General features: G+C 44.7%; 1 protein-coding gene across 2 annotated transcripts; it reads left to right on the forward strand.

Annotated features, from left to right (window-relative positions):
- The first annotated feature begins 20151 nt into the window (after window positions 1-20151).
- On the forward strand, window positions 20152-54462 carry GABRD (gamma-aminobutyric acid type A receptor subunit delta). 2 transcript variants are annotated; one of them, XM_055001505.1, is made up of 9 exons: window positions 20152-20264; window positions 38157-38269; window positions 39427-39494; window positions 42966-43186; window positions 43696-43778; window positions 47547-47684; window positions 52057-52212; window positions 53024-53235; window positions 53993-54462. In XM_055001505.1, the coding sequence occupies exons 1-9, from the start codon at window positions 20197-20199 to the stop codon at window positions 54290-54292; spliced, it is 1359 nt and encodes a 452-aa protein (XP_054857480.1). In that variant the 5' UTR covers window positions 20152-20196; the 3' UTR covers window positions 54293-54462. The 2 variants fall into 2 exon arrangements, with proteins under 2 accessions (XP_054857480.1, XP_054857479.1); XM_055001504.1 differs by having other exon boundaries at window positions 52060-52212.
- The last annotated feature ends 17233 nt before the right edge of the window (window positions 54463-71695 follow it).

The raw sequence follows: 71695 nt of genomic DNA on the forward strand, positions 1-71695 counted from the left end.
GTGTATTTCTCTTCCTCATAGGCTCCTTTATACAATATAACTTGCAAAACCAGTCAGTATTTCACCACCCTGTTGGTTGCTAAAGACGGTCCAACGCGTTGCATTGTGTTGCATTTTGTAACCTACAAGTGGGACCTGGAGTTCTCCCAAAATTGTAACTGATCTCCAGAATATGGAAATCAGTTACCCTGGAGGGAATGGCAGAGGAGAAATGCCCTGAAGTGATGTCACATCCCCATTGAATTCCCTCCCCAGGCACCATCTCCAGATCAAAACTAAAGGGGAAGGTCTCTCACAAACACACAAACCAAGGGGGACGAATAGTCCTAAGAGACCTGAAATTGTTTGAGTGAATGATCCACTGGATTATAGAATTTATAATTTTGAATTTTTGAATTTTTAAAGTGCAAGTGCAAATAGTGTAAATCTATTGTATAAACATCCACTGTAAACCAAAATCCTTCTATACGTTCAATCCCTATAAGATATTCCTACCCCAAATAGCCAGTATTCCTAAATACAGTTCATATAAGTCAAGTCCAAACCAATGCTCTTAAGTAAGGTAAGTATCACAGTTCATATGAATCAAGTCCATATTTCATGTTAATTCTTCTTTCTCTTTGTAGGCAGGTGACCGTCGTGAAGAACCGAAGTTACCACCGACGGGAAGCAATGTTCCGGGAGAGCTGGCAACAGGTGCGCTAGCAACTAAAACATCCCATTTTGCAACGCTTCTTCGTAAACCAGAATTTAAACTGCATCTCCAATTACAATCAATCCTTTACATGCATTGGTAATAATTACAGTGTCATTCATCCCCACTGAATTCCCTCCCCAAGCACCATCCCCAAATCTCCAGGAATTTCCCAAGCCAGAGATGGCCTCTCTAATTGCAATCCCTATTTTTCTTTTCTTGATGATTCACTGTTCCTATTTTTGCCTTTGTGGGTGGTCTTGTTAAAATTTTGTTTAGGTGAGTTATGAGCTTTGTCATTCCTCAGGGTGCAACCCTCGTTCTCTTAGTGGAGAAGCTGGTGGGCGCATCTTGGTTTTCCCACATGCAAATATACAATTATCTTGCAGTAGGTTATCCACCTCAGCCATTGCAACCTGTGATTCAGCAGGCTGAGTGCTAGAGGGTGCATTAGTGCTCATGTGCATGCTCCAGCGCAAGAGATTATGCATTTCTTTCCTGCTCAGGTGGCTAGGTTTACATAGGTTTTTATGCAGAAAAATGAGGCAGAATGCAGAGGTGGTAAAATGTAGGAGCATTTTGGAAAATATTTGCGGAGGGGGGGGACAAATTCCATGCAAAGAGAGAATTAGCGCAAGGAACAAAGAGACAGGGATAGACCTCTCTCCTTGCTGTGCAATGCTGATTTTCTATTTGCATGGAAGTTTTTTATGTGAAGGACCATTCACAGCTGGAACATCTACCACCTGCAGTTTGCAGGGGTTTAGTCCATTCTGCCATCTCCGAGCATGGCCATTTTCTAAGCTACATTCTCCTGCATATGTGAACCAGACAGAGGGCAGGGGGGATTTGAGGTCAGGAGAGCCCCCATTCTCCTGACTTTCCACAAACTATGCAAACCCAAATTATTCAAAAAGGCTTTTTTAGATAGGAGGGCTGTATTGTAGGGAGGGGGTCTCAGATGCTTCGTTAATGAGTTAGGGACCATAGACTTCACCACTAATGTTGCCTTAAATCCGTGCTCCTGTGAGCTACCTGTGCTTCATGTTGTCTAATGTCAGCCCTAGAATTGCTTATGTTCTGTTTCAGCATTTCTTCAACTCTGTATTGGATTCTTGCTAATGCTATGTCTTTGAAAATGTGTATTTATTTACCCTACGGCATTGTTTGTAGAAATGTCCTTGATACTGACTGTACTAATCTCTCTCTGAGTACTAATCTCTCTCTGTGTAATCCACCTTGAGCCTCAGTGAGAAAAGCGGACTATAAATGACATATAAATTTACAACTTTAGCACTTTTCACACTCAAAACTTTAAAAAAGCATTTCCCAAAAAGCAAAGAATAAGACTCCAGTAGCACCTATAACAACATTAGTGGTACGGTATGAGCTTTCATGAGCCACCGCTCACTTCTTCAGATACCTGAGTTCAGATACCTTCTTCAGATACCTTCAGATACCACTAATTTTGTTAGTCTTATAGGTGCTACTGGACTCTTGCTCTTTTCTACTGCTACAGAATAACACAACTACCCGTCTTGATCTATCCCCAAAAGGCAAAGACAGTGATGTACCAGGGATAGGGGCCATGGGAAAAATATCTCATAGTAAATAGGGACAGTTGAACACCTACTTTGGTGAGCCACGCACAGATTATGGAGGGGGACAGAATCTCAGCTGTGAAGGCTTCATCTCACTTTCTAATTTAGCCCCTCTCATGAAACTTCACCAGCTGGAGTTTCTCTCTGGAAAGCAATACTGCAAACCCTGAACGAATTGCATCTTTCTTTGATATGCCCCTGATGGAGTTTTAGAAGCCCAACCGAGCTCATTGGCCTGTGTCTCAGAAGTGGCCTGGTGGTTCTGCCGTTTTGTCCTGACACTGTGCTTCATTAAGGCATAATCACAAGCAATTTATGAGAAGTCTATTGACCGGGAGAATGGAAAAGGTCGGCCGAGCGCTCGCTTTAAAAGTGCCATTTTATTCTGCTGGGCTTCAGTTTAAAAGCTCACCTTCGTCAAAGCAGAAAGGATCCAATCATTAAAACAAATAGACCATAATCACAGGTAATGTCCTTTTCATTTCACAAGTAAGTGCAGCTAGCTTTCAAAGAGCCTTTTAAGCAAAGGGTCAGACCCCAAGAGACCCGCTGTGCCTTTAAGAGTCTCATAGAAGACAACATTTCACCATGCACAATTTCTGTTTATTTCTTATTATAGTCAAGCATGAAAAAGATGGTTATACATGCCTTGGCCAAAAAAAAAAGCACACAACCCTTCACATTTCTGACCACAGGTGTCTGATGACAGCATTGCAGCAGTTGCCGACAACAAGCCCACCAAGCCAGACTGCTGGCGTGCACACGCGAGGCTGGCCTCCAGCGCCAGAAACCCTGGCACTAGGGCTGCTCATCATTTACCATGCTCAGTTCAAGGTATTAGTTATTACTTACAAAGTTCTTCACGGCTTTGGTCCGGCATACCTACGGGACCGCCTCCCTCCCTATGTTCCTCCACAGCAGCTTTGCTAATCTGAACAGGGTGCCGGGTGCCGGGCTGCACACGGATGAGGTCAGCAGCAGCCCATACAAGGGCTTTCTCTGGGGTGGCCCCTATCCTGTGGAATGACCTGCCTGAGGAAGTCAGAAGAGCCCCCACTCTCCTGGCTTTCCGCAAACGATGCAAAACCGAACTATTCAAAAAGGCTTTTTACTCAAATGGGAGGGCTGTATTGTAGGGATGGGGTCTCAGATGCTTCACTAACGAGTCAGGGATCATAGACTTCATCACTATCTTTGCCTTAAATATTATCTGCTGCTTTAAATATGTAATCCTATGTACAACCAGCGCTCCATGTTGTATAATGTTAGTCCTAGAATTGATTATGTTTTGCTCCAATATTTTTTCTACTCTGTCTTGGATCCATGCTAATGCTATGTCTTTTAAACTTATATCTGTTTACCTTATGGTATTGTATTGAAATGTACTTGATACTGATTGTATTAACCACATACTGTGTAATCCACCTTGAGTCTCAGTGAGAAAGGTGGACTATAAACAATGTAAATAAATAACAGACAGCCAAGTGCATACCGGAATTTAGTAGCATCCACTTTTATACTTTTCAGAACAAGAAATTATTATGTGGATATACACGCAGTCAAATGAATATATAAATCAAGTGAAAGTTACATGACATTCAGACATGATGGATTGACAGGTTAAGTTCATATCTGCTTTAGGTCAAATACTATAAACAAACTCCTAAGACTCCAGTGATATCTAGACATGTCTGGTAAAGGATATACCCAAGGCTGAGAGAGAAGAGCAATGAAGAAAAACATCCAAGTAGGGTACTGCAAAATGTCCCATTGGCATTACAGATGCTAACTCTCTGCACTTCACACCCAGGCTGTATCAGGCTAACTACAAGTATTGTAGCTAGCTTCCTGACACTCTAATTTACAATACCTCTTCCACCCTCTGCTTGGATTATAATGACCCCTTCCTTTTCCACTCCTCGTATCTGACAAAGGGAGCTCTAACTCTCGAAAGCTTACCCAGGAAATCTAGTTGGTCTTTAAGGTCCTACTGGACCTAAATTCTGATGGTCTAGGATGAGTTTTCCAAGATCTGATGAAGGGAGCTTTGACTCTCGAAAGCTCATACCCTGGAAATCTAGTTGATCTCTAAGGTGCAACTGGACTTGAATCGTGCAAGATTACACAGGTAGCACTATTCCTGGTAAGCATGTTTGACTGAGGTCCACAATTAAGGCAACACTTTTGTTACCGAGTGTGCTCAAATGGTCCAAACAGCCGAATCCATCGCTTAGAGTTGCCAACAGAAAAAAGGGTCGGCCCATTTTCCCCCCTGTTCAGGCTGGCATATTGTCAAGAAATATAATTGATTGAAAATTACCAGCCAAATACTTGTTCAGAAGGCTCCAGTGTTTTGGATTTCCTCCCCCCCCCCTCGTTTTCTAGATATGCACATCTTCCAGCAACCATTTTTGGCTCCTTTTCTCCCCATTTTTATTTTTAGAATTGGCAGCGAGAGTGCTAACTCCTATAAAATGAAACCTCCTGCTACATCTGAGTGACAATTTCTTTGTTGCAATTTTTCATTTGCATTTCACTCCCCGCCCCCCCCCCCCCGTTGCATAAACGTTGCCACGGAGAAAAGGGGAGAAAGGTAACAATATTCTCCTATACTGTCTTGAACCTGGCACAGTCTCTGTCTGCTTTGTGGAGCACGGGAAAAAACGCTATTTTAAATTACTCAAGTTACTTTCCCAATGTATAAGTGCTGACAGAAGGTCTCATATGTTCCCATTTGGGTGACTTGCTTTCTGCACGCTGCTTATTAAAATGCAACTATGATTTCTTTCCCCCTTATTTCCCTGTGTTTTGTTATTTTTAGGGCTGCATTTTGCTTCAGGGACTGTGGCTGCCACTGTGGCGTGCACAAAAGCCCTTGTGCAGTTCAATTTTGTGACAACAGTTAATTATCTTAAAAACTACGCTGTTCTCTGCCTTAAGCTAGTGGTTGCATATACTCAGGAAGGGCACTGGAGGGTATTTTTCAATTTAAACCTCAAACAATAGTAAATCTATGAGCCCAAAATCTTCTTTATATTGTTTACTTACAATTCCTACATCTAGATCTTTCTGTGTACAGTAGAACCTCATCCCACCCCATCTGCCCGAGCACTAGAAGAAAGCCAAAAGGATTGAATGGACCTTTGCATGAGTTCGGACTTCAGGTAATAGATGGATGCTATTTTCAAATATTCCCAGGGCAGCCTTATCCGATGGGCAGCAGGAGCAACTGATAAATAAATCGTTATGTAGGCCCCAGAAACCTAATTAAAGGATTCCATGTTTGGGCCATTAGCAGAGTCTATCATTTGGCATGATTATAGGTGGTTGTGAGCTGGTTCTGCTGGCTGGTATGTGTGCAAGAGAGAAAATAATACATCATACACTTGCTTTATATTTAGAAAAGAAATGAGAGTTCTTTATTGTAGGAACTCCATATTCTAATCAGAAAGATTAGAATATGAGGAGAGACAGATCCTAACTACCTATCTAGTCTAAGGATGGACATGGATGGCAGGACAAGGCCTGCATCCATGCTGCCAAGATGGAGGGAGGAGAAGGAGAGAGGTATTGCCTGGAACAATGCCAGGAAGCGAAGAAGCAAGAGGGAGGAAGTCAGGAGGAGGAAATCCTGAGTATAGCAATCTACATATCAAAGGACAGTCAGAGCAGTAAACTGAGTGCCCTGACCTCTCTATCTTTCTAACTCTTTGGTTTGTCCCCCTCTGAAATCTGAGGAAAGGGACAGCATTAAATCCTCCTCTTCCAACAACAACTGCCCCAGACCCCATGCTGGGAGGGACTCTGACCACCAAAGACCCCACCCCTCAATGGGGGGAGAAGAAAAAGAGCAGGCCCCCACTGCTGCCTAGGGCTGCCACCTTCCAGGCGGGGCCTGAAAGTCTCCCAGAATTACAACTGATATCTAGATCACAAAGATCAGTCTAGAACTGCCTGGTCCCTGGGTGTGTGTAAGGGGGAATCCCCTGCTCCCAGCCTCTGCCCCCCCCCCCCCCCGCTGCCACTCCCCTGGCCAACAGGGGGAAGGCCCTGGGAATGGGTCTGGGAGGCAAAAAAAACCTGCCGGACCAGTGCACAACATGTGCTCTCCCACCGAGCATGATGACATCGCTTGCTCAATAATAACTACTGGAACTAGAGATGTCGCCAGGTATGAATTGTATGGGGGAAGGATGGAGAATGCCTCCCCACTTCACACCCTTCCTAAAGAGCATGCTCTCTCTACAAAGATGCATTTCTTCATGGTTTTGGTTATGACTGGCTATAATAATGACGCACAGCTCATTATTTGCTGTACCTGGTAGCGAACTGGGTGGCTTGTGTCAATTACAATCGAGGTGGAATCTGTGTTTCCCCCCTGCCCCCAAACAAAGGAGGGGTTTCTACTTTCTAGATACTGAAGCCCTAGATATCCTGAAAAGCATTTTCTTTGCTTAGGTTAACTTCCACCGATTCTGTTGGGATTTACTTTCAATTAAGTACTTCAGGATTTCAGTTTTAGGTGGCAATCTCTTACTCTCCGCTCTGCACAAACGATTCATTCCAGATTAATCCAATTGAAGTTAATAGGAGGGCTCTAGAGGAAACTGTTTCCGCCTGGCATTCTTATTTCTTTTTAGAGGAAGAAGTGATTGCAAGGACAGGCCTATGATTTCCTCGGCTTAGGATCGAGCCTTGAGGAGCTCAGAGCCAAGCTACAAGTGACGAATGACACTTGAACGGCAAGTGAACAGACTCACGTGTATTCCTCCCTGTTCACTTGCGCTCCACTTGCGATCCACTTGATCATGTAGTGCAAGTGAATGGCAAGTGAACAGGGAGGAATACACGTGAATCTGTTCACTTGCCGTTCAAGTGTCATTCGTCACTTGTAGCTTGGCCCTCAGTCAGGCTATTCGTCTCCCCATAGAAAGGCGCTGGCATTTCCAAACTCTCCACATCTGTTGGATCAGAGCTTGGATGGGGGGACATTACAACAGATCCATCTTCTAAAGGAGAGAATAAGCAAAGGGAAATTGCACCTCTCCAGGCACCAAAGCGATGAAACGTTAATGAGAAATAACCAGGAGAGAACTTCAAATGAGGATGGGAAATTTGGCGCCGGAATTTAAGGCTCGTAGATTTCCCGAGAGCTTTAGAGTGCAAAAACAGCTCTTAAAGTGGAGGATTGGGACTGTTTAAATAATATTGTAAGGAAAAATAATTAAAACCCGAGAAAGATTGTTGTCTACCTGCTGGGGAAGAGATATATGGGTGTGTGAATGTGCAAGGGCCTAAGTACATGCATGGATGCCATGGTGTGCAACAAGTGGGTTTTCAGAGGCAAAGAAGTGGCAGAAGAAGAGAGAATGCTACCGTCCCCTTCCTCCAAATTCTCTCCCTTCATGTAGGCTTACAGGCTTTTTAAGCAGCCTCTTATAGGGTTGCCAACCTCCAGGTGGGTCCCAGCACTCTCCCAGAATTACAACTGATCTCCAGATAACAGAGATCAGTTCCCCTGGAGAAAATGGCTGCTTTGGAGGTGGACTCTATCACATCATAACCCCCTGAGGTTCCCTCCCCTCCCCCAAACCCCATCTCCCCTAAAATTCATCCCCATAATTTTCAGGAATTTCCCAACCCAAAGTTGGCAACTCTAGTCTTTTCCTGCAACTTTAACAGTGGTTCGATGTGCACATGATATTGCTGAAACTTCTTGCAGTGAAAAGCTTTGCTTGTTGATCCCTCTATAATATTAGCTCTAGGTGACCCTGGTGATAAGGGACAGTCTTTCAGACTACACATGGAGTGTCTCTAAACAAGACATCTGACGTGTTCTTCATGTGTTGGGAGATGCAATGTTAGCTGGGCAGCGTAGTTTTGAAAAAGCCAGTGGAGATTGCTCCGGAGGGGATCTCACAGCTCTGGCGTCTCCCCTTCTGGAGCCTTTGCCCTTCTGAAGCTTGGTTAATTCAAAGTTTTAAGCAGCGAGGGTGGCAGGTTAAAAGCTCCAGAAGGAGAGATAGGCTGGCAAGCTAGAGGCTGTGAGAGAATCCGTCCACTCCGGAGCGATCTCCATCAGCTCTGTTTTTCAAAACTACACTTCCCAGCTAACATTGCGCCTCCCAGCACTTGATGAACACACACCTAGGCGTCTCATGTAGAGAGACTCTTAATTAACTTGCAGAACTCACCGCCACAGGATGTGACAATGACCACTATCTAGATGCTTTCGAAGGGGAATGAGACACATTCATGAAGGAGACGTCCCTTAACAGGTATTAACCACGATCGCTGATTGGAACCTCCACGTTCAGAGGCAGCGTACGTCTGAATGTCAATTGCCGTGGAAGCACAGGGGAAAAGCTATGGCCTTTGTGTCCTGTTTGTAGGATTTCTAAGGCATTTGGCGGACCATGGTGAGAAACAGAATGCTGGATTAGATGGACTAATTGGTCTCATTGGTCTAATCTAGTAGGGCTATGTATTTATGCTTCTGGTCCCCATCTCTGGAAAACCCCTGCCCAGCTTTTTTCACCTTTATTTTCCTTCTGGAAGTGCCTGGCTGGAAATTTTTTTTGAGTTACTAGCATTGTAATTTGTCAGGGATTTGGCCTTGGCTCTCTAGAAGTTAAATCTCTCAGTGGGAAATGCATGCGTCTTGGCACATGCACATCAATGCGTGCCCATGAACACTAAGGTACCGTTGTGCCATTTTACACTCTGCTTCTGCTGAGATATATTTTAAACAATAGATCACATATTGCAGGACCATTATCTTTCTCAAATGTGTATTTAACAACAACAACAAAAACCCTCATCAGTGCAATCCTATGCACAGTTAGGCCAGTCTAAGCCCATTGATGTCAATGGGCTTAGACTGGAGTAACTCTACCTAAGATTGCACCATGTGTTTGTAAATCAAGACAGGAGAGAACATGTTGCGTACAGCAGGCAAAGTAGAGTGTTCAGCAGTGGAATAGTAGAGGGTGAAAAGAAATTTTTGGTGAAAGAAAAACTGCAGTAAAAGAATATGGAATAATTAATGTTTGCCAAAGTAAGGTAACATAAATATGGAAGATTTTACTCAAAGCATTAGAAAAGAGCAAGAGTCCAGTAGTGCCTATAATGCTAACAAAGTTTGTGGTAGGGTAGGAGCTTTCGTTAGTCACAGCTCACTTTTGCAGATACAGCTAGAATGTGAGTCCATCTGTCTTTATCTTAGAGAGTGGAATGATTACAGAAGCTGAATGATAATAGCTGGTGAATGATAAGAGCAGGTGTGATTGGATAGGGTGGGGTATGCAGACGAGTAGTGGATATGGAGAAATCAGCATTAGTAATAAGACAGGAAACCTAGGTCTCGATTCAGTCCAGGTGGATGCATTGTCTTGAGCTTCCTTATCTTGTAGGTCTTATAGGTGCTACTGGACTCTTGCTCTTTTCTACTGCGACAGACAGACTAACACAGATACCCATCTTGATCTATCTACTTAAGCATGTTCCATTCTGCAGTTCTACTAGAAGTAGCGTGTGTTCTTTTAACTAGAAACTTGCCAATGAAAGACGGGATTGGATCTCTCTCCCTCCCTCCAACTATTCATCGGAGAAAGGTCTTTCCCCAAAGCTACCACCCTTTCTACCTTTCGGCGTGCAAAATCCACTCTTACCACTGACTCATGTCCCCTCTCGGAGTGGTTGTTCTTAATTATTGACATATACATCCGGTTTAAGATTGAGACTTGCAGGGGCCTGCCTCACAGGGCAGTTGTGAGGTAAATAAAGGCTCTCAGGAAGCTAGAAATTACTTATCTTAACATGCTGCATGACTGAGAAATTAGAATTTAGGATAGTAAAAGTGGCCAGCTTTCATTTTAGGTGATATATATGGCACTGCTGCTTACAGGTATAGGTTTTCTTGTCTTTCAGTGTTTCCAAGGTGACAACTACTTATATCTAAACATTTCTATCCCTGGCAGGAGGGAGAGAGTGCAATAAAGCAGCATGTCATCCTTTCCCCCCCGGGGTGGGTAATAACCCCCTACAACCTCTTTTGCCACATATTCCACAGGGATGGATTGCGCTTTCTGAATCTCTAATAACCTAGATATTGGTGTGGTATAGAACGTGAGAAGAACCAGAACAAGGGAAGATCTGGGGCTCTCGAGAGAGAAAGGCAGGGTGTTTCAAAATAGCTCGATTGTTTAAAAAAATCTAATATTGGTATCTCACAAAAGAGACAGATTAGGTGAAGTATTAATGCTCCCAATGGCTTGTGATTCCAGGAGATAAAACACAGCTGGGATCTGAATTGTACATTATGAAGAAAGAGATGATTTGTACATTTGTGCATACTGCTTTCCTCCCCCAACACATTACTTGCACAGAGAAGTGGGTATTAAAAGGGCTGCAGAACAAACTGTATACTGGTAGCTTTTTGGCCCTTTGGCAAGAGGAAGGAAAGATGTTTCAAAGAGAGATTTGGGGCTTGGATTAGTAATGTTTGTAAGACTTTTCAGAACACAAAACCGTTTCACTATCTTTAGCACCCATCTTTAGACTAACCCTGTGACAGAATGTGGGTTGAGAGCGTGTGACTTACCCAAGCCCTGCCAACGATCTGCGTGTCAGAATTTAGCTCACTTTTTATGGCTCTCCCATGCAGCGTGAAACATCCCGCTTGTAAAACTGAATGGACTGAATGAATTGATGTCATCAATCACATTTTTATTCTCCCACCCTTCATGGAGTTCAGGGTAGCCGGCCTATATGGCTCTCCCATCCCTCACATTAATAACAACAACATCATTCGATTTATACACAACCCTTCAGGACAATTTAACATCCACTCAGAGCAGTTTACAAAGAATATTAATATTATTATCACCCTGTGAGGTGAGTGGGGCTGAGAGAGCTCCGAGAATCTGTGACTGACCCAAGCTCACCCAGTTGGCTTCAAGCAGAGAAGTGGGGAATCAAACCCGGCTCTCCAGATTAGAGTCCTGCTGCTCTTAACCACTACACCAAACTGGCTTAGGGATGCCAGTTCTAGGTTGAGAAATTGCTGGAGATTTGCGGGGTGGAGCCTGGAGAGGGTGGGGCTTGGGAAGAGGAGGGGCTTCATCGGGGTACAATGCCATAGAGTCCACCCTCCAAAGAAGCCATTCTCCCCAAGGAAACTGATTTCTGTTGTCTGGAGATCAGTTGCAATTCTAGGAAATCTCCAACCAGCATCTGGTGGTTGGCCACCCTACAACAACCGTGTGAGGTAGGTTAGGCTGAGATAGGATTAGCAGTATGGAGTCAGCTTTATGGCTTTATGAGCAGGGATTGGTACAAGATTTCCCAAGTCCCACTTCAACACTCTAACCACTATACTGGATAGCCACTGGTTAGTAATTAATAGAACATAATTAAATATGACATGCACATTTCATTTATTTAGTTCATTTATGTCCAGCCTTTCTCCTCAAAGTGGCTCTTCTTCATTTCATTCTCACAACAACCCTGTGAGGTAGTTTAGGCTGAGAATGGGTGACTAGCCCAAGATCACCTAGCAAACTTCCATAGCAGAGGGTGGATAGACTTGTTATGTTGATACTGTACTTTATTGTGTAGTTTTTAACTGTACTTTTATTATTTTGATACTGCATGGTGATACTGTACTGAAATATTCTATGTTATCTACTGACAGCACATGTGGAGGATGCTAGAGGAGGGCCCCAAAATGGGATTTTGCCCTAAGCCACTTTGCTCCCTGTGCAAATATAACAGAAAAGGGTTCAGGATATTTCTGCCGATAAATCAGTATCAGTATCTCCAGTTGTAGGAGGGGGAGGGCAGGAAATCTGAATCTGTCTCCAGCACAGATTACTCCTTTGTCAGGCAGAAAGCAGAAGTTAAGAGAAATGTGGTGGTTTTTATATTAGCCAAGTTGGAAATTAGTTTTAGGTGGCAATCCTGAACACAGTTGGGAGACTAAATCCCTGGAGTTCCATTAGATGTACTTGAGAGGAAGCACGCACAGGCCCGAGTTGCTTCTGTTTGGCAGAAACAGCCGTGCAAAGGAGACAGAGAATGTCCCTAGAAGAAAGGGGCTGGGATGTGTTGGTTTCTTGAAGGGGAAAAATGGCGTAAACCCAAATGCATGTTGCCCCAGGGCCAGAAATGAGTTATGAGGTGTGACTCTTGTTTCCTGAAACAAAGCACACACATGGGGATAAATAAGCTCCTTCCATGTCATTCATGCGAATTTCAGTTATCTATCAAGCTCACATCTGTTCTGAATTCCCAACACATCCAGCAATTGCCTCTGCAACTAGTTTTTTTCCGCTCTTGCAAAGTCACAGCGGGAGAAGTGGCATTTGCCAAAACTCCCTTTTTTGCACACAACTATTAAACATACAACAACCCTGCCTTTTATTTCCTCAGCTCAGAATCTACCGCATTGGGTTCTGCCCTTCCCACATGAAGTAATGCAGATCATGTACAGTGAAACATGAGAGTACCATTCCCACACTACAGAATATCCCAAAAAATGTGATGGGGCACACCAGCATTTTTACAAAAAAAAAAAAAACTGCTCATGTGCCTCTGATTAAAGGCTCCTTATGCATAAGACAAGTCTGTCTGTTGCATCTCTGCATGAGTCGCTGGCTTTGGCCTCTGCCAATCAGTCTTCCTTCAAGTTGGGGAGTCTTCTGCATCTTCATATCATTGGATGTCATTGGATCAGTCAGTCACTTCTGAGACAGAGCAGAATTACTCACTGTGCCTGTTGTATCTCTGTGTGAGTCACTGCTCTTACTTCACCCTTTCCAATTAACATCTCTTGGGTAATTCTTCTGCACCTTTGCATTGGGTTGTGTGGACTATTCCATCACTCCAGAAATGCAGCAGGATTATCCACCTGCACAGGAGTTTGCCAGTTTTATCTCTGTGTGAGTCACTGCTCTTATTTCCCCCTTTCCAATTAACATCTCTTGGGTAATTCTTCTGCATCTCTGCATTGGGTTGTGTGGACTACTCCGTCACTCCAGAAATGCAGCAGGATTATCCACCTACAGAGGAGTTTGCTAGTTTTATCTCTGTATGAGTCACTGATCTGCCTTTCTTCCATCCACAGTGGGGGGTGGAGGGGGGGTAATTCTGCCCCATCCATCCATCCATCCAATGTACAGATATATTCCAGACTCTCCACAACCCAAGCAGACAGGGATCCTTCCCCAAACCTTCTAACTGCAGTCCTTTAAATGGAGGTGCCAAGGACAGAACTCGTGAATTCCAAAGTAGTTTCACAGTGCGATTTTAAACAGAATTTACACCCTTCTCATCCCGTGGGCATTAACAGACTTAGAAAATTATAACTCTGCTTAGGATGACACTGTCAGTCAACCAGTAAGTTAAATGCCTAACAATTAACGGACTGAGATATCTTGAATTGGTTGACACCGGCTGCCCGTTAAATAACAGTGTCAAGGAATGTGGATTTCCATTAAGAACTGGCACGGTTGGCTTGGCTGTTTTGCCTTTGCAAGAGATAGGATATTGCTGGAGGGTGGGGGTAACATTATCTTTCCCCAGATTAAAGGATAGATTTACATCTCCGAGAGGAACATTTCCAGAGATTACCCAACTCAGACCTTCTTGTCATCACCGACTGTCTGTTCTGTAGCATCTATTTAAAATACTACCACAGAACACTATAAATAAATGAACATTAATGGGAAGGGCAGACAGATTAAGCCATTTTGCCTCCTGTATCCCTCCCCCTCTTATTCTAGGGAAAATAAATCCAAAGAGAAAGCAATTGCACATGCTGCCTTAAGAATGTTTCCACCCCAGCAAAGAGAGAAAGAAGGTTTTAAAAGCTGAACTTTTGAACTTAGGCAACATAAGCAGTCTGCTGGTCCATCGAGCTCTGTATTGCCTACTCTGACTGGCAGGTGTTCTCTAGGGCGTCAAAGAAACACTTTCCCTCAAGGGCACTCAAGCTGAAGAGGATAAAAACTGAAAATAAGACTTTCTGTATGCTGTGTGCTCTGTTACTAAGCCATGACCCATCTCTGGCACACACAAAGCAGTTTTTTGCTGAGACAGGTAATTTGTGTTTCTAGGTCTGTATTGTCCATTCTGGCTGGCAGCTGCTCTCCAGGCCTTTGGGCAGGGAATGGTCTTTCCAAGACCTGCTGTTTGAGGACTCGTTCTCACAATACAAGGCCCCCATGGCCACCACGAAGACTTCAATTCACACTGCTAGGAGTTCCCTGTCTCCTCTGCACGCAGGGGCTGTATTCCAATTGCGCCTGTGATGCATAGAGAAGCAGTTTCAGCATTCTGTCTTGTGCCAAGATATCCATGTTTTAAAGAAATAAATTTCATGGAAGCAAATTCTCAACAATAGTATCAATCAGTGTTTATTATGGTCATTGACCATAGAATCAAATAATTCAGTTACCATCAATTGTTAAAAATAACTACCAACAGGTTGGACTAGAGAAAATAAATTACCTGTAAAGGTAATAGATAGGTATATCAAATCAAATCAATCTGTATCCCCCCTCAAAGGTGGCTTGGAGTAACTTAGCCACGAGTCCTTTTTATATCTCGGTTGTTCAGTCGGGCTTTGCAAATAACTGTACATAATTTTGCAGCTGCTGTTGTTAGCTGTTCTTTCTCACCCACAAGCAGCATTTCCACCTGAGCTTCGCTAGAACGGCCTGACAAGCTTCCAGGTAAGGGGGGGGGATATACTTTAGATGGAATTTTGGGTGGAGAGGGCAGTGGAGTAAAATGTGCTCTGTCGTTTCCACTGCTCCTCTTCCACAAGTAGTAATAGTTAAGAACCAGTGGATGGTACACTTAGAGAATTGTACTCCAAACTTAAGCAAGGCGGGGTGGGGCTCTAGATGGTAACATATTCTTCAGCTGGAAAGCTACTGCCTGTTTTGGGTCTGTCCTGCTTGTGAGCAAAGGTCCTCCTCCAAAGTCCAACCATGATGGCGTTACTAGGTGCAGATTTCTGAATCCTGAGCTTGGGCTTACTTTCTCCTGTGTGTGATGCAAATTCTAATTTCATTCCAGGTTAAATAACCCCAACTAAAATGAAGATCACCACCTACTTCCAATTAGGTGGGTAGCCATACCGCTCTGCAGTAGATCATCAGGATTTGAATCCAGTGGCACCTTGGAGACCAAAAAGATTTTTAGAGTGTTTGAAAAAGGGAGCTTACACTCGAAAAATCTTGTTAGTCTCTAAGGTGCTACTGGACTCAAATCCTGCTCACCTACTTCTGAACTGGTAATTGTTAGAATCTGAGCCATGCACAGAAAATTAAATTGCTAGCCTCTGGTATCCTGTTTAGAGGGAGGACAGGACATGAATATTTTAAATAAATGAATGTTACAGAAAGCAATTCTCAACAGGAGTAATAGCTATGAGTCTCTACATGAGATGCCTTGGCGCGCGTTCGTCAAGTGTTGGGAGACGCAACGTAAGCTGGGAAGCGTAGTTTAAAAAGACAGAGCCAGCGGAGATCACTCCTCAGAGGGTTTGTTAATTTCATCTTCGCCTCCCTGAAGGCTCTGTCAATTTCACCTCTCCAGTCTAAAACTGCTGGGATCGCAACCAGAGGACAGAGAGGAATGGAAATGGGCTGGAGCTGCCTTCCAGAGCCAGACTTGGACCTGGAAAGGTTATAATGGGCTGAAGTTTCCCTTCCCGCATTTCACAGCCATTTCACATAATTCCGGTGTATAGCAAAGCCTTTGCCCTGCTGCCGGCTCTGCCTTTTTAAACTACTCTTCCTGGCTAACATTGCATTTCCTGACACGTGTTCTTCATGTGCTGGATGTCTCATGTAGAGAGACTCTAAGAGCCGGTGGATGGTGCTTCTTTTAGGTGCCTTTAAAGAATTTCAGGTTCGGGACTTTGGGGGCTCCATTTAGATGGGAATGTATATTTCAAATGCAAACCTACAGCCTGTTTTATGACCCAGCCTGCGGAGCCCTTGAATAAATTAGAGTGCTCACTGCACTTCTCAATAGGTGGTTTACATCCTGTAGAGCAAAGCGAGGTGGAAGAACTAACTGTATCACTTCACACTGTAGAAGAGTGGGGGACGAATGCCAATTATACACCAAACTCCTTGCAAAAAGTAGCGCAGCAGGGAGAGTTCTAGAGCAGTCCGTTCTTTGTTATGCTAGTTTTCCTCATCAAGACTGTAAAAAAAAATAGCCAAGCGTTCAAAAAGAGCAAGTCCCCAGCTGCAGCCTGGAACACTACAGATGGCCACCCGGTCCCTACCAGCTGACGCCTGGTTTATCTATGCAGGGAAATGAGGTGGTAGAATAGACTATACCACTTCAGCCTGCAGGAGGGGAATCACATTTGGGAACAGGCTTCTATGAGGAAAAGCTCCCTGCAAACAGAAAACCAGCACATTAAGCCCCTTTCTTCCTGCTGTGATAATTTTCTAATTGCATGGAGTGAGTTTTTAAAAAAAATGCAAATAGACATTCAAAGCAGAAGTCTGGCACCCCTTTCTGAAGTGGTGCAGCCTATTCCACCACTTCAGAATCTGTCTGTAAATGCAGGATAAAGAGGTGGTAGCTTGGACCAGGCAAGCCCAATCTTGTAAGATCTCAGAAGCTAAGCAGGGTCAGCCTTGGTTAATAATTGGATGGGAGACCTCCAAGGAAGACCAGGGTTGCAGAGGCAGGCGATGGCAAACTACCTCTGATCGTCTCTTGCTTTGAAAAACCCAGTAGGGGTTGCCATGTCTGTTATGACTTGATGGCACTTTCCACCACCACCAAAGAGGTGGTAAAATGGGAAGTACAGTCTGACAGCCAGTTTTGACTTGTGTCAGACTTGGGTTCAAATCCCCATATTGCCATAAAAGGTTGCTGGGTGACCTTGGGCCACTCACATAAGAAGTAGCTCGGGGAGATGCCTTGTTAAGGACAGGGACTATACACTGCTCTGTTGGGTACTGTCTGCTGATGTAGACAGACAAAGGCCTACTAGGGAGTTTCCATGTTTCAAAACAGGCCATGTAAATTGTTTCAGATAGATTTCATCTCTGTGCTCGGCTTTATGCTTGTTTTTCAAATTTTCTTCTACCATACCCTGTTGTATGCCTTTCACTGAATGTCCTACGTTATTCATTATTGTACTTTGTTCAGTGAATGTCCTAACTGTTGATTATATTGCATTTTCACTTGCACTGTGTAATCTGCCTTGCATCTCAGTGAGAAAGGCGTATAAATAAATAAGTAAGCTGCTTTGGGTCCCCATTTGGGAGAAACATGGTGTACAAATCAAGTTAAGAAGCAAAACAAATACACTTTGGACTCCAGATAGTTAATTCACCTAACCACCCCCTACCCTGCAAAGAGAAATCCAGCAGAGCAGGGGGAAAGGCTCTCATCTTCCTCTGTTTCAAGATATGCTGATTTTCTATTTGCAGGGATTTTTTTAAAAAAAACAGCATAGACAAGCTTTCCAGATATGATCCTCCACCAGCAGGTGGCACAATCCATTCTAGTATCTCAGAATTCTCCCCCCTCACTTCCATGCGGGATAGTTTACCTCACTGTACAGGTAACCTGGTCCATGGGAGTGGGGGGAGGGGGCATCTTACTTCACTTTTGCACTTGCTCAGAAATCCACAGAAACAAGAATGGTACGATTGTCCTCTTGCCATTGACAGGGCAGGAGACATGGGAAAATCATTATAAGTGGTTCTCTATTAAACCACGATAGAAGACACCGGTCCCTTCTTTAGCTGCCTGATGTTTGGTTGAGCAATTAACGAGCATCAAAGCTGCAATGTGATCCAAAATTTTCCTAAACCGGTGGGTAGCCTCTGTAGTAGGACTGCAGTATTAGAGTCCAACAAGATGTTCAAGGTATCAGCTTTGGTGAGTCAAAGCTTCCTTCTTCAGATACAGGGGAGTTTTTCAGGGATCTCCTCCCTGTATCTGAAGAAGGGAGCTTTGACTCTCTAAAGCTGATACCCTGAACATCATCTTCGTCTCTAAAGGCCACGATGAGACTCTAATCCTGCAAGAATGTCAAAGGAGAGCTAAAGGATAGAGCATCCTGTGCCAACCCAGGCTGGTGGGCAGGAAGATTAGATGGGAAGCTGAATTGCATCTACTCCCCCCTCCCCATACCACCTATATATCTCTGGCCAGTTTCTTCATACCCTCCATGCATCTGACGAAGAGAACTGTGGCTCTCGAAAGCTTATGCTATAATAAAGTTGGCTAGTCTTAAAGGTGCTACTGGACTCTTTACTATTTTGCTGCTACAGACTAACACGGCTAACTCCTCCGGATATATGGCAAGCTGTTGTGGCTTTGACTCTGGAAAGCTCAGACCCTGACAATCTTGTTGGTCTCTATGGTGCCACTGGACTCAAATCCTGCTAAACGAAGTGAACTCCATTGAGATTAGTGGGACCTACTTCTGACTCAACACGCACAGGCTCGGTTCTGCCAACGCTTCCTCGGTGCTCAGTCCCGCTGAGCTCCGTTGCAGCAGCCGGGCTAGCCGTTCATTTCGCACCTAGACTCACAAACAAGACCTACGTGGTTTAACCGGAGTTTAGTAAACCCTGCTTCCATACCAGCAAGCTGTGGCCCTTTACGCGCAAGAGAAATGTGCGCAACGCTTGCAGCCAGGCAGGAGCAAAACAGCCATTCAGTTCAATTGGAACTCCCCTCCATTGGGGGCTATGATAAAGTTGCCAACCTCCTGGTGGTGGCTAGAGATCTCTCGGAATTATAATCGATTTCCAGGCCACAGAGATCACTTCCCCTGGAGGAAATGGTTTCTTCGGATTGTGGACCCTATGGCATTACGCCCCGCTGAGGTCCCTCCCCAGGCTCCTCCACCTCTCCAGATCTCCAGGAATTTCCCAACCCGTTGCTGGCAACCCTAGCCGTGCACGTACTCTGACTCCCGTCCAGTTCCAAGGGGCTTGCTGTCAAGCAAAGAGGCGCGCGCTTAGGATGGCCGTATTACAGCGGCTGGAAGAGGGCTGAGCCAAAGGATAACCCTTGGAGAAGCAGAAAGTTTTGCCAGGGCCGGGCGCCTTGGAGCTGCTGCTGCGCATCAGCTTCTCTGGCTTTTCCCCCTCCCCACCCCCCCTTCGCCTCCTCTGGGGCTGCGTTTGAAGGGCGCGGGGGAGAAGCGCGTGCTCTAACTCCCACCCACCGCTCCTGCAACCGGCAGCCTGTTCCCGGGAACAATTCGCTCGCCCGCCTTTCCGATGATTATTTTTAATGATCCTCCTTCCAAGAATCCTCCTCCTCCTCGCTCTCTCTTGCCCCGATGCACGCTTCTTTGAGCTGGATCTTTTGCACAGGTTCAGCGGTCCGAGCGGAACCGGGGTCAACGCGCTTTTTCCTCCTCCCCTTCGCGCCGCCGCCGCGCTCTTTGGTACGCACCAACTCTGTAATTTCCCAGGGTTTATTTTCGGTCGCCGGCTTTGCAGGGGGAGCTGCTAATTCCCCCCCCCCTCCTCTTTCCTTCCCGAAGAAGCGGATCCTTCTGGGCGAGAGGCAGAGCGCCAGCCAAGCGGGGCCATCGGATACCTCTTGGCACCCGCGCCCTTGGCACGAAGGGGACTCGCTTGGAGTAGCTCGGAAGAGGCGGAAGGGGTTTCCCTCTCTTGCCCAGCCTGAGCCCGGCTCCGAAGCGGCTGGGGGGCTGCAGAGCGATGCCGGCCACTTTGGGCCAGCCGCCCCGGAGTCGCCGCTCCGGCCGCCCGTTGGGGCTTTTGCAACTTGGCCGCGTCTGAACCGGAGCCGGTGCGCGCCTTGTCCTGGGCTGCGAGCCCCCCTTGAGCGCCGCAGGGCTTACTCCAAAAGAAGCGCGCCCCAGACGTGGCGATGGAATTGCTCACCTGGCTGCTGCCTTCCTTGCTGCTGCTCTGGTCTCGGCAGCACACCTGCACCAGGTAAGGGCGTGCGCAAGGCTGTTTGGAAAGAGCCGGGAGCAAATCCTTCCTACCTTTCCAACTAAGCGGGCTGACCTGAGCGATGGGGAACATCCAAAGGAAGGGCAAGCCGTCAAATCCTGCCCAAGGGTGATATTCTAGTTTGGTGGCAGGGATTTGGGGCCGGGGGAGAAAATCCATTTGAATTTCCATCAGTCCATTTGAACTGGGAGATGCCTTTTTGCATAGCTCGATGGGCAGCAGTCAGAAAAACTAATCCGCTTCCTGCCTTCAGCGTCAAGTTTTTTGTACTTAGCAGCTGGAGCTTTGCCGGACCCGAGTCGACAACGAAGCCCCCGCGTTTCCATTGATGCACGGGAAAGGGGATTTTCGCTAGCCTCCCCCTTCGACAAGCAGCACCTGTCCGTCTTCTACTGTTTATTTATTTACTTTATTTCTAGTCCGCCTTTCTCACTAAGACTCGAGGCGGATTACACAGCGCCAGTCAGTATGGTCAATTTCAAAGACATTTCAATAAACTGTGTAATGAGGTACATACCTGCAGGTTTGCAAAGATTTAAACCAGCAGAAATCCAGTAGAGAGTTGAAGAAATGCTGAAATCGGGCATAAGCAATCCTAAAACTGACGATAAACAACATAGAAACTAGCCAGTAGGCTCATACAACAATAGACAGTTAGGTAGGAGTAAAATCTTTAGTTCCTATCTCTTTACTGCTGCATCTCTTTGGTATCCTCTTTCCCACTGCTGTCACATTTCGGGGTATGTTTTTGTTGTTGTTGTTAGGGAAAGAAATACCTGTGTTAGCTCAAACCCTGGGATCACTTTCTGCTGCTTTTGGAGGTAGCTTTTGAACATGTGCAAAATTATTTCCCTCCCTCCCAAACTTTGTTGTGGGTGACTTTGAACTGGAGCACCTCTCACTTTGGATAAATGCGCAACCCGATCCAATGTAAGTTACTCAAGCGTAAGGAGCCCCCCCCCCTCCCGATTTCATCTCAGATGAGACATACATGTTTGCAGGGATTTTTTTCTGGGAAAAGAGGTGGTGGAACTCAGGACCGCACAATGACGTCACTTTGGGTCAGCTGGAACAAGGGTGGAGTTTTTTAAAGTTTAAATCGCCCTCGGCGAAAATGCATAACCAGACCTCTACCTCCAGATCTTCATTTAGCATGCAAGAATGACAGAACACCGTTTGGCTAGTTTGCAGCCTTTAAAGAAATGAGACCGACAACTGGAAACAGAACATCTCCTGCCAGGGCTTTTTTTCAGCGGGAACGCAGTGGAACGGAGTTCCAGCACCACTTGAAAGTGGTCACATGGCCGGTGGCCCCGCCCCCTGATCTCCAGACAGAGGGGAGTTTAGATTGCCCTCTGCTCCACTCAGCCCTAAGGGCAATCTAAACTCCTCTTTGTCTGGAGATCAGGGGGCGGGGCCACCGGCCATGTGACCATTTTCAAGAGGTGCCGGAACTCCCTTCCACTGTGTTCCCACCGGAAAAAAGCCCTGCGTGTTTGTATGTGTGTGTATACAGGGAACAACAGCATCTTTCAACACTACTCGTCCATTCTTCCAAAGCCTTTTTCACGAGAGAGGGGTGTGTCTACGCCTGCGTGTGCACAGGCACGTGTGCATTAACCGTGGCCATCCCACGTTTGTACACAATTTCGAATTGCTTGAAAGTAGGCAGGTAGTTTTGCTCCCCGCAGGGGGAATTTTCTCCCAAGCTCTTGCTTTAAGGGAAGGACCAAATCCTTGTCCCCAAACTCATCAAAAGGTTCAGGGTTTGGTCTCAGATGTAAAGTAGGGCGGATTCCAGAGGGATCTCCCCTTTTGTCTGTTGCTGCTCAAAAAGAGTTTTGTTGAGGCTGCAGCTCTGTTTGTCCATGTTTGCAGTATGTCTTGAACAGGCACTCAGACAGAGACAGAGAACTAAATGACAAAACGGTGAGGCCAAACCAAGAGCAAGGCATGGAAGTATATTGGAAGGATATCCTCCTGTATAACCTTTTTTTCTGGAAGTCAGTCCCATCTCACTCAATAGGGCTTGCTTCTGAGTAAACCTGCAGGTGGTCTTTGCAGAGTTCTGCAAGAGGAGAAACTGCAGGCAAGACAATCTTCTCCCCCCACCCCCCGCCACCACCTGGCCCTCTGCTGCATGCTGCTCTATACCTTCTTCGACAACTTTTTAAAATTCTAGGGGGTGGCAGGAGAGTGTCTAATCCACCAACTTTATATAGTCTGATTAGGCTTTCTAGAAAACAGATGCAATGAATACAAGATCTCTGTCCTCCTTTGCCTGTCTACCTGCTACACATTTTTGCAGACTCTTCCTATGGGGCCTGTGTAACCTTTTAGACTTTTTAACTTTTTTCTGCTTCTAACCCAATCCTTCCCCTTTTGTTTGCTAACTCAGTTGTGCTGCCCTGTAGCAAAATACAGATATCTTCAAACAACTAAAAAGCCTATCCACAACAAATAGTATATTTGTAAAAAGGTAAAGGCGCTTTACTCAATCTGTATATTTGATGTTCTAGATTTTATTTATTTGAACTGTTTATAAGCCCTCCTTTCTCCCAGGCGACTAAGAGCCAAGGCAAGGTAACAGGTTAAAAACTACATAAATCATACGAAGTTTAAAACATCAAACTATAAACAGAACCTTTATCATTTTTACCTATATAGCAGGCGAGGCAGTAGTTGTTATACTGCTTCATAGAGTCCTTCAAAGCATCCTGTAAAGCTTAGTATTATTAGCCCCATATTGCAAAAGGGAAGACTGAGGCTGTATGTGACTTAAGGTTGAATATGTGATTCAAATTCAAGACTTCCTGATTGGTTGAGATTGGTAGACAGGCTGAAAATGGGCCACTTTTCACCCTCTTGTAGCAAGAGACGGCTTTTTTTCTGGGAAAATAAGTGGTGGAACTCAGTGGGTTGCCCTCGGAGAAAATGGTCACATGGCCAGTGGCCCCGCCCCCTGATCTCCAGACCGAGGGGAGTTTAGATTGCCCTCTGCGCTAAGTGGCACAGAGGGCAATCTAAACTTCCCTCGGTCTGGAGATCAGGGGGCAGGGCCACCGGCCATGTGACCATTTTCGCCGAGGGCACAATGACGTCACTTTGGGTCAGCTGGAACAAGGGGGGAGTTTTTAAAGTTTAAATTGCCCTCGGCGAAAATGGGCTTTTTTTCTGGGAAAACAGGTGGTGGAACTCAGTGGGTTGCCCTTGGAGAAAATGGTCACATGGACAGTGGCCCCGCCCCCTGATCTCCAGACAGAGGGGAGTTGAGATTGCCCTCCGTGCTGAGTGGTGCAGAGGGCAATCTAAACTCCCCTCTGTCTGGAGATTGGGGGGGGGCCACCGGCCATGTGACCACTTTCAAGAGGTGCCGCAACTCCGTTCCACTGCGTTCCCGCTGAAAAAAAGCCCTGGCAAGAGGTGTTCTGTTTCCAGTTGTCGGTCTCATTTCTTTAGAGGCTGCAAACTAGCCAAACTGTGTTCTGTCTTTCTTGCATGCTAAATGAAGATCTGGAGGTAGAGGTCTGGTTATGCAATGAAAATATGGGGTGGGGGATCTCTAGGCAACATCCACACACACACCCCGAGCTTTAAACAGAGGGGGAATTATGTGGAGGAGAGTTGGAGAAGAGAGAATTTTATTATTAATATGCTGATTGTTTTTGGCATTTCAAAACTATAGCAGAATAAGAATCAAATCCCAATGCTGATTAGTATTCTTGTGTTTTTTTTAATACCACAATTGTGAGATGTATATTTTAGGAATTAACATCCAAGTCTCCTTTTAAAAAAATATTCTAGTGTATGAATTGGAGACGATCAGAAATGCAATTTCCAAGAAATAGAAGTCCTTGAACAGGTCACCTAAAGGTCATATCCATTATCATTACTGACTATACTAGTAGATTGGTTGCTCTGCTGCAAAAAGTAGCACAACCAGCAAAACCACCCACAGACAAGGTGAAAGTATGTACAATACAGGTGTGTATAATAGTACAGCTGTAAATTAATCAAAAAGAGTGAAGGCATAAGGCTATGAGAGTCTATGGAGGGGGGAAGAGGAAGATGGAGAAATTAGGCTGTTTGGAGATCTTCTGTATAGCATGTGTGGGGGGGGTCCAAATGGAACTGTTGGGGCCGATTTCTTTCCAACTCACAGCTGTATTATTAGGATACTGGGCTTGTGATTTTAATTCCTAAAATAAAGAGAAGACTTCCTGTGCTTTCATTAATGGCTGCTAAATTTTATGTAGGTCCCCGGTGGAAATGTTAGAACTGGAATGGCCCCATTAAAGTTTGGTGGAAGCTAAAGCAATGGACAAAATCTCCCATCTCAAATTAAAGGAAAATCGGAACCGTTTGCAATGAGAGCCTCTGCTTCTACCGTTGCACGCTTATGTACAGGAAGTCAGCTGTTTAGAATACAGTACTGCCTAATTATATTAAAGGAGTTTTTCTTCTGTGGAATGTCTTCCTTTCCTCAAAATGAACAATAGATTTGAGTCAGTTTACCAGTACCCAGACCCTTTTTTTCTTGTATTTCTTGCCATGACTGTTGTCCAATAGGACATGTTTTGGGATTTTACAATTAAAATCATATACTTGTATAGTTCAGGATCACATTTCTGGTTTTCGATTGCTACACCCTCGCAGGACAAGGAGAAAAATGAACACATGTGTGCTATTTATGTGTTTTGAAGAGGGTACCATGTTTTAATTAGGATTGCCAGGTCCAGGTTTGGAAATTCCTGGATATTTGGGAGGCGGAGCCTGGAGAGGGCGGGGTTTGGGGTGGGGAGGGATGTCAGCAGGATATAATGCCATAGAGTCCACTCTCCAAAGCAGCTATTTTCTCCAGGGGAACAGATCTTTGTCACCTGGAGATCAGTTGTAATTCTGGGAGATCTCCAGCCACTCCATGGGGGCTGGCAATCCTAGTTTTAATTCATCTAAAGACTGTGTAACAAGAAGAGAGAGAGTTCCCAAACTCTGAACTAGCAGCGTGAAAGAGGAAGGATCTTCCAGTGCAATCCTAAACAATTAGACCTTTCTAAGCCCATTGGGGAGGGGATGAGCCTCAATGGGGTATGATGACATAGAGCAGGGGTGGGGAATGCCTGGCCCACGGGCCAGATACAGCCGGCAAAATCATTTGGTCTGGCCTGCTTCCAACAGGCCCAGCAGCTCCAGCGCCAGTGGGGAAACGCCACAGAGAGGAACGAGCACGAACACAGCGAGTGGATCCCCCGATTCCACCCTTCCCCCCTGCTCCCACTTACCCACTTGGCGGGGGAGGGCGTGCGTGCTGCATGATGACGTCATTTCCAGGAGTGACATCGTCACGCGCGTGGGAGAAAGGGCACTTCCCACGTGGGACAGAACATAAGATCAAGGAAAAGGCTTTCTACCACCTTAAGGATATGGCCCATGAATGATGTTATAAACATCCCAATTGGCCCTTGGCAGAAAAAAGGTTCCCCACTCCTGCCATAGAGTCTACCCTCCAAAGCAGCCTTCAGGGAAACTGATCTCTGTGGCCTGGAGATTAGTTGTAATTCCGGGAGATCTCCAGCCACCACCTGGAGGCTGGCAACCCTTACCATACATATGTTAGCTCACCTGAGATCCTAAAGAGATGACATAGATCCAGAGGAGTTAGCCGTGTTAGTCAGTAGTAGCAAAATAGTAAAGAGTGCAGCAGCACCTTTAAGACTAACCAACTTTACTGTAGCATAAGCTTCTGAGAACCACAGTTCTCTTTGTCAGATGCATACCCTCCATGCATCTAATGAAGAGAACTGTGGTTCTTGAAAGTTTATGCTACAGTAACGTTGGTTAGTCTTAAAGGTGCTACTGGACTCTTTTCTAAAGAGATGTCCAATCCGATGTTATTTGTGGCTGTTTGGAAATGGCCCATTGAGTGAGGCTCTTAAGTGAGTGAGCTCAGAATTGGGCCTTTGGGCTGCAATTCCCACCACCTCCACTTAATCCAGTAGGACAAGCAAGGGATTGTGCCTAGACAAAAGCTGTCAGGATGCGTGCCGCAGTTCATTGGGTCTTGCTTCTGAGCAAACATGCTTAGGGTTGCGCTGTCAAAGGGGGACATAGGCCCACACAGTTCTATGCACCCTTACTGGGGATTGTCCCCCTGAACCTGGTGTGGCTTACTTATGAGCAAATGGGCCTAAGACCTGGGGTGTTCTGAGTAACTGCACAGAGGGAAATAGTGAATTTGTGACACTTAACTGAAGTAACTCCGGGAGCTGCTGGGATTATTTGGGGAGGAAATAATGCTGTTGCCACAGCCTTAATTGCAGAAAGGTTCTCCACCCCGTTTTCAAATCCGATGACAAAGCCATGTTGGTCTCTTCTTCTCTGTGGCTTGCCTGGATGTGTACAACGCGTGGTTTGTTACGTAACTTTTGTTTCATTTCTGGTTTAATTGCCTAGTTACTTGGCTACGATCCTGCAATTACATGCTTGCGAGTCACTGTTAGAAATGCAGAGGAAGGAATGCTGGGCTTACTCATCTTCTGGGGACGTAATCTGTAAGGCTTTGAAAGGATGCCAGCCAACCTGAAGGCCCGTCTGAGTCAACGTGGCCTAGTGGTTACTGTTTGAATAAGGCTGGGTGATCTTTGTTCAATTTCCCTCTTCACAATGACGCTCACTAGCTCTTCCAGCTCCTCGTCTAACACTCTAACCACTATTTATTTGTTTGTTTGTTTATAGTCTGCCTTTCTCACTGAGTCTCAGTGCAGTTTTCATAATGTAAGTCAGTACAATCCACACAATCAAGAGATATCTAATTAACAATGTAATAAGACTGCAGAAACCTGAAATGGAAAAACAAACCGGGATCAGTGTAAAAAACCAAAGAACAAACATACCTTGTGATTTATGGCGACTAAATTATATCATAAAATGACATGTGATCCTAACATATTACATCAATGTCAGAAAATTATCCCAACAAATAATGTGAGCCTGAGTCACAAATTTAGATAAGTCCCATTCTCGTGATATTATAAAACAGCTTCTGTAGTAAGTTGTAGTAGGATGAGCCGACGATGAGCATCTAGATGCAAGCCCATTTCATAGTTGACCTTCCTCAGAAGTTATTCTTAGAGCTAAACTACAAGAGACGAATTACATGAGGACACGTACATGAAGGGAGTTGCAATGTTAGCCGGGAAGCTGAGTTTTAAAAGACAGATCGGAAGGCTCTTTCAATTTCCCCTCTCTACAGAGCCAGCAAAGATCAGTCCTCAGAGGGTTTGTTAATTTCCTCTTTGCCCCAGGAAGGCTCTGTCAGTTTCACCTCCCCTTCTAGCAGGCAAAGAGGAAATAAACTCTTCTGAAGAGCTGTCTTTGCAGCTCTGTAGAGATGGGGAATTGACAGAGCCTTCTGATCTGTCTTTTAAAAAAAATTAAAATTTACTCTTCGTCTCTTCACCTCTGGAAGGCTCTGTCAGTTTTCATCTCCCCTTCTAGGAGGCAAAGAAGAAATAAACTAACCCTTCTGAGGAGCAATCTTTGCAGCTCGGTAGAGAGGGGAAATTGACAGAGCCTTCCGATCTGTCTTTTAAAACTCGGCTTCCCAGCTAACATTGCAACTCCTTTCATGTGAGCATCCTCCTGTAATTCGTCTCTTGTAGTTTAGCTCTATGTAAATCTTCCTCAGAAGTTATTTCCCTCTTGTTTACAACTCAACATTTCCGTGGGAAGCAAGCCAGTCCAATAGCCTTTGCTAGTCTCAGTCCCTTTCTCCCTCTTGAAATGTTTTCTTGAGTCATTATGTTACAATGCAGCCCTTATAACGATGCTGTCCTGAACATTTCTGTTTTATATAGTTTGTGGAAAGATATTGAAGATTTGTTTTCCCTCACAGAAAAATCAGCTCATGCACTGATCAGACGAAGACTCCTCGACATCGAGATTCAGAATCTTAGGAGTCTTGCAACAGGCAGATGTTCACCCCTAGGTTTGGGGTTTTTACCCCATGGGTATAGGGCAGAATATCTCACTTGTTTAGTGGCCGCACATTATCGCAGAGCTTATTCGTTAGCTCGGTTTAATGTGCTACCTTCTGCGATACTTTATGGGAGATTCCATAAAACGCCATATCCTAACAGGTTATGCACTTGTGCTCAGCGAGACACAGAAACCCTGGAACATGTCTTTCTGTATTGTACTTATTACTGTGATATACGTCCCACACTCATTGACCCGCTGTTGAGAGAGCAAATGGGAAAATCTGATAAATGTAAAGTTATCCTCCTATTGGCTACTCAGAACCAAAAAGTTATCGAAACTGTAGCTAAATTTTTGTATCTTGCATCTATGAGGCAAGTTGTATATTTGTAGACTGAGTTCTGGTTGTGTTGAGTGTTTTTGTTAACATTGATGTAATGCCAATAAAGGTTGCTGCTGCAGTAGTTTGTGGAAAGCCAAAAGCATGGGGGCCACTTATAAATGTGTTTGAATAACTCAAAATGCTTATTTTTTTTTTTAAATCTGTAAACTCCACAAATATGAAAACATATTTTAAAACTGAGTTTTTTTAAAAAGACATTTCAAGTCGCATGCACTTTTTACTTACTCAAAGGCAATTGCTAGGACTTGTTTATGCGACTTATATTATATGTAGTGATATTTACCAGCTTACTATATGAGTTTGTTGATAATGGCAACACAGAGACAACACTTTCAAATATTTTTTGGTAACCATGACGACGGCCATGCAAAGCAGACCAGAGTTACTATCTCCATGCTCATAGAGCCAGAGGAGTTAGCCCTGTTAGTCTGTAGTTGCAAAATAGTAGAGAGTCCAGTAGCACCTTTAAGACTAACCAACTTTATTGTAGCATAAGCTTTCAAGAACCACAGCTCTCTTTATCAGATGCAAGAGAGCTGTGGTTCTCGAAAGCTTATGCTACAATAAAGTTCATTAGTCTTAAAGGTGCTACTGGACTATTTACTATCTCCATACTGCAGATGGAACGACTGAGGCAGTGTGTGAGTATGACAACTAAGATTCATCTGGGTGAGTATTAGGATCACCAGCTCTGACTTTGGAAATTCCTAGAGATTTGGGGGTGCAGCCTAGAGAAGGTGGGATTTCAGGAGGCGAGAGACCTTAGTGGGATATAATGCCATAGAGTCCACTCTGCCATTTTCTCCAGAGGAACTGATCTCTGTAGTTGGAGATCAGTCATAATTCCAGGAGATTTCCAGGCCTCTCCTGGAGGCTGGCAACCCAAGCTAAGTATGTTGTAGAGGTGAACCACAGAATTTCTGCTTTGTAGCCTACAGTGTAGTCCTAGGCAAAGTTATACCCTTCTAAGTCCATTAAAGTGGGTGGATGTAGAAGGAAGAGTATACTGGCTTAGAACTGCACTGTCCGTTGCTTAGCCAAATTGGACCTTCATTTACTGCTCCTGTATTCTTTTGCAATAGTCCCTTGATGAAGAGCTAAGCAACTGATATGCATTTGGATCTAGAGATCAATGAATGCATTTAGCTTTCCATCATTTCCTGTTCTGCGGTGCTTCTCCTATGGCTTCCTTTGACTAGATCAGGGTCTAGAGAAATCCCAGGGCTTGTGAATGACCCAAAGGCAGCCAGCGATTGGAGCCTGACTGTAAAGATATGGAATTAGGGATGCTAGCAATTTCCCACTGCTTCGACTCAACCCACCCCCACCCCAAATGTCTTTGTTGTATTTTCCACATGCAAACTGAACGCACAAGTCCCCACACACTATTTTTTGTTTCCTAATGCTGAACTTCCCCCACATTAAGCATGTGCAGTTTTAAAACTTTTTGAGTGCGTGCTGTCTATATAAATGGCTTAAGGATGCGGTGAAAGAAACAGATCCCAGCAATCAAAATAGCTTACAATATGGGGAAACAAAAGGACATGAGGCCATCGTTGTACATCTTTGCTTAGAATCCTTTCTTTGCGCATTGATGTGTCTGCTTCAACCCAGGGGTGATGTGCACGGCTATTATGTGTGTTCCGGCCTCTTAAGGGGAAGAATGTAAATGAGAATTTTGGTGCCTGTGCAGATTATGCAAACGAAGCGCATTTGCATAAATGGTCTATTTTGCATCGTTCTTACTGTTTTGTGTGATTGTACCCATCATGGCGAAGGGGTGAGGAGATGTGTGGGTCAATTAAACCACATCCTCAAACTCTAGAAGTTCTACCTTATCTATCTTGCTTTTCTTCTAAAATACAGCACTGAAGGCTGCTTGCCTATTTAAAAACAGTGCAGGCTATAATGTAAAACAGCAAAATCACAGCACTAAAACATTGTACAACTTTTAAAGAAGCAGTCTCATTCAAATTACGTGCAGTTAAAAGAGCCAGCAGTGTATAGTGGTTAGAGTAGTAAACTCCTTCAATCTGGGGTGGTTGTCCTTTTCCACCGAGCGCACAGCTTTGGGAGGGATGCACATGGAGCGGTCTATAGTGGTTAGAGTGTCAGACCAGGACCTGGGAGATCCCAGTTCGAGTTCCCACTCCACCATAGAAGGTTGCTGGGTGACCTTGGGCCAGTCACATATTCTCTGCCTCACCTACCTGATGAAGGACAGATAGGAATGGGGGGGGGGCTTCTGAATACCCTGGTCCCTGCCCATTTAGGGCTTTCTAAGAAAGATCATCTTTGGATCCTGTCTGTCATTTGAAGCCACAGGCCATGGAACCTGCAAATTCATGCCCTTCGGGGGTTTGGGGTGTGTGTGTCTGTCCCTTTCTGGACCATTTGAATGTTATCCCCAAGACTGAAGAAGCAAACAAGGTTCCTAGTAGGAATCGCTGCCTTAGGTTAGCAAATGTGACGATTTAATTTTAAATGGGGCTTTAGGCGAAGAGTTAACAGAAGTCAAATTGGTGTTGGTGGTTGGAGGATATATAGTTTACTCCTTAGGCAAAGTATACAAGAATGTCTCTGGTTTTTTTCCTGGCAGTGCTGAAAGCTGTGAATATAAAGAAGCCAAGGCATCTTAAACCACTGAACTTCTATCATCCAAAGCTCTCAAGTTCCCCCAAGGGCCACATTTACGGGAAATAGAGCCATCTTTTCTTAGAGTGTGACAAATTCACTTATCCTTTGTTTTTGGTGGTGGCAGGCTTGGCACTCCTCCTAACTGCCTCTAGCAAACCGTGGCTTTTCTTTCCTTAATTAAAAATAGAAACTTAATCTCTTACGTTTTGTTGGTCTAGGCATTGTAATATTTTTAAAAGTTTCCAGGAGGCAGATAATGGTCACATGCCACCCCTCCAACTTTTGTGCAGCACGGGGTGGGGGAAGCTTTAATAAAGATGAAAATAGAGCGATATCAAGAAGAGCAGACCTTATACTATGAGGTTTAAATTCCCGCAGAGTAAAGCAAGGAAGGGCTTTGATGTTTGTAAGGTTGATGTGAATTAAGCCTAATGCTTTTCCAATTACATTTCAAAATATAAAACATATTTACAATGAGCTTCGGTTAGAATGAAGGGCGGCAGATGGAAAGGAGACGTGTATTGGTCGGGATTATCCGAGAGGCCAAAACAAGCAGAATCTATTCTGTGACCTCAACTTGCCCTCATGGCAGTCCCAAACTTGTAAGGCTGTAGATATGGTGGCATCAGGGCCAGATATGGCGTCTCTCTCTGACCTGTAAAAAAGAGATTTCAACTTCTTCTATCTTTGGTTTGTCTCTTTAAAGGAGCTCAAGGACCACGCATTGCGAAAGACTTTTCTCCGCCTGAGGTTCTGGATAGCTGCTGCCAATCGGAGTAGACCAGGCCTTGACAAATTTTCTTTGGTTGTAGGAAGCAGACAAAATATTTAAGATTCATTTTCTAGCCTTCTGGGTTTTCTATTTTAATGACTGTAATTTCTAATCATTGTGACAAGCACTTCATGCGTATGTATCTTTATGTCATACAGCAAGTCATACAGCAAGGTTTGTACTTCCCCCAAAGATCACTGAGAGACACTAAAATAAAACCACTGCTGGAAATCCTAGGCACCACAATGAGATTTCTAGGTGCCATGGCGACCTGGCACCTGGGATTTGTTGCGCCCTGGAGTTGACAATATTGAGGTGGAGTGGACCAATGGTTTAATGCTGTATAAGGAAGAGAAAGAAGTTCGTAAGGGAAATGGCCGTAGCTGAGTAACAGAGCATACACTCTGCAGGTGGAAGGTCCCTGGTTCTAACTTCATCACCTTCAGTTAAAGTTGGGCAGTAAGTTATGTACTATGTCTTTCTCTGCTAGAGACCCTGCTGAGCTATAGTCAAACATACTGGGTTGGATGGACCAACGGCCTGATCCTCTTTCAAGTTTGGATTTGGATTTGGATTTTCATATAACCAACAGTGCCATCTTAAACACAAGATCTGAGCTGTGACTGAAGAAGTATCTGAAGAAGTGAGCTTGAGTCACGAAAGCTCCTACCCTACCACAAATTTTGTTAGTCTTATAGATGCTACTGGACTCTTGCTCTTTTCTACTGCTATAGGCAGACTAACACGGCTACCCATTTTGATCTCTCTTAAACAGAGTTGCATTTCATTATGGGCTTGCACTCTTCTTAATCTGCTTGGGACGGCACTGCTAGGAACGATTCCAAATTAAAAGTGTGACATTAGGAGTCCTTGATTGTTGTACGTTCTACACATTTTTCGTGAGCTGTGCATGGGATGGTTCAATGCAGTTGTTGATTCCTCCAGTGTGTGCATGTTCGCATTGTGGGAGAGGGGAGACATGCAGGAACTGAAGGCAAATTGTGTCTATGCTCCAATTCTGGACTTAATGTTACCCAAGCCAGACAAATTTCTACACTTGAATTCCAGAGATGGTGGTGCACTGCAGGGCAAAATTTCAGACCCGCAAATCAGGGCCAATTCCAGGTCAGGGGGGGGGGGCTGGGCAGAGAGTGCTCAGCCCCCCCCCCCATGCCCAAACTAGGCTCCCCTCCCATCCATATGCCCCCACTTGCCCATGCCCACTTGCCCACCACCTGCAGTCACTGCCCACTCTGCCTGCATGCCATTTCCCTGATGGTGCTGGGTGGTGAGTGCAGCTAGCAGTGGCACTGCCAAGGCCAACAGGAATGCGGAGGGTGTGTGCACCACCCATGCCCTTCTCCAGCAGTGCTAGGCAACATATGCAGCCGGGAGCAGGGGTGACAAACCCATCACAAGCAGGCAGTGTGGAAAAGTGTGAGTGCAGGCATCCAAAGAGATGTGTGAGTGGGCCTCCCCAGAACCCACGGGGCCTGGCAGCTGCCCCACCTCGCCATTTGCTGACACCAGCCCTGCCGTAAATGAATGGGGGGAAATGTGCCATCTCCGCTGGCAAACTGCAAGGAGCTGGTACATCAACTGTGGCAGCAAACAGATCTCCTTGGATGCAGTTTTAGAGAACTGGTTATACATAGAAAATTGTATCCACTCCTGATTAGCAAAGCCAAGACAGGGATTAGGCGCTCTGTAAAGTGGTGATAATACATATGCTTTTTACCTGAAAACAGGTGGATAGGAAGGCTTAGAAGCCAGGACCAAAGAAAAGAAAACCAGCCACGGGATTTGCATTTTATACTCTCGGGTTGGTAAAGAAGTAAACCCGCTTTAGTTGATTCAGCAGATTTGCTCCTTGCTTTGGGTTGAGAAATGGCATGTTAAAAAGCTGTTTTGCTTGTTAAAATCAAGAGCCTTTAACTGGGGGTGGTGATGATAGCATTTACTTTTTTGTCTGCAACTTGCAATGCATGGAGGACAAAGCTGACTACCAAGATGCCAGACCTGCAGGTGCTGATGTAAAATCTCTCTTACATAATATACTATTTATGGCGTCTCTCTTCTTCTGCCCCCCCCCCATCACTTACTAGTACTTGGAATTTTTGATGTACAAGATAATAATTTGGTATCAGGTTTTAAGTTCCATGGGGCTGTCAAGTGATCTCTAGAGATTCAGACAACTTGGTACTTATGAGCTGTTCTAGGCTATATTTTTGCTGCTTTAGCTCAATTTTTTTAAAAAAAAACTATTGTTTTTAGTGTTAATTTTACAATACACTTTAATTTTTGTAATCAGTTTCAAGAATCCTTTTTAGAGAGTAAGTATTTTGCATTTGGGTGTTGTGTTAAAGCACTATTAAGTCACTCTTGCAAAAAAACAAAAAAACAATAGATGACTTCTGGTGATGTCTAGAGAAAGCCAGCGACCATTTATTGAACATTTTTAAACCAAAATACACAATACATAATAATGTTTACAATTACTTTTAATCGTTTAATATCGTTTCTTGTATTCATTGTTTCAGACATATTATTACCGGTCTATTTATTTGCTTCATTTATACTCCACCATTCTCCCCAATAGTAATGAAAATGGCTTACTTTCTCCATTCCTCCATTTTATCCTCACAACAGCCCTGTGAAGTAGGTTACGTTGAGAGTGTGCAACTGTCCCAAGGTCACCCAGTGAGCTTCCACGGCAGAGTGGGGATTTGAACCTGAGTCTCCCAGATCCTAATCTGACTCTCTAACCAATACACCATGCTGGCCCTCTAAGAGTTGCACTGTCTTGCACCCAGTCAAGCAGGTCCCCGGTGGAAAAGCATTTCCATTTGCAGAAGAGGGGTTGCTGCTGACTTCTACTAATTGTCTCTCCCACTTTCATCCCTTGTGCTATTCTCATTTATTTATCATACTGGATAGCCCAGGTGAGCCTGATCTCATTAGATCTCAGAAGCTAAGCAGGGTCAGCCTGGGTTAGTAATTGGTTGGGAGACCTCCAAGGAAGACCAGGGTGGCAGACGCAGGCAATGGCAAATCACCTCTGTTAGCCTCTTGCCAGGAAAACCCCACCAGGGGTCACCATAAGTCCACTCTGACTTGAGGGCACTCTCTACCACCATTTATTTTTGTGTTGCATTGTACTTTATTTATAGTTGTGTTGTTTTTTAAAGTTGATGTTATCAAATAACCCTTAAAGATCAGTAACTGTGATTGAGCAAAGGATACCTAGTGAGATTTACGGCAGAATCCAAGTCTTTCCAGTCCTCAGGTTTAATATTTAATCCATGCTACTCCATGGTTGCATTAGGTCCACCCGCATTGCTTTGAAATTACACAACGAACTAATTCGGTTTTGTTGTTGGGTAATGAGATTCCCTCAACTTCTCCAAAATTCCTTTGTCTATGATAGATCTGCCAACATCTGTCAATGATGTTGATACTACTGGAAACGTACACCCGCACAGTACTATCCCAAGCCTCAGTCTTCTGCATCGAGCGTGTGCACCCGTGCGCACAACAGCCCACATTCCAGTAACCACGAGCGTAAATGAAATATTCCACTGCTGAGTTTTGGAAAGCAATGTGGGTGCTGGATGATTGCGTTAAATGCAAATACTGCCTTGGACTCATGCCTCGTTTTTGGGTCAACGTCACATTGGGAAAAAAAATCTCTAGGAAAGTTATATAAGTCCCAAGGCAGGCGATGTTTATGGTATATTAGACTTCAGCCTTTCATCAATATTTAACAAGATTTCCCCTCTCCTACCAGCAATATCTCTTTTCAAGCCCTGCACTCATTTCTGAGCCTGGTGGGAGCTGCCGTGCTAGATTTGCAAGCGGCTTTAAGAACATGTTTTTGCGTTCCTCTCCTCTAGCTCTGGAGTTAGATCATTGGCAGCTTTGACGCCCAACATCAAGCATTTGCTCCAATTCAATGACTGGGTTTTAAATAGCGAATTGAATGGATACCCGCTTCTGTTCTGCTTCTGTCCAACATCCTGTTCTTGGTAAGGAAGGGCCATGGCTGAGTGGCAGAGCACCTGCCTTGCATGAAGAAGGTCTGAGGTTCAGCCCCTGGCATCTCTGGTCACAAGGATCAGGTTTACTCTGCCAGTCAGAGTAAACAGTCCTGGCCTTAGCAGATCAATGGCCAGATTCCGTATGAAGCAACTCCATGTTCTTATGCATCCCCAAAAGATTTCACAAGTTGTCTTTAGCTTCCTTTCAGAAGTTAGGTGAGACATGGCCTTCTTGGTTGTGGCCCCTCAGTTATGGAACATCCTCCCCATATCTGACTTTTGACCATGTGGCCACTCCACCAGGAGCTTGGCTCTTTTGATAAACGGTTAATAACGGAATCGCATCCTGGATCCTATCTTTGAGTAAAAAGAGTGGAATTGATAATGTGTATGTAGTTCCAGGTGGATGGGTTTTCAGTTACATTCCCCCCTCCCTCATGAGAAGAATAAATCAAATGGTTTTTACTATTTTAGTGGCAACCTTCTCTCCCTTGTAACAGGCAGTCAAGTTTGATTGTATGTCTGTGTAGTAATTTGAATCTAGCTCTATGACCAGGGCTCATTTCAAGGGGGGACACACAGGAACGCAGTTCTGGAAGTTCCCCAAAGAGGTCACATGTCAGGTGGCCCTGCCCACCTGACTCTTGGCCATTTTGGGCCTGGATTGGGGCCGAAACAGCCTGGATCAGGCCTCTGACGGGTGGTGGATCACTCTCCCGCTCGTCAGCGGCCTGATCCTGACCATTTTGGGCCCCTTTTCCACCATTTTCAGCCCCTTTTTGCCATTTTGGGCCCAATTTCGGCCCTGAATGACCAGGATTGGGTCCAAAACAGACAGAATAGGTGATGTCAGGGGCCGTGGCATATGCAAATCAGTTATACTAATGACACACTTCCAGTGATGGCAAGAGGCTTGGCATATGCTAATAAGTTATGCTAATGAGTTCCTCTGGCTCTTTTTCTACAAAATGACCCCTGTCTATGACTAAGGTGAAGCAAGGTTACAGGCTGTATTAAAGAACTCCTTCAAAATGGGGCATCACAAGTCAAAGCTTGTGCAGTGTAAACGACTTCGAGTTTGAATGAATCCCAAGTCAGGAAGTCTTCGGTTCTAATCTTTACTGGGCCATGAAAGCATTAGGTGGCCCTAGAGGAAATGGCCCCCACCAATATGGGAATGATACGTCCACTCTGGAAGTTCCTAAAGATAATTATTTTATTCTTCTAATTTAAATTAGAGGCATTGCACATTTAAAATGGTTGTTTAAGGTCAACACTAAAACTTTAGGAATAGAACAGTACCTCTCAAGAACCTGAGAGGTAATTGCTCCTTATGTTGTTGCACCTATTGTCAAAGAACGAATCTCTTTGGCTGTGAAATAGTTAACTGTATACACAGGAAGGCCTGGCAACACCATTTTTTTTAAATCGCCACATATCAGTTCTGAAAAAAGTTGGGAATGCAATGTGGAAAACATAGAGATGCAATGGGCTATTGAGGACGTTGTCTGGATTCTCTGTTGAAATTAAGTGAATGGTTAATGGTAATTCCCGGCTAAACTATGTGAAGAACACAAGGAACCAACCTGCAGCTGAGCCAAACTCTCTGGAATACTGAATACAAAATCTAACTGTGAAAATTAACATGAGCCTCTCCAGAATGCCACTTTCAGCAATCCAAATTGGAATTGTTGCAGGTTAATGCAGGGTGGGTGAAGCTTCTGAAAGGCCATTCATAGCAAGGATGATTCAATGTTTCCCATTGACTCTGCCTGCTCTGGGCTTGGCTTTCTATATGGGGATCTGTACAATCGGGATTGTACACCTCTGCATAGGTCTGGATGTATAAGTCTTCAAGGCTAGCAATCTGCCGCTTTTAAATTTGTTCTTATCATGTAATTAAGTTGGTCTTTATAGTTATGTCCAGCAAAGCACATTGGAGTTGGCAGTGATTCATAAATAAACCATCTTCATTTAAAGAAAATTTAAGTCTTTTTCTGAAATGTTTCTGCTCCATGTTAACTCCGCCTCTTCTTTTTATGCAGAGCCATGAATGACATTGGAGATTACATCAGCTCTAACATAGAAATATCTTGGTTGCCCAACTTGGATGATCTAATGAAAGGGTACGCACGGAACTTCAGACCTGGGATTGGAGGTAAGAACCTGATGTGTCTCTCAAACAGCAAATACACAAAGATATTAACTAGAGCTGGCTGGATCATATCTTGTCATATATCTTGGCTGGGTGTGATAAGACCCTCTGTGGTTTGAAGCAAGTGAACTAGAACTAGAACTAGAATAATATTTATTGCTTATGGCCAAAGATCATTGCAATTGAGCGAATAAAACACACCAGTAAAACATAAACAGTAAATGGTAACACTATAATGATAAAAACACATAAAATCAGGGCTTTTTTTCTGGGAAAAGAGGTGGTGGAACTCAGTGGGTTGCCAGCACAGAACCACACAATGATGTCACTTTGGGTCATCTGAAACAAGGGGGGAGTTTTTTAAAGTTTAAATCGCCCGCAGCGAAAATGGTCACATGGCTGGTGGCCCCACCCCCTGATCTCCAGACAGAGGGGAGTTGAGATTGCCCTCCCCACCGCTCCAGCAGTGCAGAGGGCAATCTCAACTCCCCTCTGTCTGGAGATCAGGGGGCGGGGCCACCAGCCATGTAACTGTTTTCAAGAGGTGCTGGAACTCCGTTCCACCGTGTTCCTGCTGAAAAAACCCCCTGGATCTCCTGCAGTTTAGTCCAACACTCTAACTAATCGCATTGCCTCTTTTCCCACTGGATTGTGGATTTTTCAAATATCTTAGTCTTGATCAGAAATTGGTACCATGTGTATTGGAGGATGAGGGGTATTGTACTATTAGTGAGTAAATCTTGGTTGTAGCAGAGGTGGTAAAACAATGTCTTTTTGTACCACTTCAAGACAGCAAGTGGAGGCTTACTTGACTGACTCCTCCTCAATTCAAAAATTCCCTGCTGTACAGAAAACTAGATTTCAGGAGAAGGCTAGGGTTTTTATCCTAAATTGCTAGTTTTCTATGTGCGGGGAATGCCTCTTCCTAAAAGATGATGTCTCTCCTGTTACCCATGCGTACCTTAGATACAAAGTGTACTCTTTTTCCTTAAGAACCCCTGCTTGTTTAATTCATTTGAAAATGAATGCAGATTGAATTGACTGATCCACTGCAGTACTTTAATTGGATGGCTGCTCTGTTCACACCAACTCGCAGAACGACACCTTGCAGTAACGACTGAAGTGGGTTCCCTTTGAATAGTCTTTCATCTCTTTCTCAGGCCCTCCTGTTAACGTCGCTATAGCTATTGAGGTCGCCAGCATCGACCACATCTCGGAAGTGAACATGGTAAGTTGCCCTGAGAACAAAACCGTCTGCAACATCATGTCAAACATTTTGCTGTAGAAAAACAGATGTACTGGTTTTCATGTGAAGTGAGAAGCCTGGTAAGCCAAAGAGACTTCCCTAGGTTCCAGTGGCAAGCAGTTCCAAAGTATGACATGCTTCATTAATATATCTTTCCAATTAAGTCAGAAGGCATGTAGTGACATTAGAGGTGCTTCCAAACCCTGCTTGTCTTAGTTTCTCCATGGCTTTTTGAAGGTCCAAATTCTTCTTCTTTCCAAAGTGGAATGGATGTATAAGGAGTCCTTAGATTTTGTTTCCAAATTTTGAACAGAAAGTAAACATGCACTTTGGGTTTCTTTGATACATGTGCCTCTTTCCCTTCTCTACATTATCTGCATACCTAGCTGCATTGCTAAAACAATATACAAAAGCAATCTTGATGGGACTGTGCATGTGACTGCATCACAATTTATTTTTGTGCCATTTTACCAATCCATAGGAGTGTGCATTTGTGAGTAAGTTAAACACTGCGCAGGCAAAAAAAAATTCATGAATTAATCATATATACTACAGTTGGCTTGGTGATCAGCATGTTGTGCATGTGTGAACATGAACATACAAATCTCACTTCCCAAATATGAACTTTTCCAAAACTTAATTGACAAATGGAACCTCCATGTTCAGAGGCTGTATGCGGCTGTTTTCACACAGCCAAAGCCTCTGGAAGATCGCGCAAAAGTCACGGAACGAAGGGTCTTCCTAGCGCGATTTCCCAGCACGATCCCGTCTAATGGCGTGATTTCTGATGTCATTGTGCCATTAAAGGGGATCATGCTGGGAAATCGTGCTAGGAAGATGGTTCATTCTGTGAGTTTCATGCGATCTTACAGGTGCAAGACCTGAGCAAGGCTGTCAATGGTAGGATATTTTGGAGGTCATTATTTCATAGGGTTGCCGTAAGTTGGAAGCAATGTGAGGGCACATAACACACACACATCAGATGCTGAGGGACAGGTGAAAAGGACTGGCCTATATTTCTCTCTTGTCATATCTTTTATAGGTTAGTCATTTTTATATCACTCAAGAGAGCTGTCATGTCTGATCTCCTTCTTGAAAGAATCCTGGGAATTGTAATTTGCTAATGGCAATGAGAACACTTTGCTAGAGATACTAACATCTCTCTTCCATCATTCCCAGAGTTTGCTGAAAAGGTTTAAGTCTGCATTTTTAAGGAATGTATAAGAAGGTATGCTGGTCCCATGTCATCCAATTATTTTATTTTATTAAGCGTATATATCCTGCAGTTCACAAGAAAACTTGCATCAACTAATTACATCTTAAAGTGGTTTTTAAAATGTCACCACCAACAAATGAATTGGCATTAATAACAATAAATAGATTGTTGAAAGATTCAGCACATGAATAAATATAGATAAGGATTAAAAGCCTGAATAGTCCAACTTGGCCCAAGCTTGTCTGAGCTTGGAAACTAAGCAGAGTCAGCCACGATTGTTGTTGTTGTTGTTATTTTATTGGATTTATTATCTGCTCGCCCCATAACAGGGTCTGAGCGAATTACACCATAAATAAATAAATTACAATAAAAGCGCATTAAAATAATACAGTATCACAATACATTCAGGTGGCAACCCAGATTGCTTATTGGATGGGAGACTGCCAAGGAAGATCAGGGTCGGTATGCCAAGGAAGGCAATGCCAAACCGCAGCTGATCATCTCTTGTGGTGAAAACCCGATGAGGGGTTGCCATAAGCTGGTTGCGACTTGACGGTTCTTAATTATTATTATATGGACAGAAAACGGCTACCATTAACAAAATGTGTGGGGGAAACAAATATGTTTTGCCCCAAGCTAAGCCAAGATGACTTGGCACCGGGCAAGTGGTTGGTGGGAGAGTATTCCATCGCCCTTTTAAGAGTGGTGGTCCCTGGAAGTTCCAAAGAGCCCAAGCAACTGATTGTAAAACATGAGCAGAACCACAAGTGACAAAAGGCACAGATTGGACACTTGTCTGCTTCCCTCAAGGTTTGATGGGAAATGTAGGCATCCTGGTCTCGCAGCTTCGCTCTCCGACTGCTGTCCAATGGACTTTTCAACTGTCACTTGTCCAACATTCCGCCAAGCTGCCTACATTTCCCATCAAAACTTGAGGGAAGCAGACAAGTGTCCAATCTGTGCCTTTTGTTACTTATGGTTCTGCTCATAGTCTCAGAATTCTGCTACTCTGAGTTTTTTCTGTTCCCCCCCTTTCCAATTTTGTCCCCCCTACCCAATTAAAAAAAAACTGCCACAGACTCTCCTGAATTACAAAACTTGCTCTGGAGAGATGCTAGCCTCATTTTCCCTCTTAGGATTCAGTGTGAACCTCCTGTGAGATGGAGATGCTAGACGTGTGGCTGGGTAGTTTACTGTGTTCTGCATTAGTAGAACTTTTGTCTATCGATGTAGGTCAAATCATGTCAGCTAATTGGAATATAGAGACAGTGTATCTTTGAGCATTGTATGAGGTGGCCAACCCTCTCAAACCCTGCCCGTGAACTTTTAGGGATTAAAATACTGGATTAGATCTTGGCATCATTCAGCGGACCAGTTCTTATATTCTTCTCTCTTAGTGTACATTTGCTGTGATAGTTCACACATGCATACTAAGAGCCAAGCTACAAGTGAGAAATTACACTTGCCTGGCAAGTGAACAGACTCACGTGCAGGGCTGGCGCCACCATTGAGGTGGTGAGGCGGGCACCGCAGGCGCTGGGGTGCCGGAGGGGGGCGCCGGAGGAGGTGCTGGGGGCGGAGGCGTGCGCCACGGAGCTGGCGTGCCTGGCGCACAGCTGCTGCAGCTGGCCAGCCCCGTGCCGCCGCCACACGCCCCCGGCTGGGCACAGCAAAACTGAAATGTGGAATTTGGAGTCAAAACAGTGAGGGGGCGGGCAATCTGAAATCTTCTCTAGATAGGAGTTCTAGGTGAACAATGTTTTCTTCTGGCAGCTTTGTTCTGGAAAGAGATTGGTCAGGCGACGTGTGGGTCCTCTGAGATGCACTATCATTGCTATAGTGGTTTGGTGGTGTAGTGGTTAAGTGTGCGGGACTCTAATCTGGAGAGCCGGGTTTGATTCCCCCACTCCTCCACTTGAAACCAGCTGGGTGACCTTGAGCTAGTCACAGCTCTCTTAGAGCTCTCTCAGCCCCACTCACTCACTCACCTTACAGGTTGTTTTGTTGTGGGGATAATAATGACGTACTTTAAACCGCTCTGAGTGGGCATTAAGTTGTCCTGAAGGGTGGTATATAAATCCAATGTTGTTGTTGTTGTTTGACATGAGATCCAAAAGGATGCTGTTCTATCACTACCAGGCAAGAAGGTTTTGAAGCAACTTTGCCCAGTTTTCTGAATGCACCCTTCTGGTTTTGGATCTGAGTTCTAAAACTGCCATGGTGATTCTTGTTCTTAGGAATATACGATGACTGTCTTCTTGCATCAAAGCTGGCGAGATGACCGGCTGTCCTACAATCACACTAACGAAACTCTAGGCTTGGACAGTCGCTTTGTGGACAAGCTCTGGCTCCCGGATACATTCATTGTCAATGCCAAGTCCGCCTGGTTTCACGACGTCACTGTGGAGAACAAGCTCATTCGGTTGCAGCCGGATGGGGTCATTCTGTACAGCATCAGGTAAAAAGAAAACCCCAGGGTGGAGAGGTAAGGGTGAGGTTTGGTGCCAGCTAAGAACTCTCAGCTGTAGCTGGCAGCCACAGGGTTGTAGGTAATCTTTATGGTTGGCACAATTCCGAATGAGCTCATATGTTTACGAGCTTTCTCACTGAATGTTTGCATGAAAAAAACTCAAACTGTTTCCAAGAGCTCTGACTCAGCTCGAGGAGTTGGCATGTGCACATGGATAGAATTCCACAGCCAGGGTGTCACAACTGACAAGGCCCTGTTCACAAGGTTGGGGCAACTAGAGCAGGGCCTTTGCAGATAATCTCAATATATTAAAAGGCTTCTATGAGAACGGGTGATCCTTGAGAGCTTGTGATCCCAGACCGTACTAGAACTTTTAAAGATCAAAACCAGAACTTAGAAAGAAACGGGTAACTCCGTAGTTCCTTAAAGGTATATGAAATGTCAAGGTTTGACTGAAAATCACAGTTGTTGTTTTTTATTGTCCTCTTTGTGGATAGAATTACGTCAACGGTAGCCTGCGACATGGATCTTACCAAATATCCTATGGACGAGCAAGAATGCATGCTGGATTTAGAGAGCTGTGAGTTGACTCCTGAGATGTTTATGAATGAGAGAATGGGTTGAAGATTACCTTTAGCCATGGCGGTCAGGTCCCAGGGTGTGTACCTGCTGGGAATGAACAAGGAGACAAATGGCTAGGACTTGCAGAGCAATCAAAGACTGCACAAGTCACTGTGTTTGTTTGTAGGGATATGACAGAATTTTGCAGACAGCAGCCTTGTTCTTCTCAGAAGGGTGGCTTCTAGTGGGCCTCCAAACAACTCGGCCACACTGTCAAAAGCATCAGACCTGTTGGCCCTCCAGGGTAGATGGTTACCCACTCCTGCACTGGATGGTCCCCTGGTCTGATCCAGAAGGGGTCCTCTTATTTGCTTAAACTCAGAATGAAGTTAAACCTGTTTCTCACTGAGGTGGGAAAATACTGCTTCTGGGCAATACCATACTGCAGCTGGAAGCTCCAATGGAAACCCTTCTATTTTAAAATGAAAATCCCTGCAGATAGAAAACTAGCATGTAAAGGGAGCCCCCCCTGTTCCTGGATGTGTGAGTTTTCTATATGCAGGGATTTCAGCTCTACCAGCACAAAAGCTTAGCTGAATTGGGGGCTCCTCCAGAAAGCCTTTAAAAACTGATCGGGCAGCAGGATAGCATGCAAGCTGCGCAGCAAGCTGCTTTGTGGCTGCGCAGAAATTTGTTGCACAAATTCCTTCTCTTGGAGAGAGCAAGGTGGACGGACAGAACTGATAATTGTTGCACTTGGGACCAGTGAATTAGTATTAATCTCCATCTGTGCATTTTGTGCTTAAAGGCAGAGGGAAGAGGGGTTGGTCTGTTTTTTGCTTTTTCAGAAAATGCAGTGCTTGGGTGAGGAGAGCTAAATCCTGCCCTTCTTTACCAGGACGCATCTTGTTGCTTGCAGAATTTTACTTCCAGTTCAGGGTTGATACTAGATATGAGATGGGGTGGGAGTCAGGGAATACTTCAAGGAACAGAGCATTATGCGGTGGGCTTCTATCTCCCATGTATTTTTCTTTCTGCCTGTGTGCTTGAGCGCACACACAAAAGACTACCTCCCCCCTCTTACACATACAGGCAGGCAGGGCTCATTTCGAGGGGGAACGCACAGGAACGCAGTTTCGGCAGTTCCCCAAAGAGGTCACCTGTCAGGTGGTCCCGCCCATCTGACTCTCGGCCATTTGGGGCCCATTTCAGCCTGGATTGGGGCCAAAACGGCCCAGATTGGGCCTCTGACGGGTGGTGGATCACTCTCCCACTCAGCAGTAGCCCAATCCTGACCATTTTGGGCCCCTTTTCACCCATTTTCAGCCCCTTTTTGCCATTTTGGGCCCAATTTCGGCCCTGAATGGCCAAGATTGGGTCCGAAACAGCCAGGATAGGTGATGTCAGGGGGTGTGGCACGTGCAAATCAGTTATGCTAAGGACACACTTCTGGTGATGGCAAGTGGTGTGGCATATGCTAATGAGTTATGCTAATGAGTTATGCTAATGAGTCCCTCCAGCTCTTTTTCTATGAAATGACCCCTGCAGGCAGGCATATGAATAAAAACACGTGGACCCCACCGTCCTAGTTTGGCCCTCTCAAAGGCTTTGTGAGTCAACTCTCTGTGTTGGGCTCAGAAAGCGCTGGGCCGCGTTGCATACTGGTGAGTGGTTTTGCCACTGACTCCTTCTCTTCCTCCTTCCTCCTCCTCCGGTTTCATTTTTAGCACTGGTTGTTTTTCTAGGCAATTAAGCACAATACATTTTTATCCTGTCAAATTTAGCAATCTGCTGGTTTCTTTTAAACTTATGTAATCAGCAAATGCCAGAGCAGCTAACAATAAGATAGCCATTTACTCTACTGGCAAGATTTTTTTTTTTTTTTTTGCAAAGGGCCGAGTTCTTAATTTAATTCGAGGGTTGTGATTTCAGGGCAATAAACATTTGTAGATGTAAAGCCTCTCTACAAATTCATTAACCTTTAAAAAATCAAAAGGAAATTTTTTCTTTTGGTTACAGAAAATAGATCGAGTGAGTTTATTGCTTCTGCAAGAATTCTATAATAGTGCAGATAAACCACAGAACGTGGCCCTGAGCGTGGAATTTAGTTTCCTGTCAGTTTCTGAAGCATCTTTTGGTCTTCAGGGATTCCTACATATGTTGGAAAATGTATGGGACAGTGTAATCCCTGAAGCCAGAGGAATCGCTTCTCTGGGATTTCCCCTTCTGGGAGGCCAAACCTGCATCCTCTTTTCTGGGTCCCATGGTTAAGTGACCATGGGCCAGTCGCACAGACTCAGCCTAACCTAACTCACAAGATTGTTGTGAAGATAAAATGGTCCCTTTAGGTCCCTGTAGGGGAGAAAGATGGGATATAAATGGAGTATAAGATTGCAAAATGCCGTATGTGGAATAGAAATGGTTTCTGCAACCATTCTTAATTCAAGTTGCAAAATGTGGCCTTCCTGAACCCAGAAACCACCCAATGCTGTGGCCTTGCTTAGGCTAAACAGGTCAAGACTTGGGCCGATTCCAGACGACTAACCTGAAGGTGCTGCATGCCGCCATGTTCCAGATCGCGACGGGGAAAACGCGAAATATCACATTTTCTCACGCGAGTTTGGCGCGATGTCGCGCCAAACTCGCGCGAGAAAACGCGATATTTCGCGTTTTCCCTGTCGCGATCTGGAACATGGCGGCATGCAGCACCTTCAGGTTAGTCGTCTGGAATCGGCCTTGATCAGTAACCTGGCCGTTTTCACATGCCAGTAAACCCTCTAGAAAATCGCACAAAACTCATGGCATGATGGTGTCTTCACAGCATGATTTCCTGTCATGATCCCGTTTAATGGCACAGTGACATCAGAAATCGCACCATTAAACAGGATCATGACGGGAAATTGCGCTATGAAGACACAGTTGTGCCATGAGTTTAGCACGATTTTCCGGAAGTTACAGGTGTGTGAAAATGGCCCTGGATAGGAGACACCTGGAGGGCCCTTTTAAGAGCAAAAGTGAGCTATAGTAAATACTTTTTTAAAAACTGGGGTTTCCCCCCCAGGGGTACTCCAAGAGTGTTCATTTTAACGAAACCATTTCCCCCTTGCACTTTCAGGGAGCCCTATGAAGAGAAAAAGGGTGCCATACGACTGGGGATTTTAAAAACCCCCTGGAAATTAACCTATTGCTATAGCATTAAGCTACAGCGATACCTTGAGTTCCGATTTTAAGTAACTGTGATAATGGCAACTACCAATAGTTAGGGGGGAGGGATGAAGCTGACTCTGTGCTCCCCCCCTCAAAAACAAAACAGCTCCAGACATGAAACTGGAGCGAAAATGTCAGGTAGAGGCAGCCTAAGCTTTGGTCAAGCAAAAGATCCTGCCTATTGACATTTTGCTCCCTGGAATTTGAATTTCAGATTGGGGAAATGGCACAGTTGAGGCTTTGGTAGATTTCCTGCCCCAACTGCTGCTTTTCAGATCAAGGGATAACGGATTCCTAGTATTGTGCGTGGTTTGTTCCTAAATTGCTGACTGGCAGCAAACTGGGTTCAAACGCCTCTTTATGCCTACACATCCCTGGATCCCACGTCCTGTTGAAACACATTTGTGCCTTCCGACTTTTTTCCTGCAAACGGTTTTGGTTTTCTAGACAAAGATGCCCACGCGCAAGAGAGAATGTTACCTATGGCTCCGATAAAAGCAGTTTTCTGAGTTTTATCCTCAGTTTGTCAATCTCCCGTCTCTTCCCAAGTCCCTGTTATTTATTCAGTTTCTTTTGGCAGATGGCTACTCCTCAGAGGACATCGTCTACCACTGGTCGGAAAACCAAGACCATATCCATGGGTTGGATAAGCTGCAGCTTGCTCAGTTCACAATCACCAATTACCGGTTCACAAGGGAAATCATGAACTTCAAATCAGGTGAAGAACGCAGTCAAGAGCCTTTATAAGTGCTATATAAGCTGAGAGGGCTTTAAGGAGACACACACACAGAGGAAAGGTCAATTGATGGTTGTTAGATGTGATGGTTGCATGGATCCCCCATGTCCTGAGTCAGTGCACCTCTGAATACCTGTTGATAGGGGGCAAACAATGAAGGAGAGCTGTTGCTGCATAATGGTAAAGAGGTTGGGCTGCGAATCAGCACTCTTGCTGGTTCAAATCCCACTACTGCCATGAACTCAGTGGTGGCCTTGGATAAGCTACACCTCTCAGTCCAGCTCCCCAGCCATGGCTAATAATACACTATGAGAGCTGCTATAGCATAGTGGTTACGTGGTTGGACTGCGAGTCAACACTCTGCTGGTTCGACTCCCACCACTGCCATGAGCTCATCAGGTGAACTTGGGTAAGCCACTCCTCTCAGCCCCAGCACCTCAGCTGTCGTGTGGGAATAATAGTAACACTGACCTTGTTCAGCGCTCTGAGTGGGCACTAATCTGTCCAGAAGGGTTGTATATAAACACAGTTATTATTATGAGAGCTGCTGCAGCATATGGGTTAAGTGTTTGGGTTGTGAATCAACACTCTGCTGGTTCGACTCCCACTTCTGCCATGAGCTCAACAGGTGGCCTTGGGCATACCACTCCTCCCAGCCCCAGCTCCCCAGCTGTATTAAGAGGATAATAACAACACTGACTTTTTTCACCACTCTGAGTGGGCACTAATCTGTCTAGAAGAATGGTATGTAAGCACATGGTTGTGGTGTTATTATTATTATTATTATTACCTTTCAGCTTCCTTGGTTGGCTCCTCTTGGAACCACGATGCTGGTCTAGATGGACTTCCGGTCTGATCTAGCAAGGCTCTTTGCCTCCAGGCATCACTTCCAAGAAAAGATGGATTCAAATATAGAAAGCTTTAAAAAGAGATAATCATAGCCAAAATGTCACAATTAACTGTGTTATATCATTAAAAGCCACTAAAAGATAAAGAAGAAAATTCTGGCTAACCCATTTATCTGAAAATCCACGTAAACTAGTACTGGATGATACTGAATGCAAATTAATACACAGTTATTTTAATAAGATATATTTAGTTTGTGTTGAAGAGACGAGCGATGTCATATTTATGCGAATAGCTTGGATAATTTTAGAAAAATTAACAATACAGTGTGTGACTCTGTACCATATGATTTCCCCCTTGCTTTTAGCTTTATTATCCCAACCGTTCAAAATCCAATATCCAAGCAACTCAGCAATAGCCTGGGCTTGACAATAATTCCTTAAGCTTGAACAGTTTTTTCCAGTACAATACAATGTACTCAATGCCAGAGAGAAGAGTCTTCGATGAAGGGCTTCAGCGCAGCTGTCATTTGAGTTAATTGCGGCAGCTTCCCAGCCCATGAAGTACGAAACGTCATACGTCTAATAATAATCTCGCATCTACAAAATCTCAAGTGTCACTTCAGTGACCAGTACAAATTGTTGTTGCAGCAACGCATTCCCTCAAATTGTCCCTAGATGCATTCTGATTTCGGTATTAATTCTATAAACTGATTCCAGTTCTTTGGGCAAGAGATACGGCTTAGTTGGTAGAGAGCCTGCTTTGCAAGCAGGTGGCCGGTTCAGTCCCCGGCATCTCCAGGTAAAGGATTTCAGGTAGAAGGTGTCGGGAGAGATTCTCAGACCTGAAAACTGGGAGTGCTTCTGCCAAATCAGTTAAATAGACTAAATGGAGCCAGTTTGGTGTAGTGGTTAAGAGTGGCAGGACTCTAATCTGGAGAACCGGGTTTGATTCCCCACTCCTCCACTTGAAGCCAGCTGGGTGACTTTGAGTCAGTCACAGCTCTCTCAGAGCTCTCTCAGCCCCACCCACCTCACTGGGTGATTGTCGTGAGGATAATAATAGGATACTTTGTAAACCGCTCTGAGTGGGCACTTTGTGCTGAAGGGCAGTATATAAATCAAAGGTTATTATAAAGTTATGTCCTTAAGCAATTTCTGAACCCTACAACTGACTTGCCAACCCAGTGAATCAGCCAGTTCTGCCCTTCTGTATTCTTCCACTTGCAGGATGTTTCTAGACATGCTACTCAATTCCTTATCGGCACCATCCTAATTACACGGGAGTAAGCCCCACTGGATAACTGACTTGCCAACCCAGTGAATCAGCCAGTTCTGCCCTTCTGTATTCTTCCACTTGCAGGATGTTTCTAGACATGCTACTCAATTCCTTATCGGCACCATCCTAATTACACGGGAGTAAGCCCCACTGGATAAGCTTAAGTAGGATTCTGAGCAGACATGCTTAGGATCGAAGTCTCTGTTTTTGCCCTTTAACGCTCTTTGATATTAAACAGTTTCCAAGGACTCTTCATTTTCCTCCTAGTTTTCTCCTATAACAGGCCAAGCCCATTGCTGTTTTTCTTAACGAATGCACATAATTTTTTTTTTTTAAAAAAAATTCAAATCAGCTTAAAATAAATAAGGAGCAAGTAAAGCTTATTTCAACCACTCTGCCAGTGTCAAAAGCAGGGGAAATCTTCCTTCTTCTGCTGGCAGATTGCCATTTGTAATGAGATTTTAAAATTCTAACGAAAGCTGTGCCCAATATACTGACCCAACTTCTCCTACAACAAGACAGCCACAAAGAAATAGCTTTATAAATGCTTCTGAAAGATGCCTGGGCTTCAGCCACTGCTCTGGGAGAAGTTTCATGGTTGCCCAGGAGGACTCCCAAGGATGCCTTTCCGTGGGTCTTGGCTGTGAAGATGATACTGTTTGGAGAGCGCACTCAGTTGCGGTAAGGCGTCATGGAGAAGCCAGTCTGCCAGCCCCCTGCTATCCTTTTTTTCTTCCCAAGTATACACAGAAAATGTCCTTGCTTTTAAAAACAAGATTATTAGAACTTTCTTTCATATTTGAGCATCCGTTGATGCAGTCCTCAGAAGCAAGTGGCAAAGCTTTGCCTGGACTGTAACCAGGGCTTTTTTTCTGGGAAAAGAGGTGGTGGAACTCAGTGGGTTGCCAGCACAGGGGGCAACTCCTGGCAGGAGGTGGTGCCCCTGGGACCACGTGCGCGCATGCAAAGTGCGCGCATACTCCCAGGACCGCACAATGACGTCACTTTGGGTCAGCTGGAACAAGAGGGGAGTTTTTTAATGTTTAAATTACCCTCAGTGAAAATGGTCACATGGCCAGTAGCCCCGTCCCCTAATCTCCGGACAGAGGGGAGTTTAGATCTAAATTCCCCTCTGTCTGGAGATCAGGGGACGGGGGCACCGGCCATGTGACCATTTCAAGAGGTGCTAGAACTCCGTTCCACTGCCTTCCGACTGAAAAAAAGCCCTGATGGAACCATTTTAGGCTGCAGGTGATAGGTTGTACATAAAAGTCAGAGGCTGGAAGGTCCACTACTGGATATCCAGCATGCTTTTTATTGCTAAATAGCAGCTTTGAGTGTTATGGGTGTGTGTGATTAACATCTGGGTCGTGGGCCATAAGCAGAAAGCTAACCATTCTACACTGTACCATTTCTGTGACCTCACATGATCCCTCAGAGCACCTATTTGCTCTTTAAGGAGTCCCAAGGAAACCGTTTTTCCTCTTCTGAGACCCTGGAATGCCACTGCCAATCAGAGTAAACCATGTGCTTACGTTTTGTTTCTGCAATGTTTTGTATCTGTATTCAGATCTATGTTTGTTTTCAAATTTCTGTAACCCAACCCCTATTTATTTATTTACATTATTCATTGTCCGCTTTTTTCACTGAGACTCAAAGTGGATTACACAGTGTGAGTCAATATAGTCCATTCCAAAGACAGTTCGATAAATAATGTCATAGGGTACCTAAATGCAAATTTTCAGAAATTTAAAAACAGCAGAAAGCCAATACAGAGTTGAAGAAATGCTGAAACAGAGCATAATCAATTCTAAGACTGACATATTAAACAATACAGGAGCTACCTAGTAGGATCATATAAGCAATAGACAGCACATAGTAAAGTAGTACGTAGTAGTAAAGTGTATAGTCCCTGTCTCTTTATTGATGCATCTCTTTGAGATTGTTGAACATTCCAGCCACTGATCATATTGACTTAAGCCCTGTAATCTGCCTTGTGTCTAGTGAGAATGGCAGAATATAAATAAAATAAGATAAAATAAATACAGACGAATGGGCTGACTTGGCCTTACGTCATGTACATATGTTCACTTAATTCTTTCAATTAGATCAATGGTGGTTGTGGGTTTTCCGGGCTGTAGTTACTGGTTACCGGTTTTAGTGACTTTGAAATCTCTCTTAAGATATATGCATCTTTTTTCTCTCCCCCTTGCTTCTGCGATTTGTCCAGCAGGTCAGTTTCCCCGTTTGAGCCTTCACTTCCACCTGCGGCGGAATCGGGGTGTTTACATCATTCAGTCCTATGTGCCTTCCATCCTTTTGGTTGCCATGTCGTGGGTTTCTTTCTGGATCAGCCAATCAGCTGTGCCTGCCCGAGTCTCATTAGGTAAAACTAGATCCTGTTCTCTTTGGGGATTTTTGCAGGCTGCTAGAGCCGTTGTGATGATTCAGAGAGGTGGCTTTTGTTGAGGTTTTCAGCACATTGGAACCATTTTACCGCTGAGCTTTGACTCTCAAAAGCTCATATCCTGGAAATCTAGTTGGTCTTTAAGATGTTACTGGATTAAAATATTTCTCTTCTACTGCAGATGAACACAGCTGCCCACCTGAAACTATGGCCCTTTTCACACTACTTACCTGCTCCCGGAACGTTGCGAAATATCGCGCAAAAAATGCGGAAGATAGCGTCTTCGTTTTGCGCGACATCGCGCAAAACTCTCGTGAGATGATGCTATCTTCCGTGTTTTTTGCATGATATTTCTCAACGTTCTGGGAGCAGGTAAGTAGCGTGAAAAGGGCCTATGTGTCTGCCCCCCCCTTCCCGCTGCCACTTCGTCTACCACACCACTGGAGGGCTTTTTTTGCCAGCTGAAAAAAAAATTGTAGTTTCTATATTGCTATAGTTACTGCCTCCTGTAGGCAATGGTGGTAGAGGCTGTAAGAGATGACCGAGAAGTGTGTGGAGGAAGTTTCCATGTAGAGTCTTCATTTTTAAACGAAGCACTGAATAAATAAAGCGGCCATGTAACCAGACAGTGTCAATAAGCGCGGCTTACTCAACTCGGATGTGATTGATGTTGGGAATTGTAGGTGATAAAATGATGCTAATGATACGGAGCGGGAGCTGCTTTTAAGGCAGGTCGGCATTAAAACTGCGATATTCTCAAAACAGAATCTTTCTTCTATGCTACTTCCAGGTATAACCACTGTACTCACCATGACCACCCTGATGGTGAGTGCCCGTTCCTCTCTGCCACGGGCTTCGGCCATCAAGGCTCTGGATGTCTACTTCTGGATTTGCTACGTATTTGTCTTTGCCGCGTTGGTTGAATATGCGTTTGCCCACTTCAACGCAGACTATATGAAAAAACAGAAAGACAAACTGAGGAGCAGCCGGCAAGCAGGAGAGGTCAGTAGGACCCTGTTGGGTTTGAGCACTTTTAAGAGTCGGCTATCTCCGTACGAGACATCTACCTCTGTACAAGTCGGCTACACCTATGGTGGGACTGAAGCACTGACATTAACAATGTGATGAAAGTTTGACTGTGCATTGTAATGGTTGACATGCTGGGTGGATGGGTTTATGATAGCTAAATGGAATCTCCGTTTAGAGATTAAGAGAGAGTCTGCACCTGAATATCATCTGGCTGTGGCCTTCAGGTTGGCCGTGACTGAAAATGTGATGCTGGACTAGATCAACTTCTGATCTGATCCGGTGGGGATGATCTTATACCTCAAACACACTTCCTCGAGGGTTCTCGAAATGATGTCACAGTGGGTGCCTTCAGATGGACTCTGGGAAATATTCAAGCCACCCCCAAAGGCCAGATTACATTGTCCTGGCTGGTACAAGTTCATTGCTGCTCAGCAACAGAATATACCGGATGAATCCAAGACATATCAATTTAAAGAATCTCGAGGCTTAACTAGATGAAATCGGTGGAAGGATCTTCCTAGTGCTTTAAAATCAGAGGTAGCAGCTGGCAAGGGCATCAATTCACTATGCTGACTATTCTTGTTACATGATCTTCTTTATCCAATACAGGAGAAATTCAGCATGAAATCATGAGTCTGTCTTTAGTTCTCCAGCTTGGTGTCTTTGTTGAACTGAAACTTGCTGATCTTCCCATTCACTCTCCTCATCCACTCTCCTGTTTCCCTTTCAGGTCAACGTGAAGAACGCCATTGTTATGTTTTCCCTTTCGATAGCTGGCGTCAACCAGGAACTTGCCGTTTCCAACCGGCACCACAAAGTCCCCAAAAACCCGCCTGGTTCATTTGGTTCTGTGGAAGTAGAAACGGGAGAGACGAAGAAGCCACAGGGGGCGAAATCGGAGAAAAAGAGTGGCCTGAAGTCCCTCTTCAAGCCCATTGACGCGGACACCATCGACATCTACGCCCGAGCGGTCTTCCCAGCAGCCTTTGCGGCTGTCAATGTCATCTACTGGGTCGCCTACACGATGTGAAGGCCCAAATCACAAGTGAATCGCATTCCAGTTAACTGAGATGCTCCAAAGCAGGACTTCATATGGACCTCAGCTGGGGCCACCTCTTCTCACAGCATGTTCCAAAGCCAGGAGGGTATTTTCGCCAGGGCAAAAAGGTTTAATTTTCCTGCTTCCACTCTACCACTGACACTGGCTCCCTGGTAAAGCTAAGGAGGCAGCAAAAGCCCATTTGGTTGACTGTTCGATGCTCTCCTCTTTTGGCCTCTGTGGAAAAAGCCAAGCATCACCGTCTTCCCAAGTCTGGCACAAAATAAATCGCCAGCCAATCAGTTTCTACCATCAGCCAATCCCATGCAAGAGTTGGACATTTTGCCTCCTTAACGGATAACTTGCAGTTCGTAGGATGTTGCCTCCCATCTGGGGGCAAGGAGGGATAGACAGAGCCAAAGTAGAGTGGAATGCACCGGGCTGGAGCCAGGCGAATCCTGGGCACAGCGAGGACAAAGTTGCTTTGGGTGCCCTTTGGCAGGGGGGCTGAAAGAGCAAGCATGGAGGAAAGAAGAGGATAGATAAAGCTTTGGGGGTGATCATGAATGGAGCTTTGCCATCTGGGTTTTATAGGCATTTGAAGCAATGGTGCCCATCACAAGATGAAGCATATTTTTTCTGCCTGGGCTAGTACAGCTTTGGCTGGCAGGCAGCCCATATCTTCACCGTTCTGAGAATTTTCTTCTCTTTTCATTGGCAGCTTGGAAGTTTCCCTTCTCTTTACCACTCTTTGTGACAGCTCCATACTGGGGCTAGCAGGTCATCTGTGGCCAGCCATATTCAGCCCACATGTGACTGGGGGAGTGAGGGGGTGTAGGGAACACAACGGATTGAATTTCTTTAGTAATGTCATTTGGGCAGCACTGGTAATATCTAGGGTTTTTTTTTAATATACCATTTGTCTTGGATAAAATATTTAAAACACTTTTCAATGAGCTGCTTCTAGTCTCAGCATGAATAAAATTTATGGCACAGAGCTGTACTACTTGTTTTTTTTTTTTTAAAAAAACCCGTTGCTTCCTAGTAGGGTCAGAATGCCGTTTCTGGTTTGAGGAGGGGAGAGAAATTATTTCGGTGCTGTAGTGTGGGAAGACCCTGACTTGGATAGCTCAGGTGAGCCTGATCTCGTCAGATCTCAGAAGCTAAGCAGAGTCGACCTTGGTTAGTAATTGGATGGAAGTTCTCTACTGAAGACCAGAGTTGCAGAGGCAGGCAATGGCAAACCACCTCTGTTAGTCTCTTGCCATGAGAACCCCAGCAGGGGTCGCCATAAGTCAAAATCTGACTTGAGGGCACTCTCCACCACAGTGTGGGAAGATTGAGAGTACATGTTTGCAAAACTCAAAAGGGGAAAAATACATTTAAAAGTATCCGTGTAGGTTATTTTGTGCATGAATTTATTGATGTTATTGTTTATTTAGAATATATCTATGCCACCTCTTTAAAGACCTGCTCGAAGTGGCATACAATTTAAAACAACAGTACAACAAGCCATTGGACAGAAGTAGCTCATAAGACAGAAGCAGACCAGTAAAAGCCTGATAAGATAAAAATCTCTAATTAAAAGTCTGGGTAAAAAGATGTGTTTTTAACTGTGAGCTGCTTTGAATAAGACTGTGAAGAGGCAGCATACACATATTCTAAATAAATAAAGATATCAGGTGAGATTCAAGGGGGAAGGCATTCAAAAAGTAAGGTGTCACTGTTACCTGAATTGGTCTCCTTGCAAATAAGAGAATTGTGGGGGGAATTTGCAGCAAGGAAGACGGCTATGCGAGAGGCAGTAACTATGGGATCTTTTCCACCAATTTTTGTGGAGTCCCTTCCCAGATAGCAGATGAGGCTGATGCTTTAAATTCAAAGAGCAAACTGTTATTGAAGAGGAAAAACACACGCACACACAGGAGTAATTAATAAAATGGTTATATGCACACAGAGCCCTAGGAAGCTAGTCAGAAGTTGGAATAGAGTAAGGGGGGGGGAGTATATCTACCTATCCTGAAGAGTAGTCCAGTCCATGGAGGAAGAGAGTAGCTTCAAACATCCAGTGTCCTTGACCAAGAGAGCAAGAGGCTTAGAGCAACCTCAAGGGAGCAATACTTCGGATCCAATAAGTGTACATGATTTGAATGGGGCCAGGGCACTACTCTTATAGGGTAAAACATGCCCTGAGGTGGGAGAGCCCACCTAGCCATTGGAACAAAGACTCTAACGGTCAGTTCCTGGGAGTAACAAAAGGTTTGATTACCTTGATTGCTAGCTGTTGGGGCATGTGAAAGAGAATGCAAAGTCTCTCCTGGAATTGCACAAAAGGAGCAGTTTGTTAATGAAGTCCACTGGAGCTACGTTGATGAATTTAGCTGGGGAATGTACTTTCCCAGGAATGCATTATAAATACTTATGAATGTCAATTGATTTGCTCCTCAATCACGGGCAGGAGATCTCATCACAGAAGGAGGGAAAGGAATGTGTTAAGTGGGGTGACTCTGGGAGACCTTTGTTTCTCTGGATTCCTTTTGGAGCAGGGGAGACTGTAAACTAATCACCGCTGGTCTCTCTGCATTTACATGTGGCATTCCATTCATGCCTGGGTCTCCCTGGCGGGACTCAGCAACTGCTAGCTGGAATTTCCCCTGGCTGCAATCCAAACTGTCATTTTAATCCAGGGGTCTTGTAATTTTATATCACAGGTAGCTGTATTAAATAGCTATGAAAGATGGTGGAGGCCAGGCCGACTGCTTACACCACCACAAAAAATGCCCTGTCTCCAGCCGCCACCTGCCTTACCTCTAAAGGTGGGGGCACAGTGCAGGGCTTGAGAGGCCGATATTAACTGGTGATCCTTCAGATGTCAGCTTTCATCCACTAGATAATGGTTACTCCAGGTTGCATACATTAAATCACCCAGCTACACATTACAGAGTCCTTTTGTTTGCAAGTGTGATACGAAGTTGTTCCCCAACAAGCACTGAGGACTTTTTGTAATGTGTCAGTGAGTGGCGCACAGGTTCAGTTCCTGGCTTTGCTAGCTAAGTGCTCTCCCAGGCAGGGAAAAGGCTTTCTGAACCTGAGACTCTGGAGAGCAACTCTCCGTCAGTGGAAACAAGACTGAACTAGATTTGCCAGTGTTCCGTCTTCATACAAAGTAGGTTTATAAGGTGATGCCCTACAAACTAAATTCATGCACAGGGGCTCAAAAACACCCAGCAGAAATTGACAAGGCACCCTCCTCAAGTCTTTTGAGTCTCTCCAATGACAATAAGAGGGGGGAACCTTAAAAGAAAGGCCATGTTGAGATGCCCACGTCCCAAGGAATGGAGGCACACCCATTTCAGGAGCACAAGGAGAAGAGAAAACAAACAAACAAAAAAGCTATTCTCCAAAGCATGCAACTTGTTGAGGCAAGGGAAGGTGGGTGGAAAATGAAAAATGTGCTTTGGATAGAATGCATCTTTTCAGAAGTGCGACAAAAAGGAATGCGGGATGGTTGAAATGTGATTGGTAAAACGTGGTGGATTTGCAATTGTTAAAACTGAATTCAAGTACATTTTAAAATTGTCATCATCAACAGTGGGAGAGATGAGTTTGACTGTGGATAGCACGTGTGAACTCTCTTGACCACTGACTCAAACTGACCTGCTCCAGCTACCCTGTTTTAATATGCTCATTTGGTTTCCCTAAGACTGGAGGAGCAAGATCTGGGTCCAACAGTGGCTTAAAGGCCAACTAGATTTCCGAGGTATGAGCTTTCGAGAGTCAAAGCTCCCTTCGTCAGACTGGAGGAGTGGGGGAGGACAAAACTCTGGTGTCATATGTTTGCCGTTTCCTTTAACAGGGCTTTTTTTCTGGGAAAAGAGGTGGTGGAACTCAGTGGGTTGCCCTAGGAGAAAATGGCCACATGGCTGGTGGCCCCGCCCCCTGATCTCCAGACAGAGGGGAGTTTAGATTGCCCTCCGCACCACTGAGCGGCATGGAGGGTAATCTAAACTCCCCTCTGTCTGGAGATCAGGGGGCGGGGCCACCAGCCATGTGACCATTTTCAAGAGGTTCCGGAACTCCGTTCCCCGCGTGCCCCCTGAAAAAAAGCCCTGTCCTTTAATATACATGAATGATTGAGTAACAGCTGCTGATAGGGAACAATGAGGGACGAGGTGGTTACGGCTGAATAACCCTTTCTGGTGCATCAAGAAAAAAGTGTTGGGAAAAGGGGAAGGACGAACTGGAGAAGCTTTTCTAGGCAGAAGGGAAGATACTCGTCGGAAAAGCTCCCTCTTTGCTCCTTAAATGGATTTTGTTGCTCCAGTAGATAATGGCCTAAAAAAAACCCCAGGTCCAATGAGGCTTCTTCAAACAGGCTCTTAATGCAGTTCTTCCTGCTCTGCTAATAGGTACTGTCATTAGGTGGAGGAATTGAAAACACTTTTAATGTTAGAATCAACAGCCGCCTCTGCTTTCCCCTTTTTCCCCCCTCTGTGTCAAGCACTTGTTCCAGAAGGACTAAATGGAAAGGGAAAATCTATGGATGCTCCTCAGAGTAATTACATCCCAGATGCATTTTAAATGGTGATCCTAAACATACTTAATTTGAAGTAAGTTCCTGTGCAATTAATAATAAGGTTTATTCCAAGGGGGAAATGAGCTGGTACAGAGTACCAGTTAAGAAAGTGGCTGAAAGAGCACCTCCCATCTTCTGCTTGGACTCTCTGAGAGAGACAGTACAGGTAAGAAATGTTAGCTTCACCCCCAGTTTGAGTAAATATGTTTAGGATCTGCTTGGAACAACTCAAAGAAAACAATATCCCAGTTAAAGGGAAGAAAGACTGATATTCTGCCCCTTCAATTAGCAAGACCTATGAGCTCTAATAGTCTTCAAGATCTTCTGAAACCTCCATGTGCAGGAGGAGTATATCTGTGAATGTCAGAGACAAGCAACAGGCAAAAGCTCTCACCATTGCACTTGGCTTGTGAGCCTTGAGGAGGCTGTCTACCGGTGGAAACCGTTCGGTGCTCAGCAAAGGAGCAACGTTCTTTCAAATTGCTTCTTGTTCGGGCTCAGCTCTCCAAGTGCAGTCTACTGGTCGTTATTTTGGAAAGTTGTGTCCTCAGTTGAACTTCAGAAGACAAATGCCGAGCCGAGCCATAAGTACTAAATTCCTTTTGCTTGCTGCTTGCCTGTCACACTCGAATGCTGGTCGTGAAAGAGCTGGGGACTTTTTGTCTGCATAAAAAGTCCCATAGGTATCTTGAATGCATTCCAAAGGGAGTGCAGTTCGTATTCGAGTCTCAGGCACTTGGTAATTCCTCACCCACGCACAGGATTAAAAGCAAGCTAACACACAAAAAAAATGATATGACTGACAGCATGCATGCGCGTGCATGTGCCCGAACGATTTGGAATAGGGTGTTAAATAACATCTCTTAGTAGCAAATTCTAACTCCTGTGATTCTTTTTTCCCCTCTCAGAGTTTGTGACACCAGGTCTTTCTTTAGCCTGATTTTGACCGCCCCCCCTCCTTCTGCTTATGAGTTTGGTGTCAATGGGAGTTGTAAAAGTAGCAACCTGTTTGTTCCTTGATTGACTGCATTGCAGACAAAAAGATATTTGATGAAGCCCTCTGCTCCACTGCAGCATGTACAGGAGAAATATATATTTGTGGGGGCGAGAGAAGAGGTAGGTGGACAGTGAAACACGAGACAGCTGTCGGTGTTGTAACAGCTTCTCTCCCCCCACCCTGCTTGCTATCCCCATAGCCTCATATCTCCAAGCCTCTCATAGATGAAGAAACACTCTTGTTTCACTATGCTACTTTGCCTCCTTCCCACCCACCCCACCACTGTGATCGAACCCTCCAGAACGTTGTAAATCTAGTCCTTTACCCTATAAATTCTGCCCCCTGATTTACTTGGAAACCTGGAACAGGGCTGCAACAGGAAGCCCTCTGGTGCATGTGGATTCGTTCAAAAAATTGTGTTAAAAAGTGTTTCAGCACCTCCTCCTAAGAGGCAAAAAGACAGCTATCATAAAATGAGTATCTCCAGGGCTTTTTTTCTGGGGAAAGAGGTGGTGGAACTCAGTGGGTTGCCCTTGGAGAACATGATCACATGGCTGGTGGCCCCGCCCCCTGATCTCGGGGCCACCAGCCATGTGACCATTTTCAAGAGGTTCCAGAACTCCATTGCCCCGTGTTCCTGCTGAAAAAAAGCCCTGAGTATCTCTGCTAATTGTGGGTTGTCAGCATGAATTTCTTTCTCATGGAGAGCCAGGCTAGAGAGCACGGGGCCACTTATCTCATAATTAGGAGGGCATCTTTGGGACCAGGGGGATCTGCAGTCCTCCATTAGCCAACCTTTTTGCAGAATAGGTGCACTGGATGAGGCAGAGTTTTTATTTTCTGGACTGTCTTGGTTCTTGCAGTCCTTACAAGATTACAGCTGAACAACGGAGTGCTCCGTCATCTGCAGAACACCTGGTGCTATGGTCCTTGTGTTACACTGGTCTTTCTTTCTTCCCCAGACGCACAAAGGGCAACACAAAACCAGAAGCGACTCTTGTGGCACCTTACAGAGTTATTTTGGCATGAACTTTCATGGACTACACTCGCATGAGCGTGGGCGGGGCAGTAGGGTGTTCCAAAGCAACAAAATGCAAGATGGACATTCTATAAACTCTCCAGCTCGAGTGTCTGTTCCGATCACGTCAGCAGTACTAGGTGATAGCCCAATCCTTGCTAGGTTTGCTAAGCTAAGAGCCAAGCTACAAGTAACGCCTGACACAGGTTGGACACTTGTCAGCTTCCCTCAAGTTTTGATGGGAAATGTAGGCATCTTGGTCTTGCAGCTGTAATGGAGAGCCAGGCTGTAAAACCAGGACACCTACATTTCCCATCAATACTTGAGGTAAGCTGACAAGCGTCCAACCTGTATAAGGCGTCACTTGTAGCTTGGCTCTAAGTTAACACCTAAGAAGCCAACAAGCCGTCGTTCTTTTCACTTTTGCTGCGATGGACTGACAGGGCTGCCCCTCTGATGAAGAGCAAAAGAGCATTTTGAGTGGTTGCTTCTCTGCGAGAACCGTGCAATACACAGTCTTCCAAAGCCTGCCCTTCTATGCATAGCATCCTCCCCCACTATTTGCATGTTTAACTGCACCTAAATGTGTTAATTATAACTCCAGAGACATACGCAGAGGAGAGCAAAAGCGGAACATGCATTTTGTACAAGAACAACTTTTCAGCCCCGGGGCCAGCTTCCTTCGGCTCCAGCTCGTTTCCGGCAACGTCCCTTCTGTGCTTGGATCCATCTGTGTGTTTTCGAGACTTGGAGGTGTGAACCACAAATTCAACTGCTCATATACTTTCATGCTGGCAAATTCCAGGCAGGTGGGAGCAGTAAATAAAGAGGTGTTGTTGGCTTAGAAGTTTGGTAGGAAGGTTGTATGTTGTGTGCCTTTGTTGCTCAAAATAGCGTTATGCCCATCCTTCAACTGGTTAAGCAACACTTCAGTTGGACTTGCTAGGGGGGAAAGTGAAAGAGACATGTCAGAGACAGACATGACTGTCAAGAGATTAAAGTAACCCAGAAGTGCATTTAGAACAGTCTTCCTGTTTTTCATCTATGGGCTCAAACAATGGGAGAAAGGCTTGCGAAATTCTTTTGGCAGCATGTGTGAACGTGTCCTCTAGAATTATCTCTTCTCTCTGATTTTGTTCAACTGCTAGCTCGAAGAAGGCTTCTCAATTCCAGCCACTCCTGGTAAATGAGATCATTTCCCCTATTAGTAGTCTGTTAAACGATTCTCATTCCCTATGGCCATCGCTGATATTCATAGCTCCGCACTGACACCTTAACCTCTTTTTGACAAGTAATGCACACAAAAAACACTAGTTATCTTTGCAACGTAGGTGTTAAACGCAGATCTAGTTTTAAAGGGGCTAAATAACGCAGGCGAGCCATCCGTTCAGCTAACTTGCAAAGGAATTACCATGGTGACCAACCCGTTGCATACATCCTTGCTGCACTTCTGATACGAGGAGGGTTTCGATCCTCTTGCACCTGTCAAGATGCCAGTTCTTTGGAGTTTCTCTCCAGTGCTATGCCGGAATACTGTTCTTGTTTTGAAAACGAATGCTTGGCTTCACTGCTGATGTGTTGCATTGTCTACCATGCTTCTCAGTTTTCTTTCAGAAAATTTGAGGCCGCCTAGCTCAGTATCATCTGCTCTGATTGGTAGTGGCTTTCCAGCGGCCTTTGTTCCACCAAGTTCAGTATCGTCTGCTCTGATTGGTAGTGGCTCTCCAGTGGCCTTTGGTCCTCTCAGCTCAGTATTGTCTTCTCTGATTGGTAGTGGTTCTCCAGCAGCCTTTCGTTCACCAAGCTCAGTATCGTCTGCTCTGATTGGTAGAGCTCTCCAGTGACCTTCGGTCCTCTCAGCTCAGTATTGTCTACTCTGATTGGTAGGGCTCTCCTTTGGTCCACCAAGCTCAGTACTGTCAGCTCTGATTGGTAGTGGTTCTCCAGAGGCCTTTGGTCCACCAAGCTCAGTATCTTCTGCTCTGATTGGTAGTGGCTCCAGCAGCTCAGGCAGTGGAGATGAATGTGGCTGAACATGGGGCCTTCCATCTCCTTAGAGTCTGCAAAGGGTCTGAGCCCCTGTCCATTGAACCAGATGAATCAGTTAGCCCATGGGCCTATATCTACCCCTGTATCATCTCCTCTTGTCTAGCAGTGCCTTTTGAGAGATCCAGGAAGGTCTTCCCTAACAGCTGCTCCTTGAGATTTTTTAACTGGAGAGGCCATAGGCTGATCCCTGGGACCTTCTACAATTAAGACATGAGCTCTACCCTGAGCCATGCCTCTTGCAGAAATGAAAGTCTGAGATATAACAGCTCAGGAGAACCAGATCTCAGAAGCTAAGCAGGGTCAGCCTTGGTTAGTAATTGGATGGGAGACCTCCAGCAAAGACCGGGGCTGCAGAGGCAGGCAATGGCAAACCACCTCCGTTAGTCTCTTGCCATGAAAATCCTGCCAGGGGTCGCCATAAGTCAGATATGACTCGAGGGCAGGATTTCATATTTTTTTCGTATAACACATGAAGCTGCTTTGTACTACTCCAGACCACTAGACAATCTAATTTAGCTGACTAACATAGAAAGGTAATGCCTAATACTTCTTACCTGGCATCCTTTAGCCAAGCAAAGCAGGTGCTCTGTCACTGATGCGTATGAGTTATAGCCCCTCATCTTGGACCACAAAAAGTTGCTTTCATCACTTACAGGTTCTACCTGTCATGATGGGCTGTCTCGACTCTTTCTCATGGAAAGAAGACAAGCTTGCCAGCCAATCTTAACTATAAAGTTTCAATCCCATGGAGTATTTAAATTCTGCTCTCTTGTTAGCTAGGCAGGAGTGGATAAGGTGAGGCAGCAGCTAGCTGCACTGATTGAGAGCAACCTAGAAGCAAAAGCCATGTAAAAGACCTTTTCTTAGAACCAACCAAAATAATACTAAACAATGTTCTAGCTGTTGAGTTCTTGGAAACACTTTCTAGGCTGGATGTTAGAAAACAGAGGAAGGGAGATATTTCAGGTCATGATCTTAAAGCGAATTGAAGGAGCTGTCTTAGTGTCCTGAATGCATGCGTTTGGAGAGCTTTAAGGAGCCACTGAGCATGGCTAAACATCCACTTTCTTTTTTATGCAGAGGAGTCTGTAGGGATTGAGACACACAGACTATTCCTGCAAATCATGTAACTTTAGAAGCTTCCCTTAATTTATATCTGGCAGCAGGCAAAGTGTGAATGTGTTTTTTAAAAATTTTGTATTTTTATTCAGTTTTGTGTGTGTGTGTTCTACTTCTGTAAATTGCCTTGAAAACCCCGCCGGGATCAACATAAGTCAGCTATGACTGGAGGGCCCTCTTCATCACCAAATGCAGTGTAAAATTGACAGTTTTCTTTGAATTTTTTTTTCCAGTTGTGCTCTGCCTACTTCCAAGAAGACCACCCTAGTCATGATATTAAAGTTCCCTGTTCATATCATACTCTAATTTGACCTTATAGAGGAAGAGAAGAATAAAGTGTGCTGGTTGCATATGAAGAACTAGCAGGTGGCAGCGCATCGTCTCCTAAACAGACGTCTCATGTCAAAGAGTGGAAGATTTGGGCAACTGATGCTGGGCACCCTTTCCATTATGTATACATGTAGGTTGTGGGCTTGATTCCCAGATTCTATCTGAAAATACAGCCAGTTCTAACACAGATGCTTGGAGGTGGGACAGGTGTGCCCTTATTATCTGCCAGGTGTGTCTGCCTTTGTTTTGTCGGACTCAGGCCTTTAGCAACTGGTACTAAACATTTTGAAAAAGCATTCACAATAGGCAAAATAAGGAAATTTTTTACTGGCCTCCCACCAGCCTCCCACCAGCCTCCCACTAAGTGTGGGGTTATACAGTGTCCACTGGCCGGCTGCCCAACATATGGGTACAGCATGGGGCTATGTAATGCCCATTCATTGCTGACCCACGTATGGGTTGCAGTACATTATCTGTCCGCTTCCCTCCTCCTGTATGTTGATGGGCAGGAATCTGGAATTGACCCCATCTTGGGACAGTTATTATCTGTTTGTTGTTTTTATGATGAACTGTTGTTTTATGGTTTAAATATTTGTATTATATTTTTATAATCTGTTGTACCTCGCCCTGAGCCCAGTTGCAGGAAGGGCGAGTAAGAAGAAGAAGAAGAAGAAGAAGAAGAAGAAGAAGAAGAAGAAGAAGAAGAAGAAGAAGAAAATTGGGACTATCCCTGGTTGGAGCATGCTGCCTCTTTGAAGAAACATAACAATGTAATACAGAGTATGAAATGAAGGGGAAAGGGGCAAATGATGCAAAGGGAACAGTCTTTAATAATTATATAACTTCATTATATAATTATTAAAGATTCTTCCCTTGCACCATTTGCTCTTTTTTCCCTTCGTTTTGCCTTGGTGCGCCCCCCTTCTTTTCCATTGACTCCTGCAATACAGAGTATGTCAACTCACACAAAGGCTAGTGTGTTGGACAGAAGGAGTTTTGTGTTCCCTTCACACACCTGAATCAGGTTTGGACTGGCAGTCAGGAATAATACCTTGCTGCTTGCAGAATGACAGTTGAATATATTAGTATCATGTATAAAAAGATGCTTACTATCTTAGAGTAGGTCTCAGCGTTATATGGAACTTCTACACTTGCTGGAAATCTATTTACTAGCCAAGTCTGAAACTGGGAGATTTATACATCTCTCCCTCAAAATGGGAGCATTGAATGTGCCTCGTAGCGATTAAGCAGCACCCAAATAAGTGAGAAAGCTGGAAATTCAGGCCTGCAAAGGGGGATTTTTGCATCCAACAGACAGGATTCAGAATTTATTTATGTCATTTACAGTCCACCTTTCTCACTGAGACTCAAGGCGGATTACGTGGTGTGAGATTAGTACAGTCAATATCAAAGATGTTTCAATAAGCAATGCTAAAGGGTATATAAATGCAAATTTATAAAGGCATAACATCAGCAAAAATCCAATACAGAGTTGAAAAAACGCTGAAACAGAGCACAAGCAATTCTAAGGCTGACATTAAACAGCCTAGAACTACCCAGTAGGATCATACTTAAAGCAGCAGATAGTACATAGTAGCACATACTTAAAACAACTGATAAGATATAAGGCAACAGATAGTACCTAGTGGTGAAGTCTACGGTCCCTATCTCTTTAGTGAAGCATCTCTTTGAGACTACCTCTCTACAAAACAGCCCTCCTATCTGAGTAAAAAAGCCCTCTTGAATAATTCAGTTTTGCAACATTTGCAGAAAGCCAGGAGGGTGGGGGCTCTCCTGGCCTCCTCAGGCAGGCTGTTCCATCGTGTGGGGGCCACCACTGAGAATGCCCGTGTATGGGCAGCTGTTGATTTTGCCCATGTGCAGGGTAACACTTGCAGGAGATGTTGTTCAGATGAGCGATGCTGCTGTGGGAGGACAGAGGGAGAGAGGCAGTCCCATAGGTATGCTGGACCAAGGCCATGAAGAGCTTTGTATGAGATAGCCAATACCTTGAATTGAGCCTGGTAACTGATAGGTAGCCAGTGGAGTGACTACAGAATGGGAGTAATATTCACGCTCCTTCTCGCTCCCGGTAATAGCCAAGCTGCAGCGTTCTGCACCAACTGGAGTCTCCTAGTTGACTTAGGTGGGAAACCTATGTATAATGTATTACAATAGTCAAGTCTTGATGTTACCATAGCATGGATCCAGGTGGCCAGGTCGGCTGTGTTGAGGTAGGAAGCCGTCTTCCAGGCTAGAGTGAGATGTAGAAAGCATTTTTTGCAGCTTAACTTGCTTTTCTAGCAGTAGTGCTAGAGTCCAGCACAGGACAAGCAACGTTGCAAATGGAACTGTAGAAATTTCACCCTGCCCAGCTTCATATATTTTAATCCTCCAGGGAAATTTTATTGGGGGTGGGTGAATAATAACCAGGACTCAGAGTATGTATCTGTGCTGTTTTCAGAAACAGCATGGAGTGTGTATGTCTGCTTGAGATGATTTTCAGTAGCAACTAGAAACTTGTATCTATTTTTGGAAGGTGTGTGTGTGCTTGGTAATATCCAGGAACATGCACTTATGTTTGGGTGGATTTTTAGCAGTAGGCAGGAATGTGTATCGATTTGGGGAAGGAGAGGGACCAACAGGAACCACAAACAGGTATCTACATGGGAGGAGGGAGCAGCAGCAGCCAGACTTGTATATATCCATGCTTGTGGAATGCAAGCTGAATTTACTCTTGTCTTTGCCTGCCACTTCCAGAGCGGATTCTTGAATGTCATTCCATAAGGAAGACTCCCATTGGCTTAAAACATTCCGCTGTCTTCAGTAGCCTCCTTTCACGCAAATTGTTTTATTTGGCAGACTTCCTATCTTTAAAGCCTCAATCAGACTTCTCAAGCTGTTGCACAGCCTGTGATAGAATAAGCACCGACATCCTCTCTCTCTCTCTCTCTCTCTCTCCTGATTTAACAAAAAAGAAAAACACCCTACCGTAACAAAATTGGATAAGCACAACGGATAAGCAACCCATGAAGCTCAAGAGACAGAAATAGATGAGGGAAATTTTAAAAAAAAGCCGTCTTGGATTGGCTTCTTTAAATAAACTTAGTTCTTTTCGGCTGCAGTCCTAAAGAACAGTCTTCATGGAGTAAAGCCCACTGAATACAATGAGGCTTACTTTTGAGTAGAACTGTTTAGCATTACTCCCTTTGTACAAAATCCAGGATTACTTTTGCATGGCCACAAAACTGGCTTTCAGCCCGGTTTACTGTGGGGCCGCTGAGTTCAGTGGTCTTCTACCTGTTGGTCAGGAAGTTCAGGTGGACTGCAGAACCCTAACTACTGGGCTGCAAGCCACTATGAAGCTATTTTGTGTGCTCTTTTGGATCTGCTGCTAGAGTGCATGCGCTTAACTGTGAGAACGCCACACCTCGCCACCACTGGGTGTCGACAATGAGAAGAGCAGCAGGACAGCAAGACGAGATCATTTGTGATGGTGAAGATTCCCCCGTGACTCTGACTTATGGTTTGTTCCTTGCTATGCCTAGTGCTTGGCTTGGATTTCCGGTTTGGTCTTTGCTGTCCAAAGTCCTGGACTTGACACTGGTGAAGTTCTAACTGGCTCCACCCCTTTTATTGTCACTTGACTCTTTAGACACATGACTTTCTATCACATGATAACAACATGGTGAGTCCCAGGCCAGGAAGAGAAAGGCGTTTCCAAATACCTGCTACCTAAGAACTTTCAATTGGAGCTTCTAGGGATTGAGCGGGGGGACTTTTGCTAGCCCCTTCCCATGCTTAGAAGCAGGGCTTTTTTTCTGGGGAAAGAGGCGGTGGAACTTAGTGGGTTGCCCTTGGAGAAAATGGTCACATGGCTGGTGGCCCCGCCCCCTGATCTCCAGACAGAGGGGAGTTGAGATTGAGGGCAATCTAAACTCCCCTCTGTCTGGAGATCAGGGGGCGGGGCCACCAGCCATGTGACCATTTTCAAGAGGTTCCGGAACTCCGTTCCCCCGCGTTCCCCCTGAAAAAAAGCCCTGCTTAGAAGTCAAAACTTGTAATGGTTCATGCCTACAGGACTGAGTACTGTCCAAACTGGCTGTGTTTAAACAATGACAAATTCGCAGCGTGGCTCATGATGACCAAGGCAATACTCATTTATCCCAATACAATGTCCAGTTCTCATTGGGCTGATACATCTGGATTTACACCCCTGCTCCTATTCAGATTTTTTACCTATAGAGTATGTTTCATCCATTGCCTAGTAACTAGGTGGTGGTTTTTCTTCCTCAATCCCCTCACTCCCTTCCCCCTACCTTTGAGGTTCAAATAGTCTGTGAAATCCTCAAACAAAATGAAATAAACAATATACTATTTTTGATTTTTTCCCCGGCCCTCTGCCAAGCACTTCCTTAGGTCTGGCTTGCCCTCTGCTGGAAGAATGGAATATACAGGGACACAAGCTATTGTGTTGTGCCAAGCAAAGAGTAAAAAAAAACCCTGCAGGACCAAATAAAACTTTGCGAAATACTGAGCAAGCTTTAAAATTCACCAGAATGCTTTTATAAACTAGATGCCATTTTTTTGAAAAAAGAGGCATTTAAAAAGAGGTGCTTGGGGCATACTAAATAGCACTAACTGATTGCGCAAGCAAAGCTTTAGCCAATAGATGTGCCTTTCCAAAATGCTAGCCAGTTTGCCCATGACTGAGGCTGCTTCCACATTGGGATTTTCTTTACATCAGCAGCAGGAACCCCTTATGGCATTTGGGAGCATTCAGATGAGGTGGTCCATATTTCCCCCCTTTGAGTGCAATTATAAATAAACCAGTATAGTGTAGTAGCTAGAGTGGTGGACTCAGATCTGGGCTACCCAGGTTCGATTTCCCGCTCTGCCATGGAAGCTTGCTGGGTGACCTTGGCCTATCACACACTCAACCTAGCCTGCCTCACAGGGTTGTTGTGAAGGAGGGAATGGAGTAAAAAAACAACGTAAGCCACTTTGAGTCCCCATTAGGAAGAAAAGTGGAGAATAAATGCGATTTCGTCTCATCTGACGAAGAGAGCTGTGGTTCTCGAAAGCTTATGCCACAATAAAGTTGGTTAGTCTTATTTATTTATTTATATTTTTTTCCATTTATATTTTGCCCCCCCTGCAAGTGGGTTTAGAGCAGATCACTGGCAGTAATAAATACAATAAAAACAGATAGCATAAATTAGATTAAAAGATATCAGTACAATAAAGTCTTTAAAAGACAGCTGTTCTCATATTGCACATCCACCAAGCATTAAGTCACATCTGTGGGGAAGGGTGGCCAGATACCAGATGATAACAATACGCTGGACTCCGCCCCCCCCCCCCCCCCGCAAGTAGGAGGCCTTTTTTTGGCCCACCCGCCTCAGCTTTCATATGCCTAGCAGTACATCTCTGTTTTGCAGGCCTGGCGCAAAGATAATAAACCTGGTTGGAATGGGGTGTCCACAGACAGAAAGTTCCACCAGGTTGGGGCCAGGACTAAGAAAGCCCTGGCCCTGGCTGAGGCAAGGAGAACCTCAGGGCCAGGGAGCACCACTAGATGTTTATCTGCCGAACGGAGCAGTCTCCAGGGAACATATGGCGAGAGGCGTAGCATTACAGTGCAGCTTGGCAGGAAAAGGGAGGGGAAATTGGGTGGTAATTCTGGGCCATGGGGCCACTGAAATCACCACCAGGTCTAAGCTTTTACATAGATACAGTGGAGAAAAGAGAGCAGAGCGGGGTGGGGTGGTAGCAGCAACTAAAGCAGTGGTAACTGGTATGCATGGATGCTGTTTCCAGCCTGCTTGCTGTTGGGGTGGAGGGAGGACAAGACTTTCAATTTGTGACATGTTTGCTTCCATTTAAAGACCCGGCCCACATTTTTAGGCTACAGGGGGCAATTGCTCAGTGACAAAGCACCCACTTTGCATGCATAATGTTTGAGATTCGGTCCTTGGCATCTTCAATTAGAAACTCTCAAGTAACAGGAATGCTTTAAATACTATTCAACTTGAGCTGACGTCAATGCAGCCTGGAAGAATTGTTCCAATCTCATGCAGAGGGTCACTTGTTCCTGACAATCCCTTTTTTGTTTTTCTTTGAACAATTTTGGATTAAGGGGATTACAAGGAGTGGAAATCTGCATGTTTGTTTTAAGATTTGAATTCCACTTTTTTTGATAGAAAGGAATACAATATTAATGTAGTTGCTTTTTTTTTAAAGGCACCTGAAGTTGTTCCTGATAAAATAAAAATGCATCCTTGACAACCATGAAATACAAAGAAATGCTACAGGGGTGGGATTCTATATAGAATGCATTTAAGAATGGTTTCATTTGATGTTTAGGGTTTTAATGGGACAAACTGGAAGCTGTATTGAGTCACAAAATAGAAAAGAGTCCATTAGCATCTTTAAGACTAACCAAGTTTACTGTAGCATAAGCTTTTGAGAACCACAGCTCTCTTCGTCAGATGCAGTACAATAAAGCATCTGACAAAGAGAACTGTGATTCTCAAAAGCTTATGCTACAGTAAAGTTGGTTAGTCTTAAAGGTGCTACTGGACTCTTTTCTATTTTGCTACTACAGACTAACATGGCTAACTCCTCTTTGAGTCACAAAGTATAAAGTGGATTATGACAGTTAAATCCTAAACAGAGTTATACCCTTCTAGGGCCAGTAAAGACAGTGGGCTTAGAAGCTTGTAAGTCTGTTTAGGATTGCACTGTAAATCTTTTAGCATGCAAAAAAAGTTCAAATTAAATTACAACTTTCTCCTCTCCCCGCTCACTGCAATTTTTTAACCCCCTATGCATGAGATGAAAAATGTGATTAAAGCATGCTCATACACGGTAGTGATCCATATCCAGCTAACCATGAGAATACAATCTTGGATGAAGTCTGAGCAAAACTCACTTTTGGTAAAATTATAGTGCCAAGCACAGCATTTTCCACCCGGTCACAGTTTTAAGATAAATGAGCCCACTGGTTCTCTGCTCCTGCTGTGCCTAATGATAGGGACGCATGCGTGTGCGCAGCTCCAGAAAGGCTGACAAACCTCAGAGTTAATAAAGATGCTCTTTTAGCTCATCTGGAAAATCACTCCCTTGGGACTGCCGATGCCGATTCTACTATAAAGTATCCCTTTGGAAAATAAACCTTAACTGGAAATATGGCTCCATCTACTGGCAAACACATCTAAGGTTTTTTTAAAAGGCTTCAGGAAGTGGCAATAGCCTTCACGTAGCAGTCCAACTAAAGTCTGTAGCTGAGGCCAGGTGCAAACC

The sequence above is a fragment of the Eublepharis macularius genome, chromosome 17 (assembly GCF_028583425.1).
Source record: "Eublepharis macularius isolate TG4126 chromosome 17, MPM_Emac_v1.0, whole genome shotgun sequence".
NCBI classification, from domain to species: domain Eukaryota; kingdom Metazoa; phylum Chordata; class Lepidosauria; order Squamata; family Eublepharidae; genus Eublepharis; species Eublepharis macularius.

What these genes read in the sequence shown, in the direction of transcription:
- GABRD (XM_055001505.1), top strand. Translation starts at nt 20,197, where the DNA reads ATGGAATTGCTCACCTGGCTGCTGCCTTCCTTGCTGCTGCTCTGGTCT. An exon ending in ACATCTCGGAAGTGAACATG is followed by an intron (nt 39,495 to 42,965) that starts GTAAGTTGCCCT and finishes TCTTGTTCTTAG; the next exon opens with GAATATACGATGACTGTCTT. An exon ending in AATCATGAACTTCAAATCAG is followed by an intron (nt 47,685 to 52,056) that starts GTGAAGAACGCA and finishes CGATTTGTCCAG; the next exon opens with CAGGTCAGTTTCCCCGTTTG.